At 40.5% G+C, this 72,089-nt stretch overlaps 1 protein-coding gene and 1 pseudogene across 2 annotated transcripts; one reads left to right on the forward strand and one right to left on the reverse strand.

The window, feature by feature from the left end:
- Positions 1-8,757: 8,757 nt before the first annotated feature.
- On the reverse strand, positions 8,758-25,102 carry LOC309965499 (annotated as a pseudogene). Its single transcript has 3 exons — positions 25,065-25,102; positions 23,050-23,998; positions 8,758-9,703 (listed from the first exon to the last, which is right to left on the reverse strand). The product of its transcript is annotated as an uncharacterized misc_RNA (transcript).
- Positions 25,103-43,856: 18,754 nt separating this feature from the next.
- Positions 43,857-44,799, forward strand: LOC309965824 (olfactory receptor 9I1-like; the record flags this gene model as incomplete). Its single annotated transcript, XM_082845602.1, is given in 2 exon segments — positions 43,857-44,312; positions 44,314-44,799. Coding segments are annotated over 2 exon segments (942 nt in total).
- Between the last annotated feature and the right edge of the window lie 27,290 nt (positions 44,800-72,089).

Here is a 72,089-nt window from a genome sequence, read left to right on the forward strand (position 1 = left end):
TTGTAATTCAATACGAACATTCTTTTTCTCATGATTTTGTGCTTCGGTAAAATTTGTATTTGTTTTATCACCACACAAACAAGGAGTGTTGTCTTCAAGATTGATGTTTTATGTGGAATTTATAACAGCATTCATAATAATGTTGGATATTTCATATTTGACAGAATGAACTTTCAACAGCTTTACTATGAAGAATTGGATGAAAAAATCAAATTATTGGAGTAGGTTTTCTGTTTGAAGCATTTAATGACACTGACATAAAACTGTCATCATTTCACTCTGTGTAAAATGGTTCTTTTCTGTTGGAGACAATACAGTACCAAGTACTGCTTTACTTTTTCTTTGTGTACAAAAAATTGGAATTAAAGAAATGAGCTAAATTACCTTTGATGAGAATGAAAAGTCACGCTTTGCAGAATGAAATGTAAACACACCTGCTGTTTTAAATTGTTCTCATCAGGCACAGTCTTTGAAAGCAAGGGTTAATGCATTTTCAGCTGATTTGTATCTTCTACTTTTCAAATCCTCATGGACACTACTAAGACTCCTACGTGGACGATAAATGATGACAAACATTTTGTACAAAATATATGTTCATCATCAACTGTCTTGAGTAACATGCACTTCTGTTTTTTGAGGTTTTTTGCTACCAAAAGGGCTTGTTGCAAAATATGAAAATGATACCAAAGAATAAAATACATTGGTCTGGCTTCGTACTGTACAAAAATGGACCAAATTACTGCAGCAGAAGCTTTTAGACTACTCTCTGTACGCTCTACAGCAGCGCTTCATTTATACCTAGGAGCCTGCCCAATGGACAACCTGTTGGCTTCTTGTGCTGTGGCATGGACCACAATACAACTGGCTAGTACACCAGTAGCTGCCAGGGGCAGCAGAGTTGAACATTTCTCTCTCCACCACCCTAGACCTGAGAAATGAGCTGTCTCCAGATTCTTGTGTCTAGGTGATTATTTTATTTTATTTTTTTAAAGCAGGAGGCGCCTTGTTTATTGTCCTTGGACAAGAGATTTCATTCTGGAAAAAATCAGGAAAAGAGAGAGAAGATGTGGCTGAGTAGTCTTTCAGATTTAAATACATGTCAAAGTGACAGCCCTGCTCACTCTATACATATCCCAAACACTGTTAGATTGACCATGGTAGAAGGTGGAAGTACAAAAATGGAAGTTTATCAAACTAATAAAAAAGTGAAAAATCTGGGACAAATGCTACACTGACTAGGATGCCAGGACGACAGGTGTAAATAGAGACTGTCCTGGGAAAACCTTTTAGTTGTAAATGTGCTTTTCTTTTCCTCCCTCCCTCCCTCCCTCCCACCCTCCCTTCCTTCCTTCCCTCTTTTTTTCTTTCCTCCCTTTTTCTTTCTCTTTTTCTTTTTGAAGCATTGAAGCCTTTCTTTCCTTTAAGATAACTGATTATTAAATATAGGTTTTTGGTTTTATGCTAGCAACACTTTATTGAAGTATAATTTAAATACAGTAAAATACACTAATCTTTGCAACTTACATGTGCAGATTAATGAATTTTAACAATATATAAGTACACATATAACCATCACACAGATCAAGGTATAGAAGATTTCCATACCCCAGAAAATCCCTCCTGTCCCTTTCCAGACCATCCTTCTTCCCCCATCCTTCAGAAGCAACCACTATCTAGTTTCTATTACCACAGGGTTAGTTTGTCTATTTGAACTTCATAGAAATGAAATCATTCTGTCTGGCTTCTTTCATTCATTGTAATCTTTTTTTTTTTGAGATTTGTCCATGCTGTTGTATGTATCAATAGTTCATTTCTTTAAAAAACTGCTGAGTATGAATATACTACAATTTATTTATCCATTCTTCTGTCTTTACACATTTTGGGTTGTTTTCAGTGTTGAGTTGCTGTGAATAAAGCTGCAGTGGACATTGTTGTAAAAGTTGTTTTGGGTGAACACAGGCATTCATTCTCATGAGTACCTACTAGGAGAAGCTATTACTGGGACATGGGGTAGGTGTACCTTTAACTTTATAAGAAACTGGAAAATGATTTTCCAAAGTCATATAATTTTATACTGACCATGCCAAGTGTCAGAAAGCATATGGAGAAACTGGAGTTCTCATACATTGCAGGTGGAAATGTCTTGGAAGTTGTTTAAAACTTTAAACATACCTACCATAAACCCCAGCCAATCTACTCCCAGATAGTTGCTCAAGAGAAATGAAATGAATACTTTCACACAAAGACTTGTGCACAAATGTTCATAGCAGCTTTATTTGTATCAGGCAAAACTGGAAACAAGTTAATGTTTATCAACAGGTGAATGGATACAAAATTCTGGTGTATCCATTTAATAGAATGCTGCTCGGCAATAAAAAGGAACTAATAGTAAATGCAACAACATGGATGACTCTCAAAATAATTATGGTGACTAAAGCCAGACAAAAAAGAGTACATGCTTTTGATCCAATTTATGTAAAGTTCTAGCAAATGCAAGCCAATCTATAATAACACAAAGCGAATAAATGTTTGTGTGGGAATGGAGGTTTGGAGACATGGATTACAAATATACACGAAGAAACTTTTTGTGGTAATGGATATGTTCTTTGTATTGATTGTGGTAATAGTTTATACATATGGCAAAACTCATCACATCGTACACGTTAAATATGTACAGTTTATTTTACATCACTTAAACCTCAATAAAGCTAACTTTAAAAAGTTGGAAATTGTTCATTTCTCTTACATTTCCTGGAGAAGTATGTGTAGAAGTGGTATTTTTTCCTTAAATGTTTGAGAGAAATCATTAGCATCTGGAGGTTGTTTTTAATTTTTCCCTTTTTTGGGGGGGAGGATGGTTCTTAATTACACATTCAAGTCCTCCAACAAATATAGGATGATTCAAATTTTATTTATTATTATTTTAGTTTGTGAACTTATGTTTAAGGAATTTGTCTATTTTCTCTAAGTTATAACATTTATTGGCATAATGCTGGTTATAATATCTCCTTATTCTATTTTATGATATCCATAGAATCTGTAGTAATGTTCTTTTTAATTTATTTTATTGTTATTTATGACTTCTGTTAATCTTTTCAAGGAAGCAAAATTTGACTGTTGAATTTTTAAAAATCTATTTTTATTAACAGCTTTGTTGAGGTATAATTGACATTCATCTATTTCTATTTCATTGATTTTTTTCCTCAACTTTACTACTTCTTTTGTTCTATTTTTTTTGGGAGGGTGATTACTTCAATCTTCTTTTTGTAGGTTCTTGAGGTGGAAGCTTAGGTCATTGATTCTAGACCTTTGCCCCCTAGTATAGTCATTTAGAATTCTATGCACTGTTTTAACATCATCCCCAAGTTTTTACATGTTTATTTCATTAGGGTTCAGTTGAAGATATTTTCTTATCCCCATTTTAATTTATGTTTCCTGCACATGTTATTTAGGAATGTATTCTTTCATTTCTTCTAGTTATTAATTACTAGTATTACTAGTTTAAATCCATTGTGGTAAGAGAACTTGTTTGGTTTCATTTCAATCCTTTGTGATTTACTGAGACCTGACTAACATAAGGTCCATTTTGGTGAATGTTCCCCATAAACTTGAATGGAATTTGGATTCTGCGGGCTTTGGGTGTGTAGCATTCCACATATATCAATTAGATCACGTTGGTTAGTGGCATTCAAATATCTATTCTTACTGATATTTTTGCCTACTTTTTCTTCATATTACTGAAGAGAAGTGTTAACATATCCAACTATGTATTTTCTTCATGTATTTTGAAGCTATGTTATTGGGTGCATAGTGATGTAAGATTGCTATGTCCTCCTGATAAATTCATGTTTTTCTTTATCTCTGGTTGTATTCCTTGTCTTGAAATCTCTTGTTCAATAATAACATAGACATCCTAGCTTTATTATGCTTAGTGTTTCTATGGCATATCATTTTTCATTCTTTTACTTTCAACCTATCTATGCCCTTATCTTTAAAGAGTGTCCTCTGTAAATGGCATATGGGTGTATTTTATTATTATTTGAATTTTAATAGTGTGGCAATCTCTGTCTTTTGATGAGAGTGCTTTGCCCATTTACATCTAAGACAATCACTGATACGTTTTGGTTTAAGTTTTTTATTTTATAACTTTTCTATTTCTCACGTCTGCTTTTTGTTTCCTGTTTTTCTTTTCCTGACTTGTTTTGCACTAATTTTTTTTTTTTAGTATTCTATTTTATTTCTGTTTTTGGCTTTTGCCATACCTGTTGGTATAATTTTTTAAAGCAGTTGCCCTAAAGTTACAATAAGCATCATTTTGGTGAGTAATCGACTACCTCAACACTTAGTGGCTTAAAACAACATGCATTTTTTTACTTATACTAATTTTTGAGGCATATCAGGTGTGGTTGTGATGCCAGTGGGCTGCTAGGCTTTTTCCGGTATTTCTCTACACTGTATTGCAGTGCATTGTGTTGCAGGATTGAGTAAGGCATCTGTGCTGGTAGCACTTGCTTTGATTGAATGTGGAATGAAGTACAAAGATGCAGTTCAGTTTATCAGACAAAAAAGAAGGGGAACATTCAATTCCAAAAAACTGCTTTACCTGGAGAAATACGGACCTAAGGTGCAATTATACTTCAAAGATGCCAATGGGCATTGTGTGTTCAGTAGAAAGAAATGTATATGAAAGCTGACTTGTTTGTGGTATTTAGGGGGAACTCTTGGTACCTGAAAATGTGAATCTGGAAGCCTAACTGTGTCATCAAAGTAGTGATGGATTCAGTGCTCCTCAACCACTCTCCTAGTGATTGAAAAAAAGCAAACAAAAAAGAAATCCCTCTATAATATGAATAAAATGTTTAAGAAAAGAAAAAGAAAAAAAAAACCTTCTCAGTTCTGGGCAAGGGGCAGTAATCCAACTGGCATTATAAGTTGGCATACCACAGTTCAGAAGTTGGACTTCCTTTTTTCATTATCTCAGCACTAATCATGAAAAAGTTAAGACATTTTAAATTTATTTTTATTTTGTATTTTTTTACATTTTTATTGGGATATAGTTGATTTACAATTTTTTATTAGTTTCAGGTGTACAGCAAAGTGAACCAGTTATACATATACATATATCCACTCTTTTTTAGAGTCTTTCCTGTATAGGCCATTACAGAGTATTGAGTAGAGTTCCCTGTGCTATATAGTAGGTCCTTATTAGTTATCTATTTTATACATAGCAGTGTGTATGTGTCAAAAGATATTTTTTAAAGCATAATAATTTATAGTTCCTGTTTTTTTTTGGCGGTACGCGGGCCTCTCACTGCTGTGGCCTCTCCTGTTGCGGAGCACAGGCTCTGGACGCGCAGGCTCAGCGGCCATGGCTCACGGGCCCAGCCGCTCCGCGGCATGTGGGATCTTCCCGGATCGGGGCATGAACCCATGTCCCCTGCATTGGCAGGCGGACTCTCAACCACTGCACCACCAGGTAAGCCCTAGTCCCTGGTTTTTACTCTGTGTTTTGACCACTACTTTAGGAAATCTCATGCCACTGAATTTCTTTAAACTATCCAGTGGCTATAGAAGCAAGCACCCACAACACAGTCTTGAATTACTCATGACTTACATATCACTCACCATGTTAGAGAGAGATTATAGTTCCCACAGCGTTGCCTTTACCAGAGATCACATTTCAGGAGACCACTGTTCATACTCTATTGGTTGTTTCACTATTGTGAGCTATGGGATGCAAGAGTACCAGTCTGCATCCTATTTCATAATACTAGATATATTCTCACTGTTTCAGTCTCATTCAGGCAAGATAGCCAATCCTGTGATGACTAATTTTATTTTTCAATTTGACTGGGCCATGGGGTATTCAGATACTTGTTAAATATTATTCCGGGTGTGTCTGGGTGAGAGTGTTTCTGGATAAGATAACATTTGAATTGGTAGATGAGTGAAACAGATTGCCCTCCTCAGTGTGGGTGGGCCTCATCCGATCTGTTGAAGGCCTAAATAAAACAAAAGTCTCAGTGAGGGAGAATTTGCTCTCTCTGCCTGACTGTTTTCGAGGTTTTCTCCTGTCTTCAGATTTGGATTCAAACTGGAATGTACACCATTGGCCCTCTGGGTCTCCAGCGTGCTGCCTGCAGATCATGAGACTTCTCAGCCCCCATAATTATATGAGCCAATTTTTTATAATAAATCTCTTTCTCTCTGTCTCTGTCTGTCTCTCTTGATAGATATATATTTATATATACATATACTATCTATAGTTAATATATCTATATCTAATATACCTTGATTTCTTCAATTTCCCTGATAGTTTATTGCCTGCAACAATCTTAGGGGTGGGGAATCAAGGCTCCTCTTTTGGGTATGATATGTTTGAAAAATCTATTAGCCAACTGGGATTAGGCCTTTCTCTTCCTCTCTCATCCTTCCTCCTCTTTACACATGGGCTTCTTTCTTCTCTCTCTCCTACTCCTCCTGTTAATATGGCTGGAGTCATGGCTTCCTACAAAATATTTTTGGCTTCAGTTAGAGTATTTTAGGGTACTTCTCATTTTATGAGTATAGTTCCCAGAGGACTCTGATTAATTGAGTTTTATTGAGAAGCCCATGTGCGTTCCAATGAAATTGGACCAGGTAGAATGTGCTATTTTGTACAAAACAACTACTCTTGCAGTAACCATATGAAGGAGGGGACCATTTTTCCAAGTATGAGAGGGGTGATTTGTAGAAAATAATCTGAACAATGAAGAAGTAATCTAATTATTCAGGATTTTGTAGGATGCTGGTAGTTGCAACGGAGGCAGGAGATAGATAAGCCTTCAGGGCAAACAGTTTGAGTTCATTCCCTGTGGACCGATACTCCTACTCCGAGACAGGAATAACAGGACAATTGAGAGAGGAGGCTGGTCCCCACCCAGATAGAAGATAAGAGACCACATATTCCTTATTCTTGAAGTCAGGAGACCTTCCTGACTACACAGGCGCAGAAAGGTTCCTTGGAGGTCAAAAGGGGAGTGATGCCAACTACCTATAGGCCTCTTTGGTAGAATCCATCTTGGCTAAGAGATGCGTGTGCCCACATGGGAAAATCCTGAGCTACACCAAATATGGACTCTGAACCAGGCAAATCAAAATGATTGGTCCAAGGAAACATGGAAGTAATGCCCCGTAAAAGTGACTCAAACTGCCCACAAGGTGCGACTCTATCTCTGAGCCTGCCTGTGTTATCTATCCACACGTACTGTACTTAAATACTTTACTTGTCTCACTACTTTCCGTCTTAGTGGGAATTGTTTTTCTGCAAAGCTGTAGGGCCAGGGCCTTGTCACTGACCACTGGTCTAGTGGCTAGGATTTGGTGCTCTCACTGCCGTGACCTGACCTCAATCACTGGCTGGGAACCGAAACCCTGCTTCAAGCTGCTGCGGGCCAAGGTCACCCCGAGATCACAGCGACAGATAATCCCTGTTGCAGAGTCAATATTGCTTAGCAAATATTCCGTTTGCTCTTTCACCTTTAATGGTCCCCATCTAGTGAGGCAGGACTGTGTGACTAGTTCTAACCAGTGGGCTGAAGCATAATGTCCATGTACAATTCTGTAGTCTTTTGTCCCCTGCTCTTGTGACTAGGAGTTTTCATGTTCTAGATGGTGCAACTACAAAACGGTGGAGCCACTTTAAGCCTGGGTCTCTGAATGACTACATGGAGCAGAGCCCCCTGCCAATTTGCACAAGAAAAGAATTGTTAACTAGAATAAAACCTTTGCATTGGAGCTGACGATTGCCACAGCAAACCCAGCCTATTCTGACTATAATCCAAACCACCAAATTGATTTTCATCATCTTCTTTAATCCTTACAACAAGTCTTTCAAATAGGAAATAGTAATTTATTTTTTTTTTGATTTGAGGAAACTGATATTCTAAGAGGATAAGGTTTCACCTTAGAAGGTAATACCGTATGTGAATGTTTGCTATAGATCTCTCATTGCTGACTTTGCAGACCCCAGGAATGAGTTTATTGAGAGCAGTAATCGTTGTGAGTCAGCCACTGATTTTAGGAGGAGAAACCAAGGAATTGGAGATCCAGGATGTAGAGAATTGCCACTCGAAAGGTAGATATTAGCATCCCGGAGATATTAGGAACCACTTGGGAAGATGTAAGTGGAAGGGTAGCTAAAAGGAAGCACCTCTCCCTCTACAACTCTAATCTGTACCAATTGGAAATTCCACTGGGTTCACAGTTCTTTTCATTACCTTCTTCATAATGAGTTGGCAGGTTATCCATACCATAAGAAAACCCCTTATTCTTTCATTAGTATGATTCCCAGCTATGATCTTCCATAAAGAGTAAAAGTCAATATTAATGAGCACAGAGACAAAAAGGATAAAAAAGGAGAAACTGGAAAACTCAAGCATGGTTGAGTTGGGGAATGGGAGGTTGGAAATGGTGGCTGGTTTACTATGACTATGCTGTCTTTTGGCTCTGTGATATCAGAGAGTAGCACTCTGGCCCTGAGGGTTTGGCGGATGGACTAAAGAGGAGGAGGGGAAGAAAAGAGAGGCAGAGGGAGCCATCCAAAAAATGTCACCAAACTTACAGTTTTCCTTGCAGAGCTGGTAGCTCTTGCTCACTCCTCAGGTGCCAGTGAAAGGCACCCACCGTTCATTCTTGAGGGCAAGCACCACGTGGTGTTGATGCTTATCAGAGCCTGAAGATCTGGGGAGAATACGGGTCAGGATGAAGGACGCTCATCTAAGCTACCTCCCTCAGGAACTGGATTTTACAGATGACTTTTCTGATTGCAGCTTTTACGTCTTTGTTCCTCAAACTGTAGATCAAAAGGTTCAGCATGGGGATGACCACAGTGTAAAAGACAGACACAGTCTTGTCCTTCTCTGGGGATTTGTCTGAGTTACTTCTCTGGTACATGAAGGCAAGTGTCCTGAAGAAGAGAGCAACAGAGGTGCAGGTGGAGAAGGTCTTGGCTCTCCCACCAGCAGACTTCACTCTCAGGATTGTTCTGATGATAAGCATGTAGGAGACCAGAGTGATCACCACATTGGCCAGGAACATGAGTTTGGCAAAAAAGAGGATGACAATCTCACTTTGTGTCATGTTGCTGCAGGCAAGCTTCAGCAGTGGTGGGAGATCGCAGAAGAAGAAGTTGATCTGACTGTCATCACAGGAGGAGAGGGTAAAGATGTACATGGTATGCAGGATGGCCCCTGATACCCCACAGACATAGGCCCGGCCAAAAAGCCCCTACAGATGCCCCGAGTAATTGCTACGTTATAGAGCAATGGGTTGCTAATGGCAACAAAGCGGTCATAGGCCATTACTGCCAGCAGGTAACACTCTGTGCCTGCACAGATGGTGAAGAAAAAGAACTGAGCCACAGGAGATGACCGTTTTGCTCGTGGTCAGTGTGGCTGGGACCTGAAGAGTGATGACCGAGGTATAGCAGGCATCTGACAGGGCAAGATGGCTCGGGCAGAAGTACACTGGGGTGTGGAGTTGAGTGTCCATTTGGATTAGAATAAACATTCCCACATTTCCCAGATGGGTGACTAGATAGAAGACGAGAAACATCAGGAGGAGTGGAACGGCCGGTTCAGGGTGATATGTGAAACCCACACGAATGAACTCTGTCACAGTGGTGAGATTTCTTTTGGCCGTAGGCTCCACATGGCTGGGTGGCCTGAGGAGAATGGAAGTGGAGATTCCAGAGCTGAAGGCCTTTGTCTTCTTCAGTGTCAGACCTTAGGTGAAAACCTCAGCTATTTTTCTGCTCAGAGAGAGAAGAGAATGTTATCATTTTAAGAATCTACAACTGGCAGTGACTATGGAAGTGTTTGCCTATCTCTGCATCCCTCCTGAAAATGGAACTTGGGTAGGTATTTCTTCAGGTTCACTTGCTTATTGTCTGTGACTTTCTTTCAGAACAGAGAACTGTAGACTATCAGGACTGGAAGGGACCAATCTGGAGTCTCCCTCTTCTAGAATATTCCCAACAAATTGTCATGTAGCCCAGGTGTACAGCAGGGCTGACACATATGGATTCTATGGTTGTGCCCTGTTAACTCCCGGCAGGGCCATTTGTATAGACTGTGATGTGAATGATGCCTCCAGAGTGGTCAGATGCAGAATCCTGTGTTACGTGATGGGGTCTTTCTGGGCACTCTGCCTTTGGAACATTCTCCCTGTTGGGAAAGCCACAGTGCTCTTTCTGCATCTTCTTTTTTATTTTTATTTTTTTTTTACATCTTTGTTGGAGTATAATTGCTTTACAATGGTGTGTTAGTTTCTGCTTTATAGCAAAGTGAATCAGTTACACATATACATATGTTCCCATATCTCTTCCCTCTTGCGTCTCCCTCCCCCCCACCCTCCCCTATCCCACCCCTCTAGGTGGTCACAAAGCACCGAGCTGATCTCCCTGTGCTATGCGGCTGCTTCCCACTAGCCATCTGCCTTACGTTTGGTAGTGTATATATGTCCATGCCTCTATCTCGCTTTGTCACAGCTTACCCCTCCCCCTCCCCGTCCATTCTCTAGTAGGTCTGTGTCTTTATTCCTGTCTTACCCCTAGGTTCTTCATGACATTTTTTTTTTCTTTCTGTGTCTTCTACACATTAGTATTATGCTCGATTCTGCACGTTGAGTAAAATCCCTCTCTCCCAAGACAGTTATTATACCTACTCGTATCTAGTCTCCTATTCTCCAAGTCAACCATTTCCAGTCATTTCAGCAACTCCTGGTGAGCCCTTTCATAATCCATTTCTGCTCTCCTGTGAACAAGGTTATCGTCTGTCTTGGATCTCTTTCTTGAGGGTCCTTGAGAGAAAGTGATTCTGTGAAAACCATTAGATTTATGGAGCCCTTATTCTGTGTTGGACATTTCCACATTAATTGGCTGATTTCTGTCAATAATCCTGAAATAGCCGTATGAATGTCACGCTTGAAATGTGTAAGCTGAGGGTCAGGAACTTAAAGTGGCTTTTGTCAAAGAATAAATTGCAAGTGCAGAAGCCAGGATTTAAGCTATGGTGTCACAACCCTAAGGGCACTGCTTGTTTCATTAATTTTTAGCCTTTGTAGTCTAGAAGTAGCTCACAGAGAGGGGGTTTATAGAATTTGGTAGAACCAGTTTCCTGTAGAAATCAGGTTGATTCTTCACTTTCTGGTGGTGGAATGAGTTCTTTTGTTAGCTGTTGATGGCTCTGGGCTCTGTTCTCCAGGACGATGCCTCTAGGGGTTGAGGGTGGAGGCTGCTCCGTCAGGGATTCTGAGACTCATGGGGAGGCTGGTTGGAGTCAGGGTTAAAGACTTGTTTGTGAACTATGCGGTTCACTAGCCGTAGAACTTCCACAGAACATTTCAGTTTTGATCCTGAGAATTCCATGGTTCATAGGCAAAATCAAAGTCCTGGTGTTTCAGACACAGAATACCAGGTCCACCAAGTTTCTAACAATTAACTTATCAAAGTAAGGTATGGAAACGGATGCCTATCAAACGTACTGATTAGCGGTAGCTTGAGTATGGACCACCCTGGTTTATTCCATTGCTCCCATCTTCTTTGATCTTAAACATCTTTCTTCCAGAGCACTGCTGTTACTGTGATATTTCTGTGCTCCAACCACCTGCTTCTTTCTGTCCCTCTGTTAAATGTTTCCCACCATTTTTCTCTTCTCTGCTTCCTCATAACTTTGACTTATACGTAGTTGTGGCTATTCACCCCATGGAAGTTCATCATCTTTAGCTCTATTGAAAAACTGAAAAATTATTTCAGTTTTTTTTTAGTTCAAATACTTTAAAAAGAGAATTTGATTTATCCAGCTGCCTTTTTGAGAGCCAGTCCAAAAGTTAAAAAGTTGAAATTATATAGCCAGCCTACATATTAACTGTCTGCTGTGTCCAAAGGGTCAGTTATGTGATACAAAACATAGCTTCAAGCCTTCAGGTGGGTTGTGGAAAGCACCGGCATTGTGACATCTCTTTGAGACCCGAGTCTCGAAAACTCAGTTTGGAACCTACTGGTATAGGCATCCTGAATTTGCACTCACATCTATTATTCTGTTCCATGGCTCAATACATCCTTCTTTCAAAGCAGAATTCTTTACCCTTATTTAGCCACAGAATCTTCTCTTCCTTCTTTCCAAAGAGATGGAAATTTAGAGACATGGAACCCATGCTTTAGGACACACTTAACTAGATGTCCTCCAGCAATTTTTTTGCTATGCTTATATCTGAAGCTCAAGATTATAAATATAAGTTTCTTTGAAGCTTTTAAAAGATTACTCTGAATATTTCAATATTTGGACTAGATAGCCAGCACATTCAGATTGCTAAACAATCATACGCTTTAGAGACTTATAGCAACATCCCACTGCTTAGTAGGATTTGGACTGGCCAATCCCACCATCTTTTCTCAGAACAGTCATGACCTTTCAGTCCAGCCCTTGGACATGTTCCACAACATTTGCATAACTTAGTTCACACGGCCTGAGAATAGACACCATCATGCCCTCGTTGACCTACAAAGAAATATTCATCTGGCAGCTTTCTTCTGGATGGTGGTAGCTAAAACGTGTACCTATTCAAAACATTGTCTCAGTGGGTAAACCTCACGATGAGAACATTCCTTGGAACTGTGAGCCATTAGCTGTTGTCTGGTAGTTTCTGTGTCCATGTCTGTCCAATGTCTGACATTATGTTAGAAGAGCATCTGGGTGACTGGTTTCTCTTTCTCTCCAGGATTTTGGGGTCACTGTGCCCATGACCCTCAGGATGGGCTCATATGCTCTTCTCCACACTGGTTGGAAATACCTATGACCCTCACACAGAACCCTGGAGTCGGAAAGGACCCTGCGAGGCAGTTCTGTGATTTTCCTGCTCTGCTTGTCAGAGACCTCAGCCTTTGTGGAGATGCCTCAAGGGACACAGCAGTGGGAAGTAAACGGGAGGCTGACCAGGTGGGGAGCTGCCAGCTCAGCCCCAGCTTCAAACAAAGCAGAGCTTCTTTTAACACTGGTAAACAAACAGGGGCTTCATTTCATTTTGTTTGAAAAGGGCGTTCCAGTGTTAAAAAAAGATTAACATCTGGTCCAACATGTTCTTTTCATTTAGCAGAAGAGAATATTGAACCTCGGAGAAGAAGTTAACTTTTACCTGATATCTCAGAAAACATTCCCTCCCAAATTTATCTTGATGGGGTCTCAATACGAGCATCTTATCTGGTGCCTCGGGAGAGGCCAGGGAGTTGGGAAAGAACAAAGCAGTCCAGGATGGAGCCACAGGGATGGGAGGATTGCTACGACATAGTCAGGACACTCAGAGGCCAGGTCGCCGAGGTTTCCATCTCGTCACCTTCCTCACTGCACATCCCCTCCTGTAACATCCATTTCTACATTATCTTTTCCAAAGCTTCTTTCAAGGGTCTTTCTCTCTGACCTCACCAGCTGAGACAATCTCCTCAGAGGGAAGGGACTCATCCTTGGAACATGCTCTGAATACCTAGTTATTCAACCATGTGGGTGACAGGGGAGTAATAATATCTCGATGCCAATTACTGTTCCCTGCACTTGACATTATTTGTTCCTAACTGCTGCAACCATCAGTAAGTACGTAGGTCTATGCTTGTTTCACAGAAGACAGAATTAAAGCCTTGGGAAAATAACCTGTGCAAAAGGTCACACAGATAAAATTTAAATTTTTTCAAACTTTTGGAAAGCACACTTAATAGTCTCTGGAAAATATATGATCTCCCGACATAGTTACAAGATTTACATTACCTCATAGGGAAAGAACTGGTCCTTTTGTTCCCGCGAGGGACTTCTATGAAGCACTGATGATATTTTTGTTTTCTGAGCAGATCCAAGGAGATTGCTGCTGTGGCGCTCTGAAAGCCATAGTAAATGCAATTACCTAATCTTCCTTGGGCTGATTTTGCGGATATGCGGAAACCCACTTTTGAATAAACTCGCAGCAGGTAGCAAGACCAGGCTGTGCACTCAGTTTTATCCAGAGTTCCTGGGCAACATTCAAAGCTTGCAACCTCCAGGTTCTCCAGGTGTCTAACTGTTTCGCCTTCCTGCCCAATTCAGGTTGCCTTGTTTCTGAATCGTTGAGTTTTCTGATCCAATTGAATCCGTTGGTGTTTTTAACATCTTACAGGTGTCACCTAAGATGATGCTTCTGGTATGAAGGTGGTAATGCTAAATGAAAGGGGGACTCTTTTTTCTCTATGATTCACTGTGATAATTCACCTGCCTGCAGTGGGGGTTACGTGAGTCCAGACTTGCCTGCAAATCACAAAATGAGTGGGACAGGGCTTTATGTTTCTGGGAGAAGTCTTCTGCCATCAATTAGAGCTGACTCAGGGCTCTCAGTAGGTAAGAAAACAATGGGTCTGGGGATTAAAAAGCTCAGGAGGGTAAGTGGTAGATCCTAAATGACATAATTTCCCGTGTTCCTCTCTGTGCTCGTCAGGGACTGAACATCCTCACTTCCATGCCACTTCCTCCAGGGCTGGAAAGAAACGGAGAGACAATCCAGACCTACTTTGATACATTACAGATGAAGGTACAGACCCGGGGGTGGTGGTGCACGTCTTATCCGAGGTCACATAGCTTCTCAGCTGCCAGCTGGAGGGCTGATCAGAAATGATGGTGGAGGATGGCTACGGTCAGGGCGAGGAGACTAGGACCGTGAAACCACAGTCTCACCCATTAGTCTGGTCTGCTCAAGGATTCTGCTTCCTTCCGGACCCAGTTCAAGTCTTACCACTTCTGGGAAAGCTGACTAAACCCAATATAGATGTTCCCAGCCCTCAGTGAACTGTGCCTGGACTTGCTTTCCATTCTATATTGAGGCAGAGTCTGGGGCATCAGGTCTTCTTTAGTTTAAACATCTGCCTCACAAAATATTCTGTGGGAGAAGGGTTCAGTCCTTTAGCCTATTTATTTTTTTTAAAAAAATTTTATTTTATATTGGAGTATAGTTAATTTACAATGTTGTGTTAGTTTCAGGTGTACAGCAAAGTGATTCAGTTATACATATATCCACTCTTTTTCAGATTCTTTTCCCATATAGTTTGTTATAAAATATTGAGTAGAGTTCCATGGGCTATACAGTAAGTCCTTATTAATTATTTATTTTATATATAGTAGTGTGTATATGTTAATCCCAAACTCCTAATTTATCCATCCCCCCACCTTTCCCCTGTGCTAACCATAAGTTTGTTTTCTACGTCTGTGAGTCTCTTTCTGTTTTGTAAATAAGTTCATTTGTACCATTTTTTAAGATTCCAGATCTAAGTGATATCATATGGTATTTTTCTTTCTCTGTCTGACTTACTTCACTTCGTATGATGATCTCTAGGTCCATCCATGTTGCTGCAGATGGCGTTATTTCATTCCTTTTTATCAGCCTATTTAATTTTGAAATAAAGGAAGATCACTTTAATGGTGTTAAATCAGTAACAGCAACAGAGCGGGGAAAAGTCATAACTGAGAAGGGGCCTCCTAGGGCCCCTTGATTCCCATTCTGTTGTTGCCAAGGAAAGTGCGGAGGCACATCATCTGTCTGTGTGTCACTGAATCGTATGTCTTAGTCTGGCTTATTTTTGATCTCTCTCTCTTTGTATATATATTTGCTTTCTAGTTGTTTCTAGTTGGTTGTTTTCTTGAATAAGATAAACATTAATTCTTTTTCCACATAAAAGAAGCCTGGAGATAGGCAGCCCATGGCTGGTTTGGTGGATTAAAAATGTCATCAGGGGCTTAGGCCCTTTCTGCTCTGCTGTTTTCTATGCGTGGCTTGTAGCTTCAAGGTCACCTTGGTAGCTGAATGGCAGCCAGGGCCCCAGCCATCACATCCACACTCCAGATCAAAAGAATAAAAACCTAGAGGCAAGTGTTTCGAGTTTTGTGCTATTATAACAATGCTTTATGAACATTCTTGCACCTGCACCCTGGTAGGCACGGGCAAGAGTTTCACCATCGTGCATACTTAGGTCACTGAAATAGCTGAGTCACTGGTTATGTGTATCTTTGATTTTTAAAGGATAATGCCAAACTGTTTAACAAAATTGTTAGACTAATTCATACTACCCATTTTCCATATCCTTGTCAATATAGTGGTGTCTTTAATTTTTACTCTTTAATTTTTGCTAATCTAACGAGCATACTGTGGTTTCAATTGGCATTTTCCTGATTACTAACGAGAAGAAGCATCTCTTCATAGGTTTATTGGCTATTTGGATATAGTCTCTTTTGTGAATTACCTGTTTGAGCCATCTTTTCTTAGTGATTTTTAAGTACACGCACGGGCACGTGCGCGTGCGCACACACTCACACAATATAATAGTCCTTGTTGATTGTGTGTCTTAAAAAGATTTTTTCCTATTCTGTGTTTTGACCTTTCATCTTCTTAATCACGTGTTTTAATGAACAGAACCTCTTTAATGGATACTGACACATTTAGGGATAAATTTATGATTAATGCTTTCTTTTTACATATATGAAATTCTTCCACATAATGAGGTTATGAGAACATTCTCCTCTATTATTTTATAAAACTTTTATTAACTTCCCTTTCATATTTAGTTCTTTAGTCCACTGTGAATTCATTTTTGTGTGTGGTGAGAGGTAGAGGTCTGTATCAGTTAGGGTACTCACAAGTAACGGATGACACATTCAGCTTGGGTAATGTCTAGTAAAGTCACTATTTAAAAAAGGTGTGGACAAGATTTAAGAAAACCAAGATGGGATGATGCAGTACCTCACAGCTAGTAACAGAGGGAAACCATTACCAGTCTTACTAGTCGTCATTCATATTGTGGCTTTTTGACCTTCAACCGGCGACTTCCAACATCACTGTGTTCAATTGCCTCAAGCCAGCAGAATGGGAAGGTGCATGGCTTGTTGGAAATGGTCTACACCATTTATTCAAACATTCTATTGGCTAAACTCTCAGCTACATGTCTATACTTAGCTGCAAAGGAGGCTGGTTAAAAGTCTAGTTTTTTAACCAGTCCTAGCTGAATAACATGAATCATTTGGGGTCAGAGGGCAACTGTGGTAGGCAGCCCCTTAGATGGCCCCTGATGATTCCTGCCCTCTGGTATTCACGTCTTTGAGTAATTTCCCTCTCTTGGGAATGGCCTGGATTTAGTGACTCATCTTTAGTAGATAAGATGTGGTGGGATGTTACTTTTGAGATTAAGTTTCAAGAAGACTGTGGTGGGCAATTATTTCTGAGGAAAGTCATCTGTCATGTTGTGAGCTGCCTCACGGGGAGGTCCACGTAGCAAGGAACTGACATATTTGGCTACCAGTGGGGAAGGATCCAAGTCTTCCCAAATCCATGCCTTAATTAACTTTCAGCCCTTGCCAACATGTTAATTACAGCTTTGTGAGAGACCCTGAGCCAAAGACATCCAACTAGCCTGTGCCTGGATTCCTGCCCCTACAGAAGCTGCAATAGGAAAGGTTTTCTGCTTTAAGCTGCAAAGTGGACAACAATAGACGACAATAGACAGTGACATGCAGTAGGGGAACTGCTGTTCTATAGCCTCACGGGGAGATGCTATCGATGGCAAACAGAGCTTCCGTACTCTGCTTACGTCTTGAGGTTCTTTTTTCCCCTTGGATGTTTAGCGTTTGATTTCTAAGTATCTTTTCACCTTTTTATTTTAGCCTTTTACATGTTTTTAAGGAGCCAGCTTGGTCAGAAAGTCCTAGTACACCGTATTGCCAGAAATAGAAGTCCTGTTCATTTAAATCTTTCTGCTTTCCAATAGATCTTTCTTGAGCACCTACTGTGATTCAGGAGGTGCACTAAAAATAGCAGTTCTTGCCTCCATGGAACTTACATTTTACTGGGGGTGGGGATAAAAAACAAACATGCAGTTAGATATCAGGCATTGTTGTGTCTTGAAGAATAAAATAGCAGGGTAGGGGGATAGACAGTGGCATGCAGTAGGGGAGCTGTTGTTCTAGATATGGTGGTCAAGAACGGTTTCTCCCAAATGAGGCAACGTTTCTGCAGAGACCTGGATAAAGTAAATGAACGGGTCTTGTAGGTTGATAATGGGGGGGGGGGGGCGAGGAGAATGCTGTATAGATAGTTTCTCCTTTGTAGGTCTGCAGAGGATGCTGGGAAGCAGGCATGGACCTCTCATTCCTTTTAGTTCAGAGGGGTTGAATGTAGGGGACTTGGACACCGCTTGGTGGATTGTGGATCTGAGAATCATTGTTGCTCTCAGTCTCTCAGACATCAATAGAGCTGTCTTATCTGGGACAAGCCCCATGGCTCATGCTGACTTAAATGCCCAGGTCCTATCTTAGCCATCACAGAGAATAGGGTCCGTGTAGGTTCTGAATAAATTTTTATTGAATAACCATTACACGCAATCTCTTCCAGCTTCTATTCATCCAGTTGCTTAGCCCAGAACTGGCAAGTGAATAGGGATTTAGGCTGAGTAAAGTTCTCTCCTTGTTAAAAGAGGTTAATAGGTCTTTTATTTTATTTTAAATAGTTAAATAGGTCTTTTATTTTATTTATTTTGTCTTCTCTTACCTACGACCTTTGAATGTCCCTTCACATGACTCCCAAGTTCCTAAGCAGGAAAACCATCTTTTATGATTCCTGGAGAAAGAGCCTAATGAATAGGCTATTTTTTTGTTGTTGTTGGGAGAAATTTATTTATTTATTTATAATTTAATTTTTATTTTATATTGGAGTATAGTTGATTCACAATGTTGTTTTAGTTTCAGGTGTACCGCAAAATGATTCAGGGGCCATTTTGCCTTAAGTCCTTCTGTACCAGAGAAGGGACAATTGTTTATAAAATGGTGTTCAAAGGTGATATAAGAGAGTAGATAAGACTAGAGTTTCTGGAACCTGAGTCCCTGAGCTCAAATCAAGAGGCTTGCTTCCGTGACCCTGGACAACTTAACTTCTCTATGTCTTATTTTCCCCATCCCTACGAGGGGATAATAATCGCACCTACACCATAGGGTTGCTAAGGCATCGTAGAGTTGTTAAATACATCTAAAAGTTTTTAGAATAGTGACTGACATATAATAGGTGCTCTGTTACTCTTAGCTGTATTAATAATAATAATAATATTATTTTATTAGGAGCTAGGACAATGGGTTATTAGGTTCTTTAGGTTGTAAAAGAGACCATTCAGATTATCTAGTAGAATATGGGTCTATGGTTAAGACTTTTATGCTCCAAAAAGGAGACAGGGATTGCTTGGGGGGACCTATTGGGAGTGCTAGAACTCAGTCTGGAACATAACTCAAGATTTGGAAAGATCTAGTGTAGCACTAGGGACTGGCTTATATGGCTTCCTCCTCAGCGTCTGACATTTGCTCATTTCCTCTCTGGTCTGTCCGTAAACATGACTCAGCCATTCTCTCCATAGCTTATCATCATTTGTGAGTCTCATTTCTCAGCTAACTTAGTCTTTTCCCATATTTTTCAGTTTAAATCCCCAAGGGGGAGATACTTTTTAAAAAAAAAATTAATTAATTTTTGGCTGCGTTGGGTCCTCGTTGCCGCGCACGGGCTTTCTTTTTAGTTGTGGCGAGTAGGGGCTACTCTTCATCGTGGAGCGCGGACTTATTGCGGTGGCTTCTCTTGTTGCGGAACACGGGTTCTAGGTGCGCGGGCCTCAGTAGTTGTGGCACGTGGGCTCAGTAGTTGTGGTTTGCGGGCTCTAGAGCACAGGCTCAGTAGTTGTGGTGCAGGGGCTTAGTTGCTCTGTGGCATGTGGGATCTTCCCGGACCAGGGCTCGAACCTGTGTCCCCTGCATAGGCAGGTGGATTCTCAACCACTGCGCCACCAGGGAAGCCCAAGGGGGAGATATTTTTATTGCTCCTGCTTAGTAATCTTACAACTCTAGAGCATCTCATGGCTCTCTACTCTGTTCACGCATTGATGAAACCTGGGTCAGGGGCTTATTCTACTCTGATCACTTGAAGGGGAAGGTCCAGTGCTAGAACAGAGGTTACCTAAGCTATGAGTGGGGAAGTTTCTCCTGCAATGAGAAAATGATAGAAGTATAGACACACTCTTCATTTACTTTATTTCTTGAGTCTCATAATGAGACCCAGTCCTTTCTTTATTCAAAGAGTGTAGATATAATCAGTGTCAATGGAGGCAGATCTGCTGTAACATACTGGAGAACTCCTTTCCATTAGAGTTCTATAAGTATGGAATCCTTTGGCCCTGATGACCAAGCTTGAACTAGTCCCCAAAGGGGAATTTACTGTAGGATTCCAATGTGCCTTAAGGAAACAAGAAAATAACTGTGGCTGCTTCTTAGTACAATGGGAAGTAGGAAATAGAAACTGTCAGAGCTCTTAGTCTTTTTTGTTGCAGATTCTCTTTGAATAACGACTTCATTTTTGCCCCTCTCTTGACTTCTCTACTTTGGACAATCGGGTCTCCTATGCTAAATCTCTTTTACATGTTGAACTTCATAATGCCCATGGAAAAATTTTTATTAAACCTAACGTGGGTCAGGTGCTCACTTCTGAACAAATCAGCTGTAGGTAGGGTGAAGGGCCGTCTTAATAAAATGGTTGCTCCCATATAGAAGGGCATATGGAGGATCAACTTCTCATAAATTCAAGATCGGTTAGAGGGGCTCATTGGGCACACAACAAGACATTCAGTGAAACAGACATCCTTTGCCTACCCTTGACTGTGGGATGTAAACAAAGGCACTCTCCCCTTCCATCCCCCAAGTTAAACACCCATATTGATTTTATTTCTTGGGTGAAAAGGATTTATATTCACCTTCCTGAATTCATTCTCTTGCCCTATCATTTGTTCATGATCTCCTTACTACTTATTCACGGCCATGGAATTGTGGCAAGGCCCAGGGTTGATATCGGAAAGTGAGGGAAAGGGAAGGGAAGAGAAAAATATATATTGAGCAATTAATTGGTGCTAGATTTCTTAGTCATCACCTTATTTAATTTTTACCATACACTCTTAAATTAGGAGTTGTCACATTTGTTTCAGACGAGGAAATTTAGGATCTGAGAAGTTAAACCATTTACCCTAGGTTTCACAGTGAATTAGTGGTAGAATTGGGATTCAGATACAAGCCTGACATTCCTTGCCTATGCGGCTGTAAACTCTGAACAAAGGGACGTTGAGCAAAGGCCCAAAGGGACTATGAGAAAGTGTTTTCTGAATTGCAAGGTGGGATCGTCTACCTAACCATGTCTTCGCTATTTGCCGCTTCCGTGAGGCTCAAATGAGACCATGCATGTGCCGTAAAAATGTGTTCAAAAGCAATTATTGAGAACTCATCTGGTCCGAACTCTGGACTTGGAGACGAGTTCAGCAACGAAGAAAACAGACTCTGCCCTGAAGGGTTTTGCAGTCTTGTGCAGGAGTTTCAGTTACTTTCCCCTCTTACCACATCTTTGGCCAGAGAAGATAATACGTGGTTCAGCGTTTTCCTTATACCTGCCTTATACCTACCTTTGCTCTCTGACTTTGCCATTCCTGGAAATAGGATGCTTGGTAGGAGAAAATTGTTCATGAGGCCGGCTATGTGAGCGGAGAGGAGAGGCAATGCACCATATCCTTCAGCAACTAAGAAATTAGTCCTTGAGGAAACATCCCCAAAGGCTTAATTCACCTTGAAGATATCAGAGTAACAACAAAGCAGGAATAACAAAACCTGATTAAGTGATTAAGTGGCAAGGCAATTTGCAAATTTGGAATTTGCAAATTTCATTGTTCTGGCTTGAGTTCTCCAAGCAGGCGACTGGAATGTCTAGAATGGTGAAGATGAAGGATCATTTTTTTTTTTTTTTTTTTTTTTTGCCGAACGCGGGCCTGTCACTGTGGTGGCCTCTCCCGTTGGAGCAGAGGCTCGGGACGCGCAGGCTCAGCGGCCATGGCTCACGGGCCCAGCCGCTCTGCGGCAATGTGGGATCCTCCCTGACCCGGGCACGATCCCGTGTCCCCTGCATCGGCAGGCGGACTCTCAACCACTGAGCCTCCAGGGAAGCCCGAAGGCTCATTTCTTAAACACTCCCTTCCCTTGGCCATTTAGAGACTCAGTTTTGTCTTACACAACACTCCTCCCTTACTGAGGTGATCAGTCACTCACGCATTTAAAAAAAAAAAAAAGACTATTTAGTTTGATCCACAGGCATCTCCTGATATAATCCTTGTCCCAGAAAAAAAGGCAGTATTGATGGGAGCAAAACTGAGAGAGAAAGGATGGGAAACCCAAGCATGCAAAGAGTATTGCGCTGGATTGAGATTAACCGAAGACCTCTGGGGACTCTGAGATTCTGTAAATTATGATGTCAGTGAGCAGTATGAGACTTCTGGGTTCTTAGGAATGGACTGGAGGTGGGAGAGGGAGAAGAAAGTACATTTGAATTGCTGGAAATAAATGTTATCACATTTGCAGTTAAAAGTTTTTAAAAAAATCTTTTATTGAAGTATAGTTGATTTACAAAGTAGTGTTAATTTCTGCTGTACAGCAAAGTGATTCACTTATACATCAATATACATTCTTTTTTCATGTTCTTTTCCATTATGGTTTATCACAGGATATTAAATATAGTTCCCTGTGCTACACAGTAGGACCTTGTTGTTTATCCATCCTATATATAATAGTTTGCATCTACCAACCCCAAACTCCCACTCCATCCCTCCCCCATGCTTCCTCACCCTTGGCCACCACAAGTCTGCTCTCTATGTCTGTGAGTCTGTTTCTGTTTCATAGATAAGTTCATGTGTGTCATATTTTACATTCCACATATAAGTGATATCATATGGTATTTGTCTTTCTCTTTCTGACTTACCTCACTTTGTATGATAATCTCTAGTTCCAACCATGTTGCTGTAGATTTGCAGTTTTTCTTGTGTGCCTGTGGTACCTCTCTACCTTCTTTTTGTTTGTGGGTACCGGTTGCATATATTGCTGGTGCCTATTAGGATATATTAATACGGGAAAAAAATGGACCAAGATGAGAGGTCCTTACACCCAGATCTACACACTCTGTGACACTTGGAATCTACCAGTGACCTTTCTGAAGGCTGCTTTCACATCCTTATTTCTCAGGCTGTATATCACAGGGCTCAACATGGGGATGACCACACTGTAGAAGACAGACACTACCTTGTCTTCCTCGAGGGATTTGCCTGAACCACTCTGCAGATACATGAAGATGAGGGTCCCAAAGAAAACGGCCACAGCAGTGAGGTGGGAGGAGCATGTGGAGAAAGCCTTAACCCTGCCACCTGAAGAGTTCACCCTCAAAACGGTCTTGATGCTAAGCAGGTAGGAAATCAGGATGACCAAGGCATTGGCCAAAATCACAAAGTTGCCAAAGAAGACAACGACAGTCTCAGTGTTTGTTGTGTCACTGCAGGCAAGCTTCAGAAGAAGAAGTTGATCTGATTGTTATCACAGAAGGCGAGGGTGAAAGCACACATGGTACGCAGGATGGACCTCGCTACCCCATAGACACAGGCTCCCAGCACTAGACTCCAGCAGATCCTGGGATGCATGACCACAGTGTAGAGCAGTGGGTTGCTAATAGCCGCATAGCGATCATAGGCCATCACAGCCAGCAGGAAACACTCTGTGCCTGCACAAATGGTGAAGAAAAAGAACTGGGAAGCACACTGGCCATAGGAGATGACTGTCTTGCCTGTGGCGAGTGTGGCCAGGATCTGAGGGGTGATGGCCGAGGTGTAGCAGATGTCTAGCAGGGAGAGGTGACTCAGAAGGAAGTACGTTGGGTGTGGAGTTGGACATCCTCTTGGATCAGAATCATCATCCCTATATTCCCCAGAAGGGTGACTAGACAGAGACTCAGAAACACCAGGAAGAGGGGAATCTCCAGCTTAAGGGAGCCAGTAAAGCCCATAAGGATGAACTCAGTTACTATGGTGAAATTATTCTTGGCCACGGATTCCACATAGACTGTTGATCTGAGGCTGAGAATGAAATGAAAAAAAAAAAAATCCCAGAATTGAAAGACTGATGTTTTCTCTCTGGTAGAAGTTAGGTTTATATTTCTGGGCAAATGTACAGAGATTGTTTTTGAGAAATCTTACACCTGGCTGATTCTTCTCCGGCATCCCGCATGTTTTGGAAGCTGAGACATGAGCTGGTGTTTCTAATTCAAATTAACTCTGGTTTATATTTGGAAATTCCTGTGAAGATAAGAGACACATAGACTCCGAGATTTGGAAGTAATCTAGGCAGCATCTGCTCTAATCCCCACTGGATCTTGGAGTCTCCTCTGCTGCACACCCTCCACGTGTTGGTACGGTTGCCTTGTGAGCTTCTATCTGTGGACAGTTCTACCTGTTAATTCTCTTTTTGTATCTGGATTCTTTCTCTTTATATTCTATGCATTGACTTTAGTTTCGCCTCTTCCAGACACAGCTGTTCTAATTCCTTTTTCTCAGGAAAGCATTTCAGAAGTTGGAAGATGACAAATCTGCTCTTTATGTGAACTATTTCCTCATATTAACCATTGATACATATTTTTCTTATTATCTAATTCAGCGTGTGGTCAAAAATTGCTTAGTCAGTTGGTATTAAAAGATGTTTAAGGGTACAAACTAGCAACTAGTAGATAAATAAGTTCTGGAGATCTAGGGCACAGCACAGTGATTATAGTTGAAATACTGTGCTGTAAACTTCCAAGTTGCTAAGAGACTTGATTGTTCTCACCAAAAAGAAGACATGATAGTTATGGGACATGATAGAGGTGTTAGCTTATGCTATGGTGGCAATCATATTGCAATATAGGTGTATCAAACCAACACATTGTACAACTTAAACTTACACACTGTTATATGTCAATTACATCTCAGCATCAATAAAAAACTGAAAGTCTTTTTCTCCATTTTAATCTTTACCACTTTAACCTTTCCCCTAGCTCTCATCAGTGGTCACTAGTGGGAGGGAGACACTGACATATCATGTAAAACATAGCCTCCTTGAGCTGTTCCCTCCACCCCACTCCAGCAGCCTGGCCTGGGGATGAGTTACGTTCTTTGGAAGGTCCTTTTGGTATGGTCAAGATCCATGGCTACCATCTCTAGGACAAACACTAACTAGCTGAATAACCTTCAGAAGTTCACTTTCCCTCCTTGGGCTTTACTTTCTGTCCTGAAAAATGGTAGGGCTAGATTATATGATCATTAAAGTTCTTTTGCTCTCACAGTCCATGATTTGTATGTCTAGGTGTACGGGCTAAATGAGGCTCTTGAAAGAATTTTCCTAACATCTGTACTATGTAATGTGTATACTCTAGCTACTAATTACTGAGTATATTAAATATGCAGGCACTATTTCAAGTGATTGATAGATACTTAAACATATCATGGAATCTTGAATCCAAAGATTCAAGGAAATCTTGAATATTTCCCAGTTCCTTGAATCAGGAACTGGGGCATATTAACCATATTCCCCAGTTCCTGATAAACCATCATTATTGAACAGGGCCAGGTCTTTCTTCATATTATTTTCCCTCCTATCCCTCCATCCTCAGTCCTTCCCCAACCCCTCATAGGGATCTACTTTAGTATATGTGAAATATATATCATCCCATGTTTATTCCTTTTGTATTTATTTAGAAATATGTGTATCTTTATTTTTTTAATATTTATTTTACTTAGTTATTTGGTTGTGCCGGGTCTTAGTTGTGGCAGGTGGGTTCCTTGGTTGCGGCTCGCTGGCTCCTTAGTTGTGGCATGCGAACTCTTTAGTTGTGGCATGCATGTGAGATCTAATTCCCTGACCAGGGATCGAAACTGGGCCCCCTGCATTGGGAGCTCAGAGTCTTAACCACTGCTCCAGCAGGGAAGTCCCAGAAATATGTGTATCTTTAAAAAAATATAGTGATTTTAGTGTGTTTTAAATTTTATATGCATGATCTTTTTTGTGTCTTTTCCCACATGTAGCACATCTTTGTGATTTATCCATGTTATGTAGGTAAATCTAGTTTGTTATTTCTGATTTTATTATGGTTTTCTTGTGTGCTTACAGCCCACTTACTTACCCTTTCCACTAAAAACTTTGGAGCTTTGCGTATATTATCTTGTTTAATCCTGGAAATAGTCCTTCAAGGGCTGTTATCTTATTTTTCACTAACGAGGAATTTGAACTTCTGGGAGATTAATTTGTCTAAGGTCACCCAGTTTAATAAGTGGAAGATGTGTGTTCCGAACAGTATTGGTTTGATGGCAAATTCTCTGCTCTTTTGCTATGAATTTGTTTTGCTGCCTTCCTACATTTAACTACATATTTATGATTTATGGAATCAAAGAAATCTACCTGCAGTTCTTTAGATAATCAGATCCTTCCTACTTTCAAGTCATGAGTAAACTTGGTTAATTTCAATATCTTTCTCAACCTCTAATTCTGAAATTGTCATAGTCCATTTTCGATCCATCTCATGGTGAGATCCCAGGGTTCCCTCTGATTTAGGGACAAGATTGTTCGATGCACGTGACCAGAGATTAGGTGGCAGATCATCTGGGTACAAATGCAGTCACACAGGGTTTGTGCCACAGGCAATACCCAACTCATACATTAGCCCTGATCCTTCCTGCAGCCCTTTAAGTTGGGTATAGCCATGACCATTTGATGGAAGGGTAAAAGGAGGCTCAGAGATGTTAAGGAGGTTGCCCAACTTGCCACACACCTAGGAAGAAAGAAAATCAACATTTCAATCTGGGACTTTCTAACTCCAAATGTGGTGCTCTTTCTGCCCCATTGTGCTCTCTTCATAGGGGAGCAGAATTACCTTTTCTTCAGACCCAAGTCTCAACTTTTAAATGGTAGCACCTCTAAGAGTATTAGGCAAATACTCAACTTCTAGGGGAGAAAAGGTTTAAGTTCGGTTTTGGAGTTTCTTGGTGGTCCACGTCTTTTCTTCTCTTTCCTTGTTTTTGGGTTAAGACAGACTTAGTTGGCCCATATCCCTCCTTTGGTACATTCTTGGGAAAATTGCTTACCCAATTAGAATATCAACTTTCTCAATAATAAAATGGGAACATAATTGGGGCTTCCCTGGTGGCGCAGTGGTTGAGAGTCCACCTGCTGATGCAGGGGACGCGGGTTCGTGCCCCGGTCAGGGAAGATCCCACATGCTGTGGAGCGGCTGGGGCCGTGAGCCATGGCCGCTGGGCCTGCGCGTCCGGAGACTGTGCTCCGCAACGGGAGAGGCCACAACGGTGAGAGGCCTGTGTACCGCAAAAAAAAAAAAAAAAAAAAAAAAAGGAACATAATAATAATGTTTGAAAACTTAGAATGGGGTTTTTACCTAATGTGATAGAGTTTGCTTATTTTCCAGAAAAGCAATTTCCAGAATATTTCCCAGAAGGAAACTTTTCAAGACCAGGCTGTTGACACCCAGTTTTGAAGATGTTATTTAAGGGGCTTGGGGGTACCAGCAGCTTAGATTGGGTCCAGAGTAGAGGACAGCTATAGATTCCCTGAACCCAACAGCTCATAAGTGGGAAAACAAAGGTTTGTGGCCCGTTGACATTTTAAAAAGTCTTAGGGACACTTATGAGTTGACCTTATTACTTGTAATATGCTTTGATTATAATATGTAATGTAGAAGAATATGCAGTCTCTGGAGGGGATAGGGAAAGAGAGACAGTCTTAGCCTGGAGCAACACTTCAGAGAAGAGATGTGCTTACTTTAACTTGGAATCTTCTCCCAAACTCTTCCTTCTCTTTCTTCCAAGGGTTGAGTCCCTTGGGGACAATGAAGGAGATTAACAAAGTTAACCCTCCTCACCTTATGGGATTGGTATCTCAAAACATTTATTGTCAACATTTAGCGAGCTCTTGCCCTGAGTCGGGTAGTGTGCTAAGCACTGTAAAGGCTTTCTTTCATTTAAAGCTGACAATAACGTTATGAGAGAGGAATATTTTCCTTTATTTTATGGTTGAGGAAACTGAGAAATATTAAGTATTTTGCTTGAGGTTTCAGGCTAGAAAGAAAAGATGTTTAGATGTCAACCCTGGCCTCCCTGGTCCCAGTGTTGGGGTGCTGAACCACTGTGCTGTGTGTCCTTCCTAATACTGGTAGCCGTTCATTGAGCATCTACTGTGTGTCAGCCAGGATGTTAAATATCCTACACACATTATCTCGTATAATCCTCACAGTGACCCTGTGATAGAGGTATTATTTTGTCCTGGAAGGCACTAAGACTCTGAATAGTCCAGTAACTTGTTCAAGGTCACATGACTAGTCAATGAAAAGCCCAGATTCTAACTGAGGTCGCAGAGCCAAAGCTCCAGTACGTATGACTAATCCCACCTACGGCATAATTATAGGAAGTAGAGTAATTTACAGTGAATTCTCTGGTCTAAGCTATGCAGTACAGTACCCCACCCCTGCCTCATAAAACTATTCATATTTTCTAAAATTTACCTAGTGACACACACATAAGCCTGAATAGACTGCAGCTGTAGTTTTCCAAAAAAAAAAAAAAAAAAAAAAAAGACCCAGACTGACTTGTGTATTTCATATAAGAGCTGAAATCTCAGACTGGACATGGTCCCAACAGGGGAGAAGTTTTGATGACAATGGTCAGAATCTCTGTCCAGTTGCATCTTCCCCAGTTTGTGTGGACCTTACTTCAGAGCTGGTACCCTATCAATGGTGTCAAGGTAAAAATTACATCCTACTTACCTGGTGGAATAATCTAATGGGGTTCATCTTAGGTTTGGAATCAAACTAATTGAAGGTCATTTAAGCATTTTGTAGAAAGCAGCTCAGATTACTCAAGTAGATATATGTAGCTGACAGATTTTAGGTTTCTTCTTGTTAAGCGAACCAGTGGGATTTTAAAAATACTTCTGGGGATGGTTTTGTGGGAGGGACACAGTAAACACAAAGGTTGTCCCTGAATCACGAATCAGCAACCTGGGACAGCCCCAGGGCTCCCTGGAAAAGGCAGCCTTGTCAGCGAGAACAGACTACGGAAGGGGCTCATTATCTGTCTGCGCGCATCAGAGAGGTTAAGAACAAATCTTGTGGGATTTCATGGCGACTCCTGAGTCTTGTTAGCTCCAAAGCTCATTTGCAGTTTCTATAAGGAATGAATTTGGTTCCTCTTTGCCACTGGCCCTCAATGTCCTGCTGTCCCAGTTAGGGGTGGTGTCAGGACTGGAACTCAGCTCTGAGGATTCCTGGCGAACTTTTCTACACTGCTTCCATCCTTGAACCTGAGGTCAGCTCTCAGCTCAGGGGCTGAAACCTAGCTGCATTGTCTGCTCAGAATTTCATTAGGAGGGCTGTTTACTGATTCAGGAGGGAATGAGGCTAGGGCGGTCTAAACATGCTTCATCTGAATCTCTATCATGAGTCTACCACTTTCCTTAAAGATGCATTTCCAGAGTTTCTATGGGCAGCCTTCTCTGGTTATTCCAGCTCTCATCTCTTCCCCGGTTCTCTGAAACCCACACTCCCTTTGTTAGACCCACACAATTCGGCACTTAATTCTGCACTTGTCTTACATTGTTTATGACTGTTCCTTGGTGATTAGTCTCATCTCTCCAGCTAGATGACAGGTTTCTGGAGACCCCATCTTACTTCTTTCTAATAACTTGTGTCCTGCCTCAGTAGAATCACTCCTCTGCCCTGTAGGCTTTCATCCACTCATTAATGTAGGATCAGAGCTCTTCCAGCGGGAGAGTTTTGGAGACGCCATGTGCCCCATCACTCCAAAGTAACATGGCTGGAATAAAATCCTTTGATAATTAGCAAGCATTCAGCCCAGCCAGGGTGACTTTTGCAATTGCAGATGCCAGATGATGCAAGAAAATATTACGAAGAAGGAAAGTAACCACAGATCAGGACCTCTGGCAGCACAGTGAATTCTATTTTCCAGTGCACTTCAGATAATATTTATGATCTTTTCCTGTAATTAAATACTTATTGAAATAACTGTGCAGTAAGAGTATGTGCACTGTATTGGGAATGTTTTCTGGAGTGGTATAGAGGGTAGAGTGACGGTTGGGACAAAGTAGAGAAAAAAGAGGGAAATAAACCAGTCATGATAATATTCCATTAAACATTCCCTGGGGAACTTGTGAAATAAGTGATTGTAGAGTAATTATTACTCTTTTCCCTTTGTGACATATTGGGAGGATCTGGAGAGCTTTGATGTATTACACAATTATTATTGTTGTTGTTGTTGTTGTTAATATTAAGCCTAGAACTTTTGTTTGGAATTTTGGGAAGAGATGTGTCTTAAGTTGGGTTCCTTAAAGACCTGAGACAAGGATTGTGGGGCCAGTGTTTCACTGAGGGAGTGATTATAGAAGAAACCTGTAAGGGAGTGAAAGAAACAGAAAGTAGCTGAGCAAAGATGTAGTTTCAGTTGGAGTGTAGCTTTGGCCTGACCTTTAGGGGACCTCTGGAGAATGAATTATACTGTGGGCTCCGTTCTGCCTCTAGGCAAGGGATTTGGCCTTTTGCAGGCCATATCAATTATCTACTGACTGAGGGCTTCTCCCAAGAGGTGGGGATGGGACCCCCTAGGCATTTCTGGGACAAGTGGATCTCCTGGCTGAGGGCAATACCCCATAGAAGGCAGTAGTTATCAGTCATTAGCAGCCAACACTCATAGCAAAACAGTATGGTACCAGCATAAAAATAGTCACATAGGCCAGTGGAAGAGAATAGAGGATAAGGATTTTGTAGAGCCCACATATAAGTGATATCATACAGTATGTGTCTTTCTCTGACTTATTTAACTTAGCATAATGCCCTTAAGGTCCATCCAAGTTGTTGCAAATGGCAGAATTTTCTTCCTTCCTTCTCATGGCTGAATAATATTCCATTCTGTACATATCACATGTTCTTGCCTCCTTATAATCCATATTCTTCACAGAATCTGGAGAACTTGTTTAAACATGACATCAGATTCTATAACTTCCCTTTTAAAAACCCTTCATTGGCTTCCCATTGCACTTAGGAAAAAAGTTTTATTTCTTATTCTAGCTTATGAGACCGTGTGTGATCTGCCCCATACATACCTCCATCCTACATCTCCTATTGCCTTTCTTTTTTCTTTTTTTTTTAGTGGGGAAAAGTCAGCCTTGCCTGGACAGATGAGGATAAGGAAAGATAGAGAATGCTGAGGATGGATGGACCTGGAGGGGCAAAAAGATAGTAACCAGCACAGGGATCAGAATTGTCTGGGATTAGTCTGTCTTCAGACCTTTTATTCTTTTTCCTGACATGTCCAAAGAGCATAGGAGTGGGATGGGTGGGTGTTTTCTGCATACTCGAATTAACCTTAAATAAAATTATAAAGGTTATCCAAGGATATTCTTTGGTATCTGAGCAGCCCACAAAACTTTTCATTTTTGATGTCCAGTCGTGTGATTGCCATGTACAAGAAGGAGCATGTGGGATCTAGCTGCTCCAGAAATGGAAGTCTTGGAAAAAACCCCCACAGGGGATGACCCTGGGTGCCCAGGGATTTTCTTCCAGCTCACTTCCCGCCTGGAGGGCTTACTCAAATTGCACTTGATGGGAGAGGTGGGCTTTGGCAGGGGTCAAAGTTTAATGGCCACCACTTGCATGGTATCATCTTGCAAGGCCAGAGGGTCTGTCCGCTTGGCAGCCAGGACACCTCCAGCCTCTCCCAGCCTTAGCTGACAATAGGAGCCCTTCTGCTGCCTTTCTAACTGTTCCTTGAGAGCCCAGCTTATTCCTGCCTCAGGGCCTTTGCACTTGTGGTTGCTGCTGTCTGGAATGTTTTTCACCTAAGAAGATGCTCTTGTGTCTTTTTTTCATGCAGATCTCAGTGTAAACGCCACATCAGAGAGGCCTTTTCTGACTTCCAGGAGTCCCCTTTCTCTGTCACCACACCAGACATTTACTATCACATCACCCTACTCTATTTCTTTATAACACTATTTTCTCTGTCTCTACCTATTAGAATGTAAACTCCATGAGGGCAGATATTTCATCTGTTTGGTTCATTATCATATCTTCAGTGCCCAGTTCCCGGCATATAATAGGAACACAATAAATATTTCTCAAAGAAATGAAAGGAGATATCCTTCATGTTTCTATAGTTCACTCAGAAAAGTCAAACACCTCATTAGAAAAACAAGGCAAAGAATACGAATGCTAAATTTACAAAAAAGAAATCAAGTGGCTAAATAACACAGGAAAAATGTTTAACATCAGAAGCATGTACGAAGACCCTTAAAAATGAGAATGCCCTTCCCCCCACAGTTCTGCTTCTAAAAATTTATCCCAAGGAAATAATCATTACTATCTATAGAAATGTATGATCATGCCACTGTTATTTCATAATAAAAAATGGAAAATATCAAATTGACCCAAATTATCTAGGTGTAATAGGATATTTTGGATGTGAGGAGCTGGGATTCACATGTAAGCATCTCCCAGTGCACACACCTGCTCTTCGTTCTTGGATGTTGTGTGGGTGGAGTTGACAAGGACCACTGATCTACACAGGATGCTGAGGAATTTCCCCTGAGATAAGGCATTCAAACTTAGATCTCCACAGAGGCTCAGGGATATAAAATATCTCAGTTGGCCTGGGTTGGGGTGAACCTGTGAGGAACCCACCGTAAGGGAGTGAAGGCCGCGTCTTCCCGGCAGGCAGGGCCACATCATTTGTGGTGGGTGTTACTGTCAGATGGACAAAGTAGCAGATGAAGAGCTCGTTTCCATCCACTGTGCTGGGTGGATGGTGGCAGAGGCGGGGAGTGATTTGAGAGCTTAGCACTTTGGGGCAGAAGCCCATGTACTGTGGGGCTGCCTCATTAACCCTGGAGCAGGCTAGAAGGGCAAAATGGGGACTCAACGCTAGGGCAACTCTGTGGAATGGGCAGGGGTTCTAGGAAACATTGAGATGAGGTGGAGTACAAATGTAAATGTGACCTCATGCGACCACCGAGGTGGAGAATGCTCAGGATAAAATGCTAAGTTGACGACAGTGTTTGCAATATGCATTTTCTCCATCACATGTGAGGATAAGGAATCCCATACATCTTTTTTTAAAAGTATGCACAGAAAATTTTATTTATATTGAAAGTCCAGACTAATGAATTCACAATTATTAGAGTTCAGCAAGTGTTCAAGGTAAAAGGACCTACATAAATAACTATCTCGACAAATATCATATGATATCACTTATACATGGAATCTAAAAAAGTGATACAAATGAATTTATTTACAGGACAGAAATGGACTCACAGACATAGAAAACAAGCTTATGGTTACCAAAGGGGAAAGGAGGGGGGAGGGATAAATTGGGAATTCAGGATTAACAGATACACACTACTATGTATAAAATAGATAAACAACAAGGACCTACTGTATAGCACAGGGAACTATATACAATATCTTGTAAAAACCTATAATGAAGAAGAAGCTGGAAAAAAAGTACATATATATGTATAACTACATTATTTTGTTGTATACCTGAATCATTGTAAATCAACTATACTTCAATAAAAAATAATTTAAAAAGTTAAAAAAATAGATAGCCTTTCTCTACATGAGCAGCGATCAATAAAACAATGAAAGGGAAAACTAAAGGTCTAATGAAGGGACTGAATGAACGGAAGGGAGGTCTCATATCTCATAGATTGGTATAGGCTTAGAGTTATAAGGGTGTGTCCTGTGTGTAACAATAAGAAATACCACAAATCCTTATTAATGTTTTCAAAATTATGTAAATCTGTTTCAATTAACTTTCTATCAAGATTAGAAGGATATTAAATCTCAGAAATATATATATATATATAAAATTAAAAAAATATATATTTTCCCTATAGGGTCTTTCCTTCACCAAAGAGTTTTGAGGATTCTTATATTCCAGAAAACTGGGGGATGGCTTTTGCATTTGGATTATCATGACTACCCTTGTGATTGTTCAAGTGCAGGTGGTATAACAGATGAGGGCAATCTCACCAACTTTGTGAACGAGTTTGGGAGTTAGTTTTTCTTTTCTTGTGGTCACCTAGGCTTTTAGGGTGTGTAGTGTTTGATGGCCCAACACCACGAGCTGTCCCGCAAGAGGTCTCACCATTTTCCAGGGCTTTCCAGTGGACTATAGTTTCCTCCCACTTGAGTAACTTACAATAGCTACATTTCTCTTGTTAACTCACCCCAGTGGAACAGTATAAAAATAGTGTATGAACTTCAATCCTGATTTTTTAAAAATGTATATAAATGTCTATAGGAAGGATATTAATAGTACCAGGCCCTGTTCTGTGTGTTTCATACGTATCTTCTTTAACCTCCATGTCCATCTCAGGAGGTGGGTTTAGAGAAGTGACGTAACTTACTTAAATTCCGAAGGTAGAGAAGGAGGTTCGAACCCACACAGTCTACTGCCAGAGTCTATGTGCCAGATAACCACGGTCTAGTGCGTTTCCCTCCAGCTGTTAACAGCACTTATTGGAGTGGTGTGATTATAGTGGTTTAAATGTCTTCATTTATGGTTTTTGGACACTGTCCAAATTTTCTACCCTAAATAGCGGTATTTATAATCAGCTAACTGACATCAAGAAGTACAGGATAGTGGTTAAGAGCAAGGTGTCTGGAGATGTCATGCCAGCCTTCCCTGGTTCCAAACTCAGCTTTTCCCCTTACTACCTGTGTGACCATGGGTGGTTATTTCACCTCTCTGGGCCTCAGTTTCCTCACTGGTAGAATAGAATAATAATAGTATCTACCTCATAGGACTGTTGTGAGGAGTCAATGGGTTAAACTTGGATAAAAGTAATATGGTATGCTAGGTACTCCCTAAGTACTTTATATGCAGATTATTAATATTAGTTGAGTAAATGAGTAAGCAGGCTGCTGAGACTTCACATAATCACTAATTTCACTTGTGCCCCATAAATGCTATTGCTCAGGAGGGATCTCCTTGGGTGGTTGACAACTTTTCAGAGAGAAGAACATAGAAATATCTACTCCCATCCCCCAAATGAGATTACATTATGGTTGGAGCTGCCAGACAGGACAAAGTTTGAGTGGGAAGAAACTGAGAAAGCTAACTTTGCAGGGGCCCTTTTCTGAAGGTTTCTCTCTTCTGGGACTCAGAGAAGACTAATTAGAAGCTTAGGGCCTGATTAGAGCACCCCAATCAGTGGCTAAGCCCCCTGCCCCGGTTTTCTAATTGCCTTCACGGAGCACCCAGAATAGGACAGAGACCCAGGCACCTATGAATGGGTGCTTCTGTGGAGGTTGGAGCTCATGAGCTGCAGGTGCTGAGATGTTTATTCCTCTTATGCCCCAAAGCACCATTTGGACATCACATGTACTCCCATCCAGCCTAGTCATCCAGGGAGGGACCTCTTGGCTCTGCTGAAGGTAAGTGTGGCCAAGTTAGATCAGACAGAAAATGAACCACAGTCCAGATTCGAAAAGTACTTGACAAGCTGAATGTTGGTTTCCTCTCATCTAAAAAGGGTTTATCTCTTTTTTGTCTTTAGAGAGTAGGGTCGAAGCTAGTGTGGTTTGTGAGGGAGCACAATGTACTGGGAGTTATTAGTTTTGCTTCCTCTTGCAGTGATGCAAGACACTTAGCATCTTTGGGTCTCAGTTTCCTCATTTATACCATGGGACTGATAATGCATCTCATACCTGCTTCAGGCGATTGTTTTCAGGATCAGAAGAGACAAGGTAGGTGAGACTATATGGAACACTGTGGGGCTATTTCAAGTAAGGGCTTCCACTGAGGAGAGGGAAAGAGCAAGAGGCAACTCTTGTCGAATCTCTAAGAAATTTGTAAAATTCTGGCAGGTATTTGGAATGTGATGGTATTGACCTGACAGGGAGAGCTGGACACGACAGGTAGGCTCTAAAACAGAATGAGCTCCTTTGTGGGAGAATAATTTCCCCATCATTGGAATTGTTCCGCCTCCATAAAGATTGGTCAGAAAGGGTCACCATTAGCTCAAAGGCCAGCCATCAGAGATGCCCTAGACAGGATTTCTGCTGTGGGTGGGAGGTCAATCTCAGATTCCTGCAGTTGAGAGATCGTGAAACTACTTTCTATGAGTGCTCACTAAGCCCCACGAAAGCATAGAGAACTGAGGTCTTTCTTTTAGGACTGGTCAGCTGGGCACTGACTTTGGGAGAAGCTCTAAGGATGTTAGGAGGTGTAAAATCCCCATCCAGGGCTTCCCTGGTGGCGCAGTGGTTGAGAGTCCGCCTGCCGATGCAGGGGACACGGGTTCGTGCCCCGGTCCGGGAGGATCCCACATGCCGCGGAGCGGCTGGGCCCGTGAGCCACGGCCGCTGAGCCTGCGCGTCCGGAGCCTGTGCTCCGCAACGGGAGGCCGCGACAGTGAGAGGCCCGCGTACCGCAAAAAACAAAACAAAACAAAACAAAAAACCCATCCAGAGCTAAAGAGACCTCACGCTGCTGCTCACTCTTTGTAAGGCTGGTTCTGTCCAGGTATCCCCATCAACAGAACTCCTCTCCCCTCCCAATCCCTTTAAGGGGGCGGGCACAGTTCACCTGTTCTCACCACTCTCTGAGAGGCAGAGGGCTTGAGTACTTCTGGGCAACAGAAAAGCTGTGCTAAGACTCCGAAAAGGTGAAGCAGCTTAAGCAGTAGAAAGAGTGTCTTGTCAGGCTGCAGGAGATCTGTCACTCCCAACATTTTGCATTGCTGTTTGCTTCTGGGCAAGACCCTCCTCATCTTGGGGCCTCTTTTCCTCGTCTCTACTTCATCTGCCCGAAGGCAAAAGGGCAGAACCGTGACCTTTAGAAACACCTTTAAGTTGCAGGATTCTACCGCACACTCTGTCCAGTGAGCAGATGAGGCAGAGTGAGCAGACATTGGTGAAGGAGAAGGGTAAGAGATTTGAGGTCAGTGTTTGGACAGAATTTATATGCCATTCTGGAAGTTTCTTGTAGGATCACAAAGTGAGGATGATCTCGAGATTTCGACTTTTCAGATCTCCCCACGCCTCCACCTTCCGTCTTCAGGCGGGGCATCTGTATCACTGTAACCCCCAAGCTGAGGGATTGGGTGGTGCGGTGGAAAGGGCTCTGGATCTCAGTTGTGGCTGCTTTTCTTCCTAGCTATGTGACCTTCGGACAAATCTGTTGACCTCTCTGAGTCCCCACTTTCCTCACCTCAAAATGGGTTATGTGAGAGTCAGATGGGATAATAGGAGTACAATGTTTTAAAGTGAGGGATCATGAAAGTCCTGTGTAATTCGGGGGAGGGGAGTTCACACCTTCCATTGTATGCAACAGAACCAATGTTTGTTGAGAACACAGGCCTTCTCATTTCGTCCTCGCAGCGCTCCTGTGACTTGGGTAGTATTCATGTCCATCTTAGAGGTGAAACAGCTGAAGTCCAGATAATTTACATGGCTGGCTGGAACTTGACCTCACTGTGACAGAACTTCAAAATATTCTGGTTCCATGACACCACGCTGGTTCTGCCTTTCTGCTATTTTCAATGGGGCTTGCTGGAGAATACTTTCCTATGTATTTCTAAGTTTAAATTCAACTAGTAAATGACCTATTAAAGTTTTCCGCCAAACAAGTTTCTGGGAAAAAGGGGAGCTCTTGAATAGTCTATTTTTATCTCTAGATTGAGCTACTTTTTACCTGAACACGGAGTGTTGGTGGAAGAAACTGCTTTTTTTTTCACCACTTAAGCATCCTTAGGACCCAAGTCCACCCTGACACTTGGAGTGGCCAAGCATCTTGTACCTGTTCCTTTATTCCTTTTACCTCTTCAAGTTACCACAAGCAGATGATGCCAGCTCTGTTCTAGTGGCACAGGGAGGATCATTGTCATCTAATGTCTGTTTAGCTCTATGTATACATCACTGCCTCCCCGGTGGACAGTGTACTGCTGGGCACAGAATATAAAGGCAGATCCTTTAGAAATCTCTGTTGCATATTTCCAGCTGAGAACAAAGGCTACACAATTTCAGGCACATCATACAAACTTTTATATCTTACCATTTTAAAATATCTTTAACCCTGACTTGGAGGATCTAAGTGGATTAGTTTTGCTGAGCTATATAAATACTTTTCAGATCCATGGCTCTGTATTTTCCACAGTACGTGCTATTATAAAGCTGTTGTCTGGGCCGTTATAACCATCCCTTCCAAGTGCAAACTTATTACTTTGAGAATCATCTTCCCATAGATGTTCTCGATTAATCCATACTTAGCCTCTTGGCCCCTAGTCCAGTGTTTTCTCTGCTCTGAGATACAGGTGGGGCATCTGCTGGACTTCTTCTCTTCTGAAACCCTCCTTAGTTTTCTGAAATTTAGTGGTGGTTTGGGGGAGGTTAATAAAATCCCAAAGAGCAAACAGTCTCATGGTCTTTCTCCTTCAGCTTTGGAATGTGTGAATTAGATGTCTAGGTGTGTTTACTATTGACTGATATAAAAATGAAGCTGTGGGTCTTGAGCAGACATGACTAATGTGGGGGAAAGATAACCTAGAGTTAGTGGTTCACCAGGAAGTGTCTGGAAGTGAAATATTTCTGTGCCCAATCAACAATTAGATAACAGGTCTTCCCTGGTGGCACATTGGTTAAGAATCCACCTGCCAATGCAGGGGACATGGGCTCCATCCCTGGTCCTGGAAGATCCCACATGCCGTGGAGCAACTAAGCCCATGCACCACAACTACTGAGCCCGCGTGCCACAACTACTGAAGCCCGCATGCCCTAGAGCCCGTGCTCCACAACAAGAGAAGCCACCGCAGTGAGAAGCCCGTGCACCGCAACAAAGAGGAGCCCCTGCTCGCCGCAACTAGAGAAAGCCCGCGCGCAGCAACAAGGACTCAACGCAGCCAAAAATAAAAATAAATAAATTTATTTTAAAAATCATAACAATTGGATAACAGAACACTGAGAATGCGAAATGCTGACATTGATCAGTACTGTGGCATTAATGATGCCATTAAGGATTCCCTTTCTTCCTGTGCATCCTTAAAACCCAGCAATTTCAACTATTTTGTGGGCTTCAAAAACAGGCAACTGCTGCTTCAGTGTTCCACTCCTATTTCCCCAGCAACTTAGCTTATCTAAATTGCCTGGGACTAAATATTTTCCTCCCGAGGCCACACCAATCCATGGTTCTTCTCCCTGCCTAGAGATTTTGTGCAGCCACTGTTGGTTTTCTTTAATCATAATTATTAGGAAGCTGATTGGCTGCTCCATCTAGAATTATCAATTCTTTTGGACCAGTTCAGGAGTTTAGACAAGGTATCACAAGGCAAGTTGGAACTCTTCTTGGAGAGAACGAATTTTCCAGCTCCTCTGAAGATCCGCAAACACTTGGCAACCTTGATTTTCTTTAACGTTTTCCTTTGCCTATTGAAAAATGGATGTACCTCCTGCTAAAAAGGATCACATTAATGTGCGTTATGGGTTAGGAGACCCTGCACGCTTCTCACTGTGCCTCAAAATGCAGTCCCACGTCACTAACTTAGAATTTGGGTTTATGAAGATTTCAGGAACTGGCTACACTAGCAAAGACCTTGAGACCCCCCTGAGCTTTCCACTTTCTCCCTTGAGCATCTGCCTTCCTTCACCATCCACAGATGGGTCTGATTTAGGCTGACCCACTGTTCGTGCGCTGTCTTTCCTGAACCCGTTTGGCAAAGTCCTCTGGCAGCACCGTGACTGGTCTGATGCGGATACGGCCGATCATTCAGATGATCCTGGCTTTGGGCGAACAGGTGATTTTATTTTGTCCTGATTTATTCATCGATATCTCTTTCCAAAAGAGACTTAAAGTGGCTTATAAAATGCATGACATGCAGCAAGATAAAATAAATAAAAACTGAGGAGTGAGACTTGGACAAAGGGAAAGTACAGGTGGGAAATGATGAGGAACCAGGAACAAGGTTGTTTCACGTGACTTTTGTCTTGACACTCAAACCTGTGCTGGAGATGATGGTTCCTTGGTGGCTGCACACTCTTTTTTTGTTTTTTTACATCTTTATTGGAGTATAATTGCTTTACAATGGTGTGTTAGTTTCTGCTTTATAACAAAGTGAATCAATTATACCTATACATATGTTTCCATATCTCTTCCCTCTTGCATCTCCCTCCCTCCCACCCTCCCTAACCCACCCCTCTAGGTGGTCACAAAGCACCGAGCTGATCTCCCTGTGCTATGCGGCTGCTTCCCACTAGCTATCTACCTTACGTTTGGTAGTGTGTATATGTCCATGCCTCTCTCTCGCTTTGTCCCAGCTTACCCTTCCCCCTCCCCATATCATCAAGTCCATTCTCTAGTAGGTCTGTGTCTTTATTCCTGTCTTACCCCTAGGTTCTTCATGACATTTTTTTCCCCTTAAATTCCGTATATATGTGTTAGCATATGGTATTTGTCTTTCTCTTTCTGACTTACTTCACTCTGTATGACAGACTCTAGGTCTATCCACCTCATGTACACTCTTGATCAGAGTTTGATTCTGATGGTAGCCCAGTGCACCTCTTCTACCCTCCCATCCCTGCAGGTGAGACAAGACCAATAAAGATGACGCTGCAAAAAGGAGAACATGTGCAGTGTTTTCAGAAATGGGGTCATTTTCCAAAATCTATATTTAACTTATGTTTACTCTCCTCTTTGCCAAAACACAGACAGTAATGTATCTAAAGCCTTGAAAAATTTCTGGTACTCACTAGATGTTAACTTATTATTACCAGACTCGTGAGCAATGGGATAGCTGTTGGGAGCATGGCCTTGGAGTCCAACAGACCTTGGTTCAAATCCCAGCCTGGTGGTTTACCTAGCACCAAATTACAAATTAAGTAATTTGATTAACCAAATTACTTAACCTCTGCAAGCCTCTATTTTCCAGTCTATAAATAAGGATAATAACAATATCTGGCATTGGGGGATTGTGAAAAGTCAATGAGGCCGTTTATGTAAAACGCCTAGAACAGTATCTCACCCAAAGGGAGTGCTGTTTTAGTGCCATTCTTCATTATTGTTATTAATACATGCCCTTTCCCTCTCTCACGGGACTTTTAAGAAGAGAAGAGAACCACCAAGTTGTAGAGCAAGATGCAGTGTTTGAGGTTAGCGAGTGCAGCCTTCTCACGTGAGGACACGGACCCGGAGATGGGAAGATAGTTGCTTGAGTTTACATAGTACATCAGTGGCAGACAGCAGATGTAACTTCAGGCCTCCAGGTGCTGCTTCCAGCCTTCCTACCATACACTCTCCCTGGCTCATCATAATCAGCGGCCCCTCGCCCACCATGACACTCTGCTCCGAAGGAGACTAGTCCTGCTCTCTCAGAGGAGATCTAAAAGTGTCTCTTAGGGGAGTGGTAGGTTGAGGTGGGTCTCCCGACTTGTGCATCTCTAGCTGGGGTTGCCTGGAACTCGGCTAGTGTCTCACTTCCTGGGTCAGAGTCATGAGCCATATGTCGGTTCATGGAAGCACAGTGCATTTAGAGCCAAAGTCCTGGTGTGGTCTTGGGACAGTTGGTTTAACCATTTGAGCCTCATTGAACTCGGTAGCAAAAGGAGCATCAATGAAATTTCTGAATGTCAGAACAAACTAGTGGCTGAAAACTCATTTTTGTAACAGTTACGTGTATTGAGTATTTACCCTGTACTAAGCACAGCTTGTATTTCCATGAGTTATCTCTTTACCTCCCATAGCACAGCAGTACTGTTATTGCTGTTGCATGGGTATTTAGTCTAAGATGCTAGAGGCCAAGTACCTTGCCCAAGGTCATACAAACAGAAATGACTGAGTTTGGAACAAGCTCTGTCTGTCTTCAGGGCCCATTTTCTTAGCCACTGTGCTATATTGTTGGGATTCCAGTCTTCCCTTTACATTGAGCGATGGTAGGCTGATTACTGAGCCTCTAATGCCTTAGGGACTTCTCTCTGTATTAGGAGGTTGACACTTCTGAACAAAGTTGCCTTGAGAGTGTTTCACAAGGACCGGAAGAACTCTGTAGGTTGTGTAATGGAAGTGGAGTGGTCCATTGCTGGTGTCTTCATTTTCTATTTTTTGTGGATGAATGATGTGTGCAAATAAGCATGAATCGTTACCCGATCCCTATCATATCTGATGAAATATCACCTTTTCAATGAACCTTCCCTGATGATCCTATTTAATACCCCTCTCCATACTTTGGATCTCCCAAAGCTCTGTGTGTGTGTGTGTGTGTGTGTGTGTGTGTGTGTGTGTGTGTGTGTTTCATAGCACTTATCTTCTATCATGGTAAAAAATATACTTTTTAAAAAAAAAAAATTTTGTATATGCCTTGTTCTTCTGCTAGAATGACCACACCACAAGGGAAAGATCATTGTTTGTGTTTTGTTCCAAGCAACCAGAAGAATGCCTAATGCATTGTAAGTTCTCAGCAGATTCTTATTGAATAATTAAATGAACATACTCTCTGTCTCTTTTTCTCCCCCTTTGGTCAAGATGATTTGTGTGAATTCCAGGAACACCGTGAGTTATTGTTTTGGTTGAAAGTCAGTATTATACCGAGCCCTAAGGTAAAAAAAAAACTCCTAAATATTTACATTATCAGGAACTCAGTGGGGGAGGGGTAAACACCAGATGTTGACGTTTATTTCATCATTAGATCAGGTTTTGCCAAACATTGGTGAAAATTTCATTTTCTTATTTACCTAAAATCCTATGAAATCTTTCTCAAATTCAGTTTTTGTTTCAAGGATGGAAGGAGGACAAGAAGAATCACCTTTGAAGTCCACATTCAGTATTTCCATTACCCCAACTGATCAACATCCAAAGGTACTGAGACAAGATTGTCTAAATGTCTGGCAAGAGCTTCATCTCTATTAGAATTCTAAACTCGATGTGATGGCTTTGTCTCTTAAGGAGCTTTGTGGGCTAATTCTGGAATGGCTTGATTCGTGATTCTTACTGACTGATAATGATCTGGCATTTTAAAATAATGGGACTGTTCCTTTGGAATAAGTGAACCTGGAAACCAGGCCATGTTGCTTGGCAGAAAGAGAGAGGAAGAAGACACTTGGCAGGCAACAGGCTGTAGAAGTTCCAACCATGCTTGCTCTTCACAGCTCTGTCTTGTATCCAAGCCCATTGGGTTCACGTGCACATCAAAACAACCACAAAGAAAGAGTCGATATTGGGACTCCAGGGGGCTGTGGACTTGGAGATAAGAAGATTCCAGAGTATGCATGAACCTAGAAGCATGTTACATTATTGCAGAATTTAGAAAAAAATAATTCTAAGTGTGTGAATTGGACCAAGTGTTAGGTACAGTATATAAGTGATGTCCTTCACAGTAATATTGTGACATTGGCATTGACATTCTCATTAAGCCAACAAGGAGACTGAGGTTCAGAAAGTTGAATTGACTTGCCCAAGGTCTCAAGGGATGGGAACCTTGGTCTGATATCAAAGCCCATGTCCTTAGTTCTATACCATTAGGTTTTCTCCAACAAAGTGGTGGTATTTTCTGGCTTTTCAGTGACACTGATGAAGGTTTCCAATTTGCCACCTGTAAGAAGCTAGAAAATGTCTAAGGATCTGAGTTCTAGCTCTGGCTTTGCCTCTTTACTATGAAATCATGCACTAGTCACTTTACCTCTTTGACCCTCATATTCTTCTCTCAAAAGTGGGATTAACAATATATGCTTCCAAGGATCTCTGAAAGATCAAATGCAATAAAGTTTGTAAAAAATGTAAAATGAGTTACAAATCTCAAAGATTATTATCATTACTGAAAATGATCAAATCAAGCCATGCTCACCTTATTTTATCTTCAATGGGATTTAATTTTTTTATTTCAGTGGGCAATTTAGGATTCATGGCAGAAAATGGCACTGTGGTGACAGAATTCATTTTGACGACGCTCCAGCTGTGGGCAGAGCTGCAGACGGGTCTCTTCTTTGTGTTTCTGGTCCTTTATCTCATCACCATAGGAGGTAACCTGGGGATGATAGTGCTGATTCAGAGTGACCGTCGCCTCCAGACCTCCATGTACTTCTTCCTCAGCCATCTTTCCTTCCTGGACATTTGCTACTCTTCTGTTATTGTCCCTCAGTTGCTGGAGACCTTGGGTACTGATAAGATGGTCATCACCTTTGAGCGCTGTACCACCCAGTTCTTCTTTTTCACACTCTGTGCTAGTACTGAATGTTTCCTTTCGGCCGTGATGGCCTATGACCTCTGTGTGGCTGTGTGTAACCCTCTCCTCTATGCCACTGCCATGCCACCTCAGACCCGCCTGCGGCTGGTGGCTAGGGCATATGACGGTGCCATGGGTCAATTCTGTGATCCGCACTGGGTGTACCTTCTCCATCTCCTTCTGTAAGTCCAACCATATGGATTTCTTCTTTTGTGACCTCCCACCTCTGCTGAAGCTTGCCTGTAGTGAGACCAGACCACGAGAACGGGTGATCTACCTCTTAGCTTTCTTGGTCATTACAACCAGCGTTTCAGTGATTTTTATATCCTACTTGTTCATCATTCGGGCTATTCTGAAGATTTGTTCAGCTGGTGGCAAAGCCAAGGCTTTCTCTACCCGTGCTTCTCATATAACTGCAGTGGTTCTTTTCTTTGGGATACTGATATTCATATACCTGAAAGGTAACATGGGAAAATCCCTTGGGGAGGACAAGATTGCATCAGTATTTTACACTGTGGTCATCCCTATGCTGAACCCAATGATTTACAGCCTGAGGAACAAGGAAGTGAAGGAGGCTCTGAAGAGACTTCTCAACAGGATGAGGGTTTCCCAAGTAGAGTAAGACTTGAGCTCCATCAATTCAGAAGTTCCTGCAAATCATCCTTTGGGCTTTTGGCTTGTCCTCTTAACCCAGGAACCAGATCTCATAATTACAAAAACATACTGAGGCAAAAAAATGTAGATTTAGTTTCCAGGGATTTCTTTATTAGCTCTATGACTTTGAGCCAGATATTCCCTTCCTCAGTTATCACATCAGTAAAAATTGCCTTGCTATGATTAAAGCCAGGATCAAGAGAGATGGAATGGCAAAGGGTTTTATAAGTAATAACATGCTATAAAATGTAACATTCATTTTTCTGACCTGTCCTGGATATTGTTTAGTGTTTTCTCAGCTACATATTTTTTTCCCACTAAGCTAATATTTGTATCTTGAATAATTACAAAACAATAGCTTATTGCTTACATAGTAAGGACAGTCACCTTCTTTGGTTGTGGGTAGTGGGGTAGAAATCAGCCTTGACCAAAGAAAACTTTCCTCAACATTCAATCGTATATAATTTAGGTATTTGTCATGGAAAATACAAGTAGCTAAAGAGAGGAAGAAAAAATAGAGGAAAAGGAGATATGAACTAGGAAATGTTCAAGTAGAAAAAGTTAGTTTATTTCCCGAGATAACATAGAGGACCAAGACACTGTAGAATGAAAGAAAGGTATAATGATTTGCATTAATTATTGAAAAGAGTTTGATCTTGACGTAGGGCTGAAGTGAGCCCGATATATAACTTTTGAAATATATCTTGATCACCAAAGGTCAGAATCTCTGTTTTATTTCTGAAGAATTGTTCATGGACCACCTGCCTCAGTTAACTCAAGTTACTTTCTATTCTTCAGTAATGAAAACCACTATCTACTTCCAACTCCTGTAGGGCATTTACTTTACCCGAAGACAGATGACTATGAATCTGATCTCCACATTTTAATGACCTTCACATCTGCTAGAAATATTACTTGGGAAAAAACTCCATGGAGATTCCACAATCTTATTCATCAATTCAGCAAATATTTACTGATGATCAACTATGTATCAGAAATAACACTAGGCTCAGGAATATAGTAATAAGTAAGATAGACACGGTTCCTCCTTTATGGAGATTAGAACCTGGGGCATAGACAGATATTGAACCATTACATAGCTAATTGATTTCTTTGTACGATTTTGGTAAGTGGAAAAAAGAACCACACAGGGTATTGTTATCGTGTATGGTAGGGTTCTGACCTAGTTTGGTGTGGTCAGGAAAGCCTTCCTTAAGGAACTAACATTTAAACTGAGGCTTAAAGAGTAAATATGTCATAATCATGGGATGGGGACACCATTCCAGATAGAAAGAGTTGCAAATGCAAGGGTCTGTGAAACAGGATGCCTTGAGGAACTGAGAAGCCAGAGTGGCTGCAGCATAAGGAGTGAGAGGATTAGTGTGAAAGGCAGCTGGTGAATTCAAGAGAAACCAGGTCACAGAGAACCTTGCAGGCTCATTTAGGGACTTGTGGGCTTCACTCCAAGAGCAAGGGATGAAATGATTGTATCTGAATTTTAAGAAGATCCCTTTGACTGCAGTGTGATGGCGGAATGGGGGTTCTTGGTAGTGGAGATGGAGGGAAAGAGGCCCACTTCACCTAAGAAACAACAAATGGTGGATCCCAAGGCAAGGTGTTTGAGTGCCACACAATACTGTATGCTTCATTGTAGAACAAATATTAGGCCAGAGAAAGCTAACAGGTAGGTGTATGACCATGCTATTGGTAGAAGACTGATTCTTGGAAAAACGGTGAAATTGGGGAAATATACTTTTGGAGACATCCATTTTGGTATACTTTTTCATTGGTATACCTTTAATTCCCTGAATTGAGCACTTAACTAAGATACATTCAGGTATTCACCCTGTGTCTGTTCATCAAAATAGCCAACAACTACTTCTTCTTAAGAGGGCAACACATTTTCAGTGACTCCTACTATATGCCAGGCTGTGTTAATGGGCTGAAGAAATCCTCCCTTAGAGGAGTTCTTGCATCCCTTGGAGGAATTCTTTTAAGTCAGGAAAAACCTTCTACTTAAAAAATAAATAAATGGGGAAAACACTAGACAGTGAGTATGCTATTTTATTTGTGGTGGGAGCTGCCTCACACTTCTCAACCCTTCTACTTGGTGAGTGGCAACAAACTTTGCCTATAAATGAATGCCCTTTGATACAGTATTTGATGTATAAACAATTGCTTAAGGGATGCACCAAGTGAATAAAAATAAAATGAAGTTTTAGTGTGTTTTAGGGGATCATCTTCTGGTGATGAGAGAAGGCAGCAGAGGAAATGGCATTTATGTTGAATTTCCGCTTACATATATTAATAAATGAATGAAAACATTCATTAATTACCTAATGTGTGGCAGGCTCTGTGCCAGGAATTTTCACTTATCTCAGTGACAGGCCTCATTCTATACATAATCTTTTAGAAAATGGGATCCTAGGAGGGTTGATTTTATGTGCTAATCTGATTGGGTCATGGGGAGCCAGATATTTGGCTAAACATTATTTCTGGGTGTGAGGATGCTTCCAGATAAGATAAGCATCTGATAAGCATCTGCTCAGTAAAGCAGGTTGCCCTCCCCAGTGTGGGTGGGCACCATCCAAGCTTGAGGGCTTGAATAGAACAAAAGGCAGAGGAAAGGGGAATTCATTCTTTCTCCTCTGCCTGACTGCTTGAACTGGAACAGCAGTTTTCTTCTGAACTTGGACTGGGATTTACACCGTCAAGTGCCCTGGTTCTTGAGCCCTGGACTAAACCGCTGTTTCCTAGCTTTCCTGATTGTGGGAATTCTTAGCCTCCATAAAAGAAATCGTGTGGGTCAATACCTTATCATAAATCTCTTGCTATGCCATAAACAGATCCATTACCTTCAGAAGTTTCCTACCACCCTCTTTATTTATTATTATTATTATTATTTTGTGATAAGAACACTTAAGATCTACTGTCTTAGCAAAGTTTAAAGTATACACTAGAGGGACTCCGTGAAGGCTCACGACAAGGAGTACTTCCCAGAATTTCTGCTGCCTGTGTCCTTGTCTCCGTGGTCAGCCACAGCCACGCCCTGCCTCTGCAGGAGACCCTCCAACAGTAGCAGGTTTTCTGTTTGGCTGAAGGCTTCCCTAAGACCTCATTAGACCCTTGCTGATTTTAACCATGGGAAAGACTGTGGAATGGGAGTAAACCATGACTCTCCAGTTGTGTTTCTGTAACTCAGATATTTACAGGTGAGGAAATGGAGTCCCAGAGAGCTTAAGTGAATAGCTGAAGTTCATCTAGAGAAGCAAATTTGACTGTGTGGCTGACAGGGTCTTGATGCTCAGGCTGGGTGTCACGCCTGAGCCTCTGACGTGGGAGAGCTGAGTTCAAGACATTGGTCCACGAGTGACCTCCCAGCTTCACGTAATATCAAAAGGTGAAAGCTCTCCCAGAGATCTCCATCTCAACGCCAAGACCCAGCTCCACTCAACAGCCAGCAAGCCACAGTGCTGGACACCATGCCAAACAATTAGCAAGATAGGAACACGATCACGCACATTAGCAGAGAGGCTGCCTAAAATCATAAGGTCACAGACACCCCAAAACACACCACCAGAAGTGGTTCCCCCCCCACGAAAGACAAAATCCAGCCTCATCCATCAGAAAACAGGAACTAGTCCCCTCATCAGGAAGCCTACACAAGCCCCTGAACCAACCTTAGCCACTGGGGACAGACACCAAAAACAACGGGAACTACAAACCTGCAGCCTGTGAAAAGGAGACCCCAAACACAGTAAGGTAAGCAAAATGAGAAGACAGAGAAACACACAGCAGATGAAGGAGCAAGGTAAAAACCGACCAGACCAAACAAATGAAGAGGAAATAGGCAGTCTTCCTGAAAAAGAATTCAGAGTAATGATAGTAAAGATGATCCAAAATCTTGGAAATAGAGCAGAGAAAATATAAAAAACATTTAACAAGGACCTAGAAGAACTAAAGAGCAAACAAAAAATGATGAACAACACAATAAATGAAATAAAAAATTCTCTAGAAGGGATCAATAGCAGAATAACTGAGGCAGAAGAACGGATAAGTGACCTGGAAGATAAAATAGTGGAAATGACTACTGCAGAACAGAATAAAGAAAAAAGAATGAAAAGAATTGAGGACAGGACTAGAGACCTCTGGGACAACATTAAATGCTTCAACATTCGAATTATAGGTGTCCCAGCAGAAGAGAAAAAGAAAGGGACTGAGAAAATATTTGAAGAGATTATAGTTGAGAACTTCCCTAATATGGGAAAGGAAAGAGTCAATCAAGTCCAGGAAGCACAGAGTCCCATACAGGATAAATCCAAAGAGAAACGTGCCAAGACACATATTAATCAAACTATCAGAAATTAACTACAAAGAAAAAATATTAAAAGCAGTAAGGGAAAAACAACAAATAACACACAAGGGAATCCCCATAAGGTTAACATCTGATCTTTCAGCAGAAACGCTGCAAGCCGGAAGGGAGTGACAAGACATATTTAAAGTGATGAAAGGGAAAAACCTACAACCAAGATTACTCTACCCAGCAAGGATCTCATTCAGATTTGACGGAGAAACTAAAACCTTTACAGACAAGCAAAAATTAAGAGAATTCAGCACCACCAAACCAGCTTTACAACAAATGCTAAAGGAGCTTCTCTAGGAACAAAACACAAGAGAAGGAAAAGACCTACCATAACAAACCCAAAACAATTAAGAAAATGGTAATAGGAACATACATATAGATAATTACCTTAAATGTAAATGGATTAAATGCTCCAACCAAAAGACATAGACTGGCTGAAAGGATACAAAAACAAGACCTGTATATATGCTGCCTACAAGAGACTCACTTCAGACCTAGGGACACAAAAAGACTGAAAGCGAGGGGATGGAAAAAGATATTCCATGCAAATGGAAATCAAAAGAAGGCTGGAGTAGCAATTCTCATATCAGACAAAATAGACTTTAAAATAAAGACTATTACAAGAGACAAAGAAGGACACTACAGAATGATCAAGGGATCGATCTGAGAAGAAGATATAACAATTGTAAATATTTATGCACCCAACATAGGAGCACTTCAATACATAAGGCAAATGCTAACAGCCATAAAAGGGGAAATTGACAGTAACACAAAAATAGTAGGGAACTTTAACACCCCACTTTCACCAATGGACAGATCATCCAAAATGAAAATAAATAAGGAAACACAAGCTTTAAATGACACATTAGACAAGATGACTTAATTGATATTTATACGATATTCTATCCAAAACCACAAAATACACTTTCTTCTAAAGTGCTCATGGAACATTTTCCAGGATAGATCACATCTTGGGTCACAAACCAAGCCTTGGTAAATTTAAGAAAATTGAAACTGTATCAAGTATCATTTCCGACACAATGTTATGAGACTAGATATCAATTACAGGAAAAAATCTGTAAAAAAAACAAACACATGGAGGCTAAACAATACACTACTTAATAACCAAGAAATCACTGAAGAAATCAAAGAGAAAATCAAAAAATACCTAGAAATAAATGACAATGAAAACATGACGAACCAAGCCTATGGGATGCAGCAAAAGCAGTTCTAAGAGGGAAGTTTATAGCAGTACAATCCTACCTCAAGAAACAAGAAAAATCTCAAATAAACAACCTAACCTTACACCTAAAGCAACTAGAGGAAGAACAACAACAAAAAAAAAAACCCTAAAGTTAGCAGGAGGAAAGAAATCATAAATATCAGATCAGAAATAAATGAAAAAGAAATGAAGGAAACAACAGCAAAGATCAATAAAATTAAAAGCTGGTTCTTGAAGAAGATAAATAAAGTTGATAAACCATTAGCCAGAGTTATCAAGAAAAAAAGGGAGAAGACTCAAATCAATAGAATTAGAAGTGAAAAAGGAGAAGTAAAAACTGACACTGCAGAAATGCAAAGGATTATGAGAGGTTACTACAAGCAAATATATGCCAATAAAATGGAAAACCTGGAAGAAATGGAAAAATTCTTAGAAAAGCATAACCTTCTGAGGCTGAACCAGGAAGAAATAGAAAATATAAACAGACCAATCACAAGCAGTGAAATTGAAACTGTGATTAAAAATCTTCCAACAAACAAAAGTCCAGGACCAGATGGCTTCACAGGTGAATTCTATCAAACATTTAGAGAAGAGCTAACACCCATCCTTCTCAAACTTTTCCAAAAAATTGTGGAGGAAGGAACACTCCCACATTCATTCTGTGAGGCCACCATCACCCTGATACCAAAACCTGGCAAAGATACTACAAAAAAAAGAAAATTACAGACCACTATCACTGATGAATAAAGATGCAAAAATCCTCAACAAAATACTAGCAAACAGAATCCAGCAACACATTAAAAGGATTATACACCATGATCAAGTGGGATTTATCCCAGGGATGCAAGGATTCTTCAGTATATGCAAATCAATCAATGTGATCCACCATATTAACAAATTGAAGAATAAAAACCATATGATCCTTTCAGTACATTCAGAAAAAGTTTTTGACAAAATTCAACACTCATTTGTGATGAAAACTCTCCAGAAAGTGGACATAGAGGGAACCTACCTCAACATAATAAAGGCCATATATGAGAAACCCACAGCAGACATCATTCTCAATGGTGAGAAACTGAAAGCATTTCCCCTAAGATCAGGAACAAGACAAAGATGTCCGCTCTCACCACCATTATTCAACATAGTTTTGGAAGTCCTAGCCTCTGCAATCAGAGAAGAAAAAGAAATCAAAGGAATACAAACTGGAAAAGAAGAAGTAAAACTGTCACTGTTTGCAGATGACATGATACTATACATAGAGAATCCTAAAGATGCCACCAGAAAACTTCTAGAGCTAATCAATGAATTTGGTAAAGTTGTAGGATAAAAAAATTAATGCACAGAAATCTCTTGCACTCCTATACACTAATGATGAAGCATCTGAAAGAGAAATTAAGGAAACACTCCCATTCATCATTGCAACAAAAAGAATAAAATACTTAGGAATAAACCTACCTAGGGAGACAAAAAACCTGTATACAGAAAACTATAAGACACTGATGAAAGAAATTAAAGATGATACCAACAGATGGAGAGATATACCATGTTCTTGGATTGGAAGAATCAATATTGTGAAAATGACTATACTACACAAAGCAATCTACAGATTCAATGCAATCCCTATCAAATTACCAAAGGCATTTTTTATGGAACTAGAACAAAAAATCTTAAAATTTGTATGGAGGCACAAAAGACCCCAAATAGCCAAAGCAGTGTTGAGGGAAAAAAACGGAACTGGAGGAATCAGACTCCCTGACTTCAGACTATACTACAAAGCTGCAGTAATCAAGACAATATGGTACTGGCATAAAAACAGAAACATAGATCAATGGAACAAGATAGAAAGCCCAGAGATAAACCCACACACCTATGGTCAACTAATCTATGACAAAGGAGGCAAGGATATACAGTGGAGAAAAGACAGGCTCTTCAATAAGTGGTGCTGGGAAAACTGGACAGCTACATGTAAAAGAATGAAATTAGAACACTCCCTAACACCATACACAAAAATAAACTCAAAATGGATTCGAGACCTAAATGTAAGACCGGACACTATAAAACTCTTAGAGGAAAACATAGGAAGAACACTCTTTGACATAAATCACAGCAAGATCTTTTTTGATCCACCTCCTAGAGTAATGGAAATAAAAACAAAAATAAACAAATGGGACCTAATGAAACTTAAAAGCTTTTGCACAGCAAAGGAAACCATAAACAAGATGAAAAGACAACGCTCAGAATGGGAGAAAATATTTGCAAATGAATCAATGGACAAAGGATTAATCTCTAAAATATATAAACAGCCCATGCAGCTCAATATTTAAGAAACAAACAACCCAATCCAAAAATGGACAGAAGACCTAAATAGACATTTCTCCAAAGAAGGCATACAGATGGCCAAGAAGCACATGAAAAGCTGCTCAACATCACTAATTATTAGAGAAATGCAAATCAAAACTACAATGATTTGCATTGTTCTACACACCAGTTAGAATGGGCTTCATCAGAACATCTACAAACAACAAATGCTGGAGAGGGTGTGGAGAAAATGGAACCATCTTGCACTGTTGGTGGGAATGTAAGCTGATACAGCCACTATGGAGAACAGTATGGAGGTTCCTTAAAAAACTAAAAATAGAATTACCATATGATCCAGCAATCCCACTACTGGGCATATACCCAGAGAAAACCACAATTCAAAAAGACACATGCACCCCAGTGTTTATTGCAGCATTATTTACAATAGCCAGGTCATGGAAGCAACCTAAATGCCCATCAACAGACAAATGGATAAAGAAGATGTGGTACATATATACAATGGAATATTACTCAGCCATAAAAAGGAATGAAATTGGGTCATTTGTTGAGACGTGGATGGATCTAGAGACTGTCATACAGAGTGAAGTAAGTCAGAAAGAGAAAAACAAATATCGTATATTAATGCATATATGTGGAACCTAGAAAAATGGTACAGATGAACTGGTTTGCAGGGCAGAAATTGAGACACAGGTGTAGAGAACAAACATATGGACACCAAGCGGGGAAAGTGGTGGGGTGGTGGTGATGGTGGTGTGATGAATTGAGCGATTGGGATTGACATGTATACACTGATGTGTATACAATGGATGACTAATAAGAACCTGCTGTATAAAAAAAATAGAGAAAAACTATTTATTAGGTTTATAGACATGTGTGCAATTAAAAAAAACCCACTACTTTTACCTTGAAAAAAAAAAGACTATACTTTTTCCTGTAAGCACAGCTTTAGTCACATCCACATTTTGGTATGTAATATTTTTACTGTCATTCAGTTCAAATTATTTTCTAACTCCAATTGTCATTTGTTTTTTGGGGGGTTACTTAGAAGTAGTGTATTTCATAACTTCTAGTTACTTTTTTGTTACTGATTTGTAGCTTAACTACAAGTCAAGAAACACACTTTGTATAATTTTAATACTTTGAAATTTGTTTAAATTTGCCTTATAGCACAATATGGTCAGTTTTAAAAATGTTCCAAGTGTGCTTGAAAATAATTTGTAATTTAAAGTTTTGGAGTATAGTGACTATATATCTGCTTGTTGAATCAAATTTGCTGCTCACGTTATTTAAGTTTTTTATATTCTTACTAATTTTTTTGGGGGGATCTACTGATTCTGAAAGAGGTATCCTCTATCAGTGAATGACAGCAGTATGTTAAATCTCCTATTATGATAGTGAATTTGTCTATTTTTTCCTTGTAGCTCTGTTGCTCTATATAACTTGAAGTTAAGTGCCTACAAATTTAAAACTTCCTGGTAAATTGGTCTTGTTGATATGAAGTATCCTTGTTTATTTCTAGTAAAACTTTTGCTTTCAAGTCTACTGTATCTGTTATTATATAATTTCCTTTTGGTTTATATTTGCACAGTATATCTTTTTCCATTCTTTTACTTTCAAACTTTTTGTACCATTATGTTTTGTTTTTTTAATAAATTTTTAAAAATTAAAAAAAAAGGGCACCATGAAGGAAGTGAAAAAACAACACACATGTGAGAAAACATTTGCAAATCATATATCTTGGAAAGTGCCTGTATACAGAATATATAAAAAATACAACTCCATAATAAAAAGACAACCCAATTAAAGAATGGAGAAAAGACTTGAATAGACTTTTCTCCAAAGAAGACATACAAATGGCCAATAAGCACATGAAAAGATGCTCAAAATCACTAATTATTAGGGAAATGCAAATCAAAATCACAGTGACAGAGTAGATCTTAAAAGTTCTCATCACAAGGAAAAACAATTGTAACTATGTGAGTTAATGGATGTCAACTAAACTTATTGTGCTATCATTTTGCAGTGTGACATATATCAAATCATTATGTTGTACAACTTAAACTAATACAATGTTATATGTCAATTATATCTCAATAAAACTGGAAAGAAAAAAAACTACAATAAGGATATATTGTACAACATGGGGAATGTAGACAATGCGTTTTAATAACTATAAATGGAGTATAATCTTTAAAAATTGTGAATCACTATACTGTACACCTGCAAGTTATATAATACTGTACATCAACTATACTTCAATTTAAAAAAGAAAGAAAAAAATGGGCAGAGGACCTGAATAGACATTTTCTCGAAGAAAATGTACAAATCGACAGTAGGTACACGAAAAAGTGCCCAACATCACTAGCCATAAGGGAACTGCAAATCAAAATTATGATGTGATATTACCTTACACCTGTTAGAATGGCTGCTATCACAAAGACGAGAGATGACAAATGCTGGCTAGGAACTGGAGGAAAGGGGACCCTTGTGCACTGTTGGTGGGAGTGTAAATTGTTATAGCTACAATGGAAAACAGTATGGAGGTTCCTCCAAAAATTAAAAGTAGAGCTACATATGATGCTGTGGTCCCACTTCTGGATATAAATCTAAAGGAAATGAAATCAGTATCTCAAAGAGATATCTGCACTTCCATGTTCATTGCAGAATTATTCAGAATAGCCAAGACATGGAAACAACTAAAGTGTCTATCAGCAGATGAATAAAGAAAATGTGATACACACACACACACTGAGGAACATCATTCAGTCATAAAACAAAAGGAAATTCTGCCTTTTGCAACAGCGTGGATGAACCTTGACAGCATGATGTTAAGAGAAATAAGTCAGAGAGAGAGTAGATTGATGATTACCAGGGACTGGGGGTTGGGGAAATGGGGAGATGTTGATCAAAGGGCACAAAAACTTTTCATTATTAAGATGAATAAGTTCTGGATCTAACGTACAGCATGGTGATCATAGTTAACAGTACTATATTATATGCTTGAACGCTGCTTTGAGAGTCAATCTTAAATGTTCTCACCATAACAACAGCGACAAAATGGTAATTATTATGTGTAAGGTGAAGGATGTGTTAACCTCACTGCAGCAAACATCTTCACAACACATATGTGTAACAAATCATCATGTTGTACGCCTTAAACTTATGCAGTGTTAAATGTCAATTATATTTCAATAAAGCTGGCAAAAATAACATCACCAATAATTTAATTGTGACTTCCATTTTTCACATATATTAATTTGAATGAACGTATGTAGGTGTAAGACCAAATTAACTAGATTATCACATAAAGGCATGGGGATAGGGTAGAATTATGGCATATAACCCACAGAACATATAATCTTGGGTCTTTTGTTCCAGTGTATATTTACATATTTACTTATGTGTACGGTTATGGATATCATCTGGGAGTCGTAACACTTCAGATAAGATCAACAGAACCCACGAAACAGTTCTCTTTTGTCACAAAGATCATAAGATCTGTCCTTTGATCATCAAGACAGGACAGACAGAAATACTTCTCAGATTTCTTTTTCTGCCACCCCTCTGCTCACATCCTATTTGTCTAACTTACAGGGAAGGGAAAATGCCATCATAGCCATGTGCAAATGACCATGAGGGCAGAGCGGCTCAAGCCCCAACGGCACCATCCCCCATGGATCTCCCATATCTTTTTGGCAGCAGTAGGGGTAGAGGGCAAAAAGAGAAGGAAGCATTTTGGTTAAAAGGTTTTTATTGCTGATGGAGTTCAAAGAAGGTAAGACAGCTCTAGGTTCTGAATCTCATTTTGCCTGATGCTGGGTCAAACCTCAAACAATATTTTCTCCTGAATCTTTCTTATAGGATGTGAAGAGGGTAAATCACTGAGAAATTGGGGAAAGCTGACAGAAGTTGAAAGGAAAATAGGCTGCCGGCTTCCCTGTGGTTCATCTGCCAGTTTATTCGTGGAGACCAGGATGCTTCATGGACATTACACAGTTTATCCTTTTAATCCTATTGGGAAAGAAGATCTCAGCTGTTTCTACTTATCTCTTCTTCAAAAACCATGAACTGTTCTGAAAATCGTTGAAAAGAACATTGTGTCTTTTTCTTTTTCTCAACATATCTTTATCCTTTTTATTTAAAACTTTTTATTTTATATTGGAGTATAGTTGACTAACAATGCTGTGGTAGTTTCAGGTGTACAGCAAAGTGATTCAGTTATACATATAGATGTATCTATTCTTTTTCAAATTCTTCTCCCTTTTAGGTTGTTACATAATATTGGGCAGAGTTTCCTGTGCTGTACAGTAGGTCCTTCTTGGTTATCCATTTTAAGTATAGCAGTGTGTACATGTCAATCCCAGACTCCAAATCTATCCCACACCCCTGCCTTTCCCATCTTTATCCTTATTTAAAGCATTGTAGTGCAAACACACACACACACACACACACACACACACACACACACACGACAACAACAGCAATAATAAAAGTGCTCTTTTTTTCCTGTAATGGAATGAATATCTGAATTCTTTCTAATTCTATCCTTAGTAAATTTACTTCTTTGGGTTTGAATCCCCCCCACCCCCTGTCAAAAGGTATTATAAAAATAGCCTGTCTATACTTGTTACTTTATATTTTCACTATAGACATAGCCTAAAATATTTTATTCATAAATTTAATAAATTATTTATTGAGGGGCTACTATATGCTGGGTACTTTGCTAGCAGTTTGGGAGGATTCTCACTGAAGAAAATAAGCAAACAAAAATTGTGCCTTTGTGGAGATTTCATCCGAATGGAGGAGATAGACAATAAACTTTGGATATAGTAAGTAAGTAAACAATGCAGTAAGTAAGAATTAAAGTATGTTAAAATGTGTTAACTGCTGTGGAAAAAATTAGACATGGATTTTATAACACAGTGAGTAATTCTCTATGTCCAAGATACTGGATGAAAAGCTGGGAAGTAACTAGTATTTCTCTCTTGGAAACCACTATTGCATTCTCTGCTGCTGTGAGTTTAACTATTTTAGATACTCATGTAAGTGGAATCGTGCAGTATTTGTCCTTCTCTGTCTGGCTTATTTCACTTAGCATAATGTCCTCCAGTCGCCCCATGTTGTAGGGAATGGCAGGATTTCCATCTTTTTTAAGGCTGAATAATATTCTATTGTATGAATATACCACATTTTCTTTACCCATTCATCTGTTGATGAACATTTAGGTTGTTTCCATATCTTGGCTATTGTGGATAATGCTGTTATGAATATCGGTATACAAATATCTGTTCATGTCCCCGTTTTAAACATTTTGGGTATATACCTAGAATTGGAATTGCTAGATCATAGGGTAAATATATGTTTAAATTTCTGAGAAGCCACTTACTGTTTTGCACAGTGGCTGCACCATTTTATATTCCCACCATCAATGCACAAGGGTCCCAATTTTTCCAAATCCTCACCAACACTTGTTATTTTCTGGGTTTCTTTGATAGCAATCCTAATGGGTGTAAAGTGGTATTTCACTGTGGTCTTGATTTGCATTACTCTAATGATTCGTGGTGTTGAGTATTTTTTATGTGTTTATTGGCCTTTTGTATACTTTCTTTGGAGAAATGTCTATTCAAGTCCTTTGCTCATTTTAAATTTTGTTGAGTTGTATGAGTCCTTTATATGTTCTGGATATTAATCCTTTATTAAATATGTGAATTGCAAATATTTGTGCTCGTCCTGTGAGTTGCCTTTTCACACTGTTGATAGTGTCCTTTGATGCACAAAATGTTTTAATTTTGGTGAAGTCCAAGTTATCTATTTTTTCTTTCGTTGCCTGTGCTCTTAGTGTCATATGCAAGAAGTCATTGCCAAATCCAATGTCGTGAAGCTTTTCTCCTTAGTTTTCTTCTAAGGGTTTTGTAGTTTCAGCTCTTGTGTTTATGCCTTCGATCTATCTTGAGTTAATTTTTGTGTATGGTGTAAGGTAAGGTCCAGCTTCATTCTTTTGCCTGTGGATATCCAGTTCCCCCAGCACCATTTATTGAAAAGAGACACTCAGCTAACATTTACTGAAATCCTTAATACCAAGAAAGAAGATATGGTATAAAAAGTTCACAGGATTGTGGGGAAAGGACTCTCAACTCATCTTCAGGCCCACCCTTCTTCCTTCTTGTATATTGTTGGCTCCTTTTTTAACAATGGGGCAAATTAAACCTGGGCAAATTAAACCTGGGGCAAATTAAACGATTCCAGGGACTGCAGCAAAATAGCAACTGTGTTTTATTTATTTATTTTAATTTTTATTGGAGTATCGTTTTTTACAATGTTGTGTTATTTTCAGGTGTACAACAATGTGAATCATATATATATATATATTTATATATATACATACATATATATATGTATACACACACATTCTTTTTCAGATTTTTTTTCCCGTATAGGTTGTTACAGAATATTGAGTAGAGTTCCCTGTGTTATACAGTAGGTCCTTATTAGTTATAGTAGTGTGTATATGTTAATCCGAACCTCCTAATTTATCACTTCCCCTTCACGTTTCCCCTTTGGTAACCATAAGTTTGATTGTGAGATCTGTGAGTCTGTTTCTGCTTTGTAAATAAGTTCATTTGTATCATTTTTTAACATTAGATTCCACATGTAAATGATATCATATGATATTTGTCTTTCTCTGTCTGACTTACTTCACTTAGTATACTAATCTCTAGGTCCATCCATGTTGCTGCAAATGGCTGAGTAATAGTCCATTGTATATATGTACCACATCTTATTTATCCATTCCTCTGTTGATGGACATTTAGGTTGCTTCCATGTCTTGTGTTTTAAAATTGCTGTTGAGAAGGTGGTGCTGCATAATTCGCTTTCACAGTTTACCTGGGGGAGGGGACATTCTTCAAGAAGGGCAAATCCAAACCTGCAGGAGAGTGAAAGACGGTTTGAAAAATTGTCTTCAGCATGAATATTATTTGCATAATACAAATGACATAAAGTAAAATTCCTCTGTTTATGGCTTGTGGGGCTCCACAGACATTAGAGTGTAAGCATTGGATAAGGAGTATGAGCTGAACGTGCTGGGAAACATAGATCCAGTGGGTGTTACCTCATTATAACCATGTGGACACAAGCAGTCTTTGTTGAGAAAAGGCCTTTCTAGATGAGATGTTAAGTGAATTAATGTTAGTGTCTATTTCTTTACCTTGCACGGAACTACCCTGGGCATCAACACAACTGTATTGGTTCTGATGTTACTCAGTTTCACCAGGAGCTCCAGGTGCTTACATTTCTTTTCCAGATAGAATCATCATGTACTGTGGGTGAGGGTACTGGGGTAGAAAGATGCTCCAGGGCAGTTCAGATTTCATCTCTATCAGGAACCTTGGCAGGGACAGCATGGAGTTAACCAGACCATTGTTGCATTTCTTAGGAGATCTAAGAAAACCAAGACAAGCTGTGTGGAAATCCTTCAGGCCAGGAGAACAGCAGTTCTGAGTCCCAGAAATTATAAATTGAGTAGAACGAATAGGGTTGGTCTGAGGATCCGGGGAGGTGCTGGTGTGAGTTACTTCTGGAAGCCACGATGTGATGGGAACATGCTGGATGAGAGAATAAAGGCTATGAACAATTAAAATAGCAGAACCAAATTATTTAAAATGAGTGCATCCCTGAATTCCCTGCCGAAGGGTAGTTTCAGTGTGCAGTGAATGCAAATGCCAACGTCCCTACATGTTGACAGCACCAGCGAGCATCTGTTTTCAAACATCATGGCCAATATTTACTTGGAAAATATCTCATTATTTTAATTTGTATTTCTTTTATTATTAATGAGGTTCAGAATTGTCTCATTTGTTTGCATAATTTATATTTCTTTTATAAAATTCTTATGGGCTTTGTCGATTGATTTGTAAGTATAATTTGTATATTGGGGAAGTAAGTCCTTTGTCTATCATTTGGGTTGCAAATATTTCCCCCAGTCTGTCTTTTGAGTTTGTTTATGATACTTTTAGCCTCCAAAAGTGTTAAAATTTGATGTAGTTATAGCACTATCCATGTTTTTTCCTTTGCAGCTTCGAGATTTCCTATTGTGATTAGAAAGACCTCGCTAAGAAAAATCAAATTATTCACCGATGTTTTCCTTTAGATTTAAGAAAATTTTCTTTTCTTTTCGTGTCTAAATTCTTGGATTCATCTGGAACTTATTTTGCATACATCAAGGGGCAAGTTTACATTTCTTTGGGAGATGGTAGAGTAACACTCTCTCCCACTGGAATGTGAGCCTCAGGAAGGTAGGCACGGAGCTTCTGCCGCTTGCCAATGTGATGCCAGGGCCTGACACAGCACTTGGCACCTGCTAAGTGTTTAGTCAAGACTCCTTTAATTAGTACATGAATGAAATTCTAGAGGAGATAAAGGGAGGAGCTGAATCTCTCAGGAGGAAACCTTCATTTCTGGATTTCATACTTAAGAAGGAATCAAAACTGAGCGGCACTTGTTCTGAAAATCAAAAGCAAGATGGTGAAGGAACTAGAAACCATGTTAGACAAGAAACTGGGGATGCTCACTTTGGAGAAAACTCACTGGAAGAGAATCTCTTCCTTTGTCTAGTGTTTAGGAGATGGGCGAGGGCCAGTGGTGGATGCTTGGCTTTCATAGTTTAAGGAAGAGCCCTGGGAGGATGACGGGCTCACAGAGGGAATGGCTGGATTTGGAGATGGCAAGCTCCTTTCCTCTAGGGGTGCTCAAGCGTATGGTCATGGGATTCTTGGGGATTGTTGTAGAAGATTCAAACACCAGCAGTCAAGTAACCGCACAATATGTGCTGAAGATAATTCAACAGAGAGGGGTCAGGAATAGTGAATAGGAGAGGCCCTGTCCCGTCTAGAGAGCAGCCACCTCTCCGCTCTGACCAAGTGCTACCCTATTGTTTTTGTTTTTCCAGAGAAGGTTGAAATTGAATTATCTATTTATTTTTTGAATTTTTTAAATGGGAAGTTTTTTGATTTTTAAAACCCTTCCTGGGCCAAATAAAACATATCTGATGTCTGGATTTCTCTTGTGGTCCACCAGTTTGCAACTCCTGTCTTTGATAAAAGGGGACTTATATATAGATAGTGGCACAGTTTCTGGCCTAGAGGACCTTTCGAATCAGAGACCCTTGGCTCTCTGATTTCCTGAGCTATATAAATGTGAGGGATTATCAATGGTGTCACTATATCACTAGAATATGACTCAGCATATGGGAAGAACAGATAGGATGGAGGAAGAATTAGGATTTGATGGAAGGAAGAGAGTCTCTGGAATTAGGTATGACCTATCATTTTATGGCAATGCATCTTAATTACTGGTCATAATAGAGTGTAAGGTACATAAGCAAGTCTTAAGAGGAGAGAAAGTAGCAGGACATATTTAAAGTGGCAATGGAGAGAGAGAGAGAAAGAGAGAGAAGAGGAGAAGCGGGAAGGGAAGAGAAGGGAAAGGAGAGAGAGTGGAGGAAGGAAAGCAGTTTTGGATTGAAATTCCAGTGTGCAAAAAGGAAAATTAAGAGTTTGAGGTCTCTACTCCCAGCCCAGTGGCCTGGAGACATGAGGTCTTCTGCAGGCTGCACCATTCATTAAGGTGGAGTATTTTGGCTAAGCAATAAAAAATCAGTGCTATGGATTTTTCATTCTGTGATGAAGCTGAGAGAGTCTAAAAGGAACGGGAATTGTTACTGCTTCCCAACCAATGTGATTTCATTGCATCTTTTTATCCATTATCAGGATATTGGCTGAATGAGTAGTCATGGAGAGAGGGCTCTTCTTCACGTAGCACTTGTGGCCTGAAAGAGGATTTCCTCACTGGAGCACTGGGCAATGTCAAGAAGGAATTCTTTCAGTGAAGTTGGCTTGTCCATGCAGCCTCCGTCTAGTATGGGATCTTGACTCCATCTTGGGGTGACCCACAGCTGTGTATCGCGTGTTGGTAGATGCTGTCTGAGCCCTTCTCATATACCCTCAGCTCTCATGGCTCTAGCACACGCCATCTGTGAGATTCCTACTGTAAATACTGGCCACTCTTTTTCCAACCACTTGCCCTATAGCTTGGCAAGCCAGGGAGTTAAGGCCCTAGGAGCAGTCCTCAGTCATGGAGTGACAGGACCTGTGAGTAATTCCGACTTCTCATTCCCAGCAAGGACAAGATCTGAAGCGTGCTCTGTGCTGCCTCCCAGAGGTCCTAGTGGGTCTGAACCTCATTTAACAATATCAGGAAGCTGCTCATTAACATGGTCTGTTCTGGCTTCCTTCCCTTCTCTATCTCACTTCCCCACTTCCCTACCTGAGAACAAACCACGTGCTCTCAACCCCCTGTCTCAGGGTCTGATTCTGGGGAAACCCAGTCTACCAAAGGCAACAGGGAACTTGTGTAGGCTTATCCAAGGACATTATAATTCCTGTGTTATTGGGTGACTTGTGTCCCTTGCCAAATTCACATGCTGGAGTCCAAACCCCCAGTACCTCAAAGTTGACTTTATTTGAAGACAGGATCTTTACAGAGAAAATCAAGCTAAAGTGAGGTCATTAGAGCGGCCCCAACCCAACATGACTGGTGTCCTCATTAAAAAGAGGAAATGTGAACACTGAGAGAGACATGCATAGAGGAAAGATGATGTGAAGAGACATAGGGAGAAGACAAGGAGAGAGGTCTGGACCAGATCCTTCTCTCAGAGCCCTCAGAAGGAACCATCACTGATGACACCTTTCTCTTTGCCCAGATTGGTGCTCAAGAACCATGATCTGGGGATGGTTGTACTACCTCCAAATGTTTGTCCCATTTGTTATGTCATGGTGCCTGAAATTCTTACAGAAATACTTACTCCTTTGAATAAAACCACAAGAACCTTGGCTAACATTCACTAATTTTCAAGAGAGAATAAAATTCTTAGCCAATATCTTTACATGCAAGAATAAAACTTTTAGCTATTGGTGATTCCCTGGAGGTCCAGTGGTTAAGACTCTGAGCTTTCACTGCCGAGGACCTGGGTTCGATCCCTGGTTGGGGAAATAAGATCTTGCAAGCCACATGACCATCCCCCCCAAAAGAAAACCCCACAAACTTTTTTAGCTATTGATACCTTTACATGGTCTCTAAGCAGAAAAGAAAGCCTTTAGCAAACCAACAGAGAACAGGAAGGTTTTGATAAAGGTGGTGGTGATTGCTAGGGGAACGTCATGAATAACGTGGATTGCAGGGTATTTCCAGAAGGGAAAGATCAATGATTGTTGAGGCAGGGTGTGGTGGGGCATTTTGGTAATAGCTGAACATTTTGGGGAGTTACATAAGGGACTTCAGGTTTGGGAAGTGGGGAAACACCAGAAAAGGCACCTAAGTCTATCTACTAGCTCTAAAACACCCCACACTTTCAAACTCTCTAGGATCTTGTTCAAGGTGGTCCTGGGTTTGGAATGTCATTACTTTGACTATTCTGTTCAGTGAACTTTTTCTTATCAATTAATATGTAACCCAACAGTCACTTGCTCTAGGAAACCTTTTCTGCCACTTTTACCCCAGCCGAGTATCCTCTACCGTGTCACTCCATTCCTCCCACTCAAGAAATCCCACTCAGTCGGCTGAGTCTATGGGATCCCACCCTTCCTTTCCAACCTTCCCATTTCCATGGTCTCCTTCCACCGCCATCTGGACTAGAGCCTCCCAGGCTCCCAGTGGCTCAGCAGGACTGATGACTTCCTTCTCTCCCTGTGTCTCCATAGTTATCCATCCATTCCATCATCTTGGCCCATATCAAATTCCATTGTATTTTCTAAAAATGTGCCTGTCTCATGACTGAACTGATTTTCTTCTCTTGACACAATCTCTGTATGAAGTAAGTACACTATTAACATATTTATTAATGGAATGAAGTCAGTTTTGATTTTTTCACACTTCTATAGGAACTTCTACAAGCCTCTGTGCACCTGTGACATGCTGGTCTATTTCTTGAAGGAACTATTTGAGCAGTAGTGTATGACTCTTGTGATTCAACTGAATAAATATTTATTGAGGTCCTTCTGGGTAGGAAGTGTGTCTTTAGACACTTACTAATGATTTCTTGAGGGAAACCTTTTTATGTTCAATACAGAATATTTATCTCTAATCCCCAGTGGTTCTTAATTACAGAGGGGTTTCTTGCATGAATACTTTGATAATTTGATGATAGCTATGTGCGTTCATCTCAGGAAAACCAAAACATTCTTATACAATCAAAATTGTACAATCAAGAACATAAATAAAGTTGGAGCTGATGTTTATTTAGGGGGAAAACATTCTCTATACTTAGGGTTCACTTTATTTAAGCTTCTTAGTGTTGGAACTAGCTAAGGGTGAGTCCCTCTAAATCCTCTGGGCTATTCAAATTTTATCATTTCACTACTTCAGTTTTTCCAGGTAGATAAGGTCCGGTAATGGGCACTGTATATTGCTATGAACTGAATTTTATTCCCCCAAATTCATATGTTGAAGTCCTAATCCCCAGTGAGATTGTATTTGGAGGAAGGAAGTAATTAAGGTTAAGTGAATCATGAGGGTGGGGCTCTAATATGATAGGATCAGTGTCCTTATAAGAAGGGACCCCAGAGGGCTCTTTCTCTCCACCATATGAGGACACAGTGAGAAGGTGGCCAGTCTAAGCCAGAAGAGAGCTTTCACCAGAACATGACTATGTTGGCACTCAGATCTTGGACTTCCAGTCCCCAGAACTGTGAGGAAATAAATTTCTGTTGTTTAAGCCACCCAGGCTGTTTTGTTATGGCAGCTCTAGCAGACTAACACAGATACAGAGCTTGAGTGAAAAAAACCTTCCAAGTGTTAATAAGGATGGTGAACACTTGACCTGTGTAAATAGAACCCAAAGTTTTACTGAAAAAACAAAAACAGACAGAATGAGTGATCTTAAAGTTAAATTTTATTTTGATGCCAGTGGCACTGCTGCATAAAGTGGAATTCTCCTGAGAGCATGCTCTGCTTTGGCAAGGTGAAGTTCTGTAAGTACAGGCATACCTTATTTTATTGCACTTCACAGATATTGAATATTTTACAAATTGAAGGATTGTGGCAACCCTGTGTTGAGCAAGTCTATCAAAGCCGTTTTGTTCAATAGCATTTGCTCACTTCATACCTGTGTCACATTTTGGTAATTCTTGTAATATTTCAAGCTTTTTCATTATTATTATACTTTTTATGGTGGTCTGTGATCAATGATCTTTGGTGTTGTTACTGTTGTAATTGTTCAGGGGCACCGTGAACCAGGCTTGTATGAAATGGCAAACTTAATTGATAAATGTGTGTGTTCTGACTGCTCCACCAACCGGCTGTCCCCCTGTCTCCCTCCCTCTCCATGGGCCTCCCTCGCACCCAATAATGTTGAAATGAGGCCAACCAATAATCCTACAATGGCGTCTAGATGTTCAGGTGAAAGGAATCACACATCTCTCACTTTAAATCAAAAGCTAGAAATGATAAAGCTTAGTGAGGAAGGTGTGTTGAAATCTTATATAGGCTGAATGCTAGCCCTCTTGCACCAGTTAGCCAAGTTATGAACGCACAGGAAATTGAAAGGTGTACTCCAGTGAACACAGAAATAATAAGAAAGCAAAACAAACTTATTGCTGTTATGGAGAAAATTATAGTGGTCTGGATAGAAGACCAAACCAGCCAAAACATTCCCTTAAGCCAAAGCTTAACCCAAAGCAAGGCCCTAACTCTCTTCAATTCTGTGAAGGCAGAGAGAAGTGAAGTTAGCAGAGGCTGTTTCATGAGGTTTAAGGAAAGAAGCCATCTCCATAATATAAAAGTGCAAGGTGAAGTAGCAAGTGCTGATGTAGAAGCTGCAGCAAGTTATCCAGAAGATCCAGCTGAGACGATTAATGAAGGTGGCTACACTAAACCACAGATTTTCAGTGTAAATGAAACAGCCTTATATTGGAAGAAGATGTCATTTAGGACTTTCATAGCTAGAGAGGAGAAGTCAATGCCTGGCTTTAGAGCTACAAAGGATAGGCTGACTCTCTTGTTAGGCGCTAATATAGCTGGTGACTTTAAGTTGAAGCCAATGCTCATTTACCATTTTGTAAATCGTATGGCCCTTAGGAATTATGCTAAATCTACGCTGCCTGTGTGCTATAGATGGAACAATAAAGCCTGAATGACAGCATATCTGTTTACAACATGGTTTACTGAATAGTTTAAGCTAACTGTTGAGAACTACTTCTCAGAAAAAAGATTCCTTTCAAAATATCACTGCTGGTTGACAATGCACCTGATCACCCAAGAGCTCTAATGGAGATGTACAATGAGATTAATGTTGTTTTCATGACTGCTAACACAACATCCATTCTGCAGCCCATGGATCAAGGAGTCATTTCTACTTTCAAGTCTTATTATTTAAGAAATACACTCTGTAAGGCTATAGATAGTGACTCCTATGATGGGATCTGAGAAAAGTAAGGATTCATCATTCTGAATGCTATTAAGAACATTAGTGATTCATGGGAAGAGGTCAAAGTGTCCACATTAACAGGAGTTTGGAAGAAGTTGATTCTAACCCTCATGAATGACTTTGAGGGCTTCAAGACTTCAGTGGAAGAAGTAACTGCAGATGTGGCAGAAATAGCAAGAGAAGTAGAATTAGAAGTGGAACCTGAAGATGAGACTGGTACAATCTCATGATAAAACTTCAACGGAAAAAAAAAAAAAAAAAAACTTCAACGGATGAGGAGTTACTTCTTATGGATGAGCAAAGAAAGTGGTTTCTTGAGATAGAAACTACTCCTGGTGAAGATGCTATGAGTATTGTTGAAATAACGACAAAGTATTTAGAATATTACATAAAAGTTAATAAAGCAGCAGCAGGGTTTGAGGGGATTGACTCCAATTTTGAAAGAAGTTCTACTGTGGGTAATATGTTATCAAACAGCATTGCATGCTACAGAGAAATCATGTGTGAAAGGAAGTCAGTCGATGCTGCAGAATTCACTGTTTTCTCATTTTAAGAAATGGCCACGGTCATCCTACCCTTCACCAACCACCACCTTGATCATTCAGAGCCATCAACATGGAGGCAAGACCTTCCACCAGCAAAAAGATTGTAACTTGGTGAAAGCTCAGATGATGGCTAGCATTGTTTTTAGCAATAAAGTGTCTTAAAATTAAAGTATGTACATCTATTCTTAGATACAATGCTATTGCACACTTAGTTGAGTACAGCATAGTATAAACATAACTTTTTTTTTTTTTTTTTTTTTTGTTTGCGGTACGCGGGCCTCTCACTGTTGTGGCCTCTCCCGTTGTGGAGCACAGGCTCCGGACGCGCAGGCTTAGCGGCCATGGCTCACGGGCCCAGCCTCTCCGCGGCATGTGGGATCTTCCCGGACCGGGGCACGAACCCGCGTCCCCTGCATCGGCAGGCGGACTCTCAACCACTGCACCACCAGGGAAGCCCATAAACATAACTTTTATATGTACTGGAAAACAGAAAAATTTGTGTGACTTGCTTTATGCTATTTTTGCTTTATTGTCGTGTTCTGGAACTGATCCACAATACCTGAGGTGTGCCTGTACAGGTGCGCTCTGCTTCCTGACAGTTTGCTTTATGCCATTTTACTTTTACAAAAGACCTACATCAGTACTTGTTTTCACTAACCAAAATAAATCCGAAAAGGATTTTCACTTTCACAAAAAAAAAAAAGAAAAAAAGGTGAAAAGCAAAAGTAGCGTCCAGCCTTTGTTTTGCAGCAGCCATTACAGAGGCAGCACACACCCCAGCAGCAAGAGTGGCGCCACCAAGCGCCTTCCGTGGGAACTACACGCAGCATCTCAGCATCACGCTGCCATAGCTCTGTACTGTGTCTGTGAGCATCTGTGCTTTACTTCAATTTACTTTGTGCATCCATTAGCCAGATGTGTCCTAAGGTAATTGTTTCTTTGCTTTATGCCATTTTGGCTTAGGAAAGGTTGCATAAGAATGTTCTACTTTCCAGTTGAGGGAAAACCTGTAATAGGGAAAGATTCTCCTTCCTTTAGACAACTGTTTCAGCATGATGTTCCCTCTATTGCTAAGAAAAAAATTGTACGGGCATTATAGAGGGCTGTGCCTGAATAGCCTAACCCAGAAGATAATATTAAAAGAGGCCTTTGATTATTTTTTAGTGCTTTAGCTTGTTTGCTTTGCAAGGAATTGATGTGATTTGAAAAGGATTCCAATTTATTTCTTAAAAACCAAACATTTATTGTCATCTTATTCTGTACTCGCTACTGGACTAAATATATTTTGGAAAAGTCAAGGAAATAAAAGGCATAGTCATGTCCTCAAGTCCCGCATAGAGGAAAGGAGACTGAGGTACATGAAATAGTAGCAGGAGATCGTGTGTCATCAGCGGCTACATTGTGTGGGGTGGTCTTGAGTTCATCCATGAAAACATTTTGTTAGCAATTAGTTCAAATTATAAGTTGATGTGTAGGTAATAAAATAGAAATTCTGTAATTCAGTCTTTTCCCCAATTCAGATTGGTCTTCTTCGTTAGTGAGATTTTATAGCTTTTAAGAAAAAGTTCACCCATTCCTCTGCTATATGGTAAGTGTTTTACTCATGTCCATAGGGCTTAAATATGTATTTTATTTTAAATAATGAATATTTCACTTAACAAAATGGAACAACATTGTGACAGTAGATATTTTGGAGACAAGGAAAATTTTCTGAGATTTACTCTGTGTCAATCTGTACTCTCTGTCTCTTCTTTCTGTCTGTCTTTGTATCGATCTATCTATCATATCTATACATCAAGTAAATATAATATGTATCTGTATGTATGAAGTATATGTATATGATATAGGTATTCATTCATTTTTGGTTAATATCCTGTATAGCAGAGCCCTCTGTGGATGTAGAGTCAAGCCCTGCACTTTTGGTTGCAGAATAGCTGACTGGACTATCAACCCATGAAAAATAGGGGGAAACTGGATGCTAGAGAACAGGAAAGGTTGAGTTTCCTTATAGGATAATAGGGCGTTTTCCTCCAATAACTGGGAGACAGCCTGATGCTTTGGAGCATATGGTTTCAGTTGCTCTTAGGGTGAAAACAAAACCTGAACATAGCTTGTAAAACCCTACGGAATCCAGCCCCAATCAACTACTCTATGCTTACCTATGGCCCTGGCCATACTGGCTCTCTCCAGCCTCTCAAATGCATGACCATGGCTAGTTCCAGTCCAGGGCCTGTCCAGGTCATCCACTCTGCTCCCTCTTCACACTTCCTTAGCAGGGTAAGACAGAGTGGGAGATTTTATTGTAAAGATAAAGTAGGCAATTTCATGGTCACAGGAGCCAAACTGCAGCTAGACCTCCTGGGAAATGGGCTCCAGAAGCTCCTGGGAACCAAAGCTTCATTCCCATGTCTGAGGGGCGCCATGGTCTGGTTCATCTCTGCCTCACTGTGTTTCTCTCTGCATCCTTCTTTTAACCAACTTCCTTTGTTTGTAAGGGCTCAATGTGGCCACCAGCCCTCAAATATACACAGTGAATCAGTTCAAATTCTTACCATGAAACTGACCATGGTATCTGTGTTTCTTGGTTAAAATTCTCTAGAGAAAGAATCCAGATCCCCTGGCCAGCCTCACTAGTGGGTACCATTGCCCTGTACGTGCAAATGAGGTCTGGGTCATGTGACATAAACATGGCTGCCTAGGTCTGCTGTGATTTAGATATTTTTCATAGGGACAGTTTTAAGAGAAGTAGACCATGTCTGAGGGTAGCAGTACAAAATCATGTCTATGATACAGTTGCCGTAAGAGTCCGCATCCTTGCTGTGTCACACACCTGTGAAGTGACTGCAAAGGCTCGTAATAAAGCTATCGAATGCTTTCTTCTCTAATTCTCAGTCATGGGTGGGTCATCATATCCAAGAGGTCAGAAATGGGTGCTCAGTAATCAAGGTTGTCCCACCTTCTCGGCCACTGTTCACTGGAACGAGGAGGCCACCTGACTCTAGTTGGGTTATTCTGAGACCCTTCTGAGGGAATTTGACATTGGAACTCTGAAGGACTGGTTGTTCTAAAGGGCTGGACCTGTCACATGTGTGACTGGGAGCTGTGATTGGCTGTATTCTGCCATGTGGACCGAGTTGTGAAGGAAAGAATTCTTCTGGGGTAGAGAAATAGGAAGTTGATGTGCAGAGAGAAGCAGCAATGTGAGATGGAGAAGAAACACAGCCTGGTTCCTGATAGCTCTCTTTTCCCTGAGTTTGGCTGTATCCTTGCCAATGGGTTCTATGAGAATACCCTCTGTCCTTAAAATCAATCTTTTAAAAATTGCTTCAATTCACCTGAGTTGGCTTCTTATTCTTGCATCCAAATATCCTAACTAATACAAAAAGCAGGAGAATCAGGAGTAACATGTGCAAAACCAGACTTTCAGAAGAAATGTGGTGGTGTCATCTGAGTCAATGAAGGGAGCAATAGGGACTTCTCCAACCCAGGAAGAGAAACGGACATTCCTTGGTATGTGCTGGCAAAGCAACTGGTGGGTTATCACCTGTTATCACCTGTTATCACCTGTTATCAGACCATGTGCCCACAGAAATGGAGGAGTCTTGTTGGCTACACATCAGGATATTAGAGTATTGGTAGCTCCTTGCAGCTCTTGGTGGAGAACAATAAAAATAGAAGAAAATACTGGTCCAGACAGCCCACATGAGAAAATACAGACTCTGCATAGCTGATATTACAGAAGTTCAGATCAAAAACTTCATCGTTAGATGAAGCCTGGAGGAATTGAGAAACCTTCAACAGATCTCATTCTCCCCACCTAAACCTGTAATAAATTCTCTTATTGTAGGCAGCCGGCTGGGAGTCAATTCATAAAGATCCTCACGGACTTTGAATTCCTACATGGAACTTTCAATTCCTACATGGAACCCCTTGATTTATATCCTGGAGAAACAAGAAAAAAAGAGTCCTTGAGGAAAGCTCCTAACAGCTATTTTAACTCTCTCTGTAACCGTGTAACATGCTAACATGCCATTATGGTCATCAACTACCAGTAATAAGAAGTAAAGATAAAAATGTAAGAAGTAAAAATGTCCTAAGAAGTAAGGACAAGAAGTAACAAGTAAAAATGTCCTAACCTCTCTGAGAAAATCACCTTTCATCTTTTAGAAATATGATATTTTGTTTGAATGTGTTTTATGTAATGAATGACAGACAAAGAGTGTCATTCTAATATTGGGTTGTCAGGGTGGTAAAAAGGCTAACTTGCAACTGTAGTAAGGATGTGGTTAGTGAAGACACGCTTTTAAAATTGTTTCAGGTGTAAGGAACA

Source organism: Leucopleurus acutus (genome assembly GCF_964270905.1).
Source record: "Leucopleurus acutus genome assembly, chromosome: 8".
NCBI classification, from domain to species: Eukaryota; Metazoa; Chordata; class Mammalia; order Artiodactyla; family Delphinidae; genus Leucopleurus; species Leucopleurus acutus.